The 71,930-nt window shown below is 41.1% G+C and overlaps 3 protein-coding genes across 5 annotated transcripts in view; 1 reads left to right on the top strand and 2 right to left on the bottom strand.

Annotated features, from left to right (window-relative positions):
• The window catches only part of JCHAIN (joining chain of multimeric IgA and IgM), a 10,263-nt gene extending 10,122 nt beyond the window's left edge, over positions 1-141 (top strand). For both annotated transcript variants that reach the window (XM_040966753.1, XM_040966752.1), the window contains exon 4: positions 1-141. This exon is cut by the window's left edge and continues 826 nt beyond it. The gene's annotated coding sequence lies outside the window, so the exon portion shown is untranslated.
• Positions 142-11,741: 11,600 nt separating this feature from the next.
• ENAM (enamelin) lies at positions 11,742-26,046 on the bottom strand. Its single transcript, XM_040967127.1, has 8 exons — positions 25,993-26,046; positions 24,754-24,822; positions 24,590-24,634; positions 23,853-23,894; positions 19,905-20,165; positions 18,901-18,963; positions 17,516-17,608; positions 11,742-14,582 (listed from the first exon to the last, which is right to left on the bottom strand). The coding sequence occupies exons 1-8, from the start codon at positions 26,044-26,046 to the stop codon at positions 11,742-11,744; spliced, it is 3,468 nt and encodes a 1,155-aa protein (XP_040823061.1).
• A 17,550-nt stretch (positions 26,047-43,596) lies between these two features.
• AMBN (ameloblastin) lies at positions 43,597-54,904 on the bottom strand. Of its 2 annotated transcripts, none has more exons than XM_040967088.1 (11): positions 54,890-54,904; positions 54,155-54,223; positions 51,746-51,796; positions 50,184-50,231; positions 49,184-49,297; positions 47,325-47,561; positions 46,325-46,363; positions 46,007-46,066; positions 45,864-45,908; positions 45,396-45,440; positions 43,597-44,376 (listed from the first exon to the last, which is right to left on the bottom strand). In XM_040967088.1, the coding sequence occupies exons 1-11, from the start codon at positions 54,902-54,904 to the stop codon at positions 43,831-43,833; spliced, it is 1,269 nt and encodes a 422-aa protein (XP_040823022.1). In that variant the 3' UTR covers positions 43,597-43,830. The 2 variants fall into 2 exon arrangements, with proteins under 2 accessions (XP_040823022.1, XP_040823023.1); XM_040967089.1 differs by having other exon boundaries at positions 47,325-47,516.
• Between the last annotated feature and the right edge of the window lie 17,026 nt (positions 54,905-71,930).

The following is a 71,930-nucleotide window of genomic DNA, read 5'->3' as shown; positions in this document are numbered from 1 at the left end:
GGTACAAATTTTATTTTTCGGTAATGATGTTACTGTAAGACATTCCTATTGGAAATCATCTCTTGTAACTGAATCTAAATATGTGTTTCACAGTATGTATTCTCTAGCACAGCTGAACAATTAAATAGATTTATAAGCATATACCTGCGTGAAACAATTTATTGGAAAGAAGTTTGCCTGTGTTACATTTTTTGTATGGAAGTTAAATACAATTTGTTATTGATGAACAGCTTGTAAATATGATGTAATGTTTCATTAATTATTGTATTCATGTTTGTCCATGTTTCAGGTGCCTTTGTATATCTAAGATAAAAAGGTGAAGTTTTTATGGCACTTTTAAAACTTTTTATAGCAGAAATCCAAGGGTAATTGACATATCTATTTACTCTGGATTTTAAATGATGGGAAGATGACTGGAAGAGACATGATTCTGTTTCCTTTATTATTATGTAATTTAAAAAGATTTAATTATTGATATGAAAAGCAGAAACCGAGAGATCTAATTCTATGGGCTGCTGCAATCACCGATGACAGAAATGGCACGGGCACACACTCAGGCTGCTTTCTGGATGACGTGAAATTCTTTATGATGAGTCGCTGGCCCGGGGATTGCCCAGTGGTCCTGCTGAAAGTTTCTCTGCGCTGAGTCATCATCACACATTAGCGATCCCATCTTCCCCTCCACGTTCCGGTCTCTCCAGGCCTCGTGGGGCTCAGTCTGTAGCTGCCTGCCCGTTTCCTCCCCCAGTCTCATCTTCCAGTCCAGCTCCGCGGTGCCCTAATTAGCACCATAGTCAATTATGATCTGTATGATATAACATCTAGGATGCTGTTGAACGTTCTTCACGTGTCAGACAATGTGTCTGTGTCATTTCATAGACTATTACCAGAACTTTCGGAGAATTATTTTCATATTGTAAATAAGAAAACCAACTCTGGATAACTAGCAATTTTATGGGCTTGTTTGCTTATAAAAGGCACGGGAAATTCTCTGCTATATCTTAACAAGTATCAGTTGAGGCTCTTAGACAATCATAGTCTGCTGTAATTCATTTTTTTTTAAAGATTTATTATTTTTTTATTGGAAAGGCGGATATACAGAGAGGAGAGATAGAGAGGAAGATCTTCCATCCGATGATTCACTCCCCAAGTGAGCGCAACGGCCGATACTATGCCGATCCAAAGCCAGGAGCCTCTTCCGGGTCTCCCACGCGGGTGCAGGGTCCCAAAGCTCTGGGCCGTCCTCGACTGCTTTCCCGGGCCACAGGCAGGGAGCTGGATGGGAAGTGGAGCTGCTGGGATTAGAACTGGTTCCCATATGGGATCCCGGATGTGCAAGGCGAGGACCTTAACCACTGTGCTACCACGCCGGGCCCCATAATTCATTTTTTTAAGATGAGATTTATTTTGTTTACTTGAAAGGTAGAGTTGGAAAGAGAGATCATTTGTCCACTGGTTCACTCTCTAAATGTCTGCCATGGTTGATGCTGGGTCAGGACAAAGCCAGCAGCCAGGAGCCTCATGCAGTTTCCAACAGGGTGCAGGGATGCAAATCCCTGACCGGAGTCATCATGTCTCCCTTGGGAGGTCAGGAGCCAGAGCTGGGATTAGAATCCAGGTCCTCTAACACAGGACCCACGAGTTTCAACCACCAGGTTTAATGGCTGCTACCTGCCCCCCTTTTTAATTCAAGTAAATGGATGACAGTTTTTTTTTTTATATTTGTCTATTTGGTCTTTTTAAAAAAAAAAAAATATATATATATATATTAGTTACATTGTATTATATGACACAGTTCTATAGGCACTGGGATTCCTCCCACCCCTCTCCCAACCCTCCCCCTATGGTGGGCTCCTCCCCCCCCTTGTGTAACCACAGTTCAAGTTTAGTTGAGATTCCTTCATTGCAAGCATACACCAAGCATAAAGTCCAGCATCTCATTGTCTGGTCAAGTTCAGCGGCTTCTTGGGGAGACCCTCCCCGGTCCGAAGGCAGAGCCAACAGAGTAGAATCCTGGTCAATTAAAAGCCCCAACATAACATCAGCAACAATATATAACATTAAGGGATAAATTGACAAAGTATTGAGCAACCAATATGTCAAAATTGGATGTAAGGTCTTAACAACTTTTTGTAACTATTTCAATGACATTTCAACAATTGAAGTATGAAACAGTTTTAGGAGGGGTGTGCAGAGAAATCTTCCATACCTGGCGAGGAGTACTTAATCCCCGTGTCCTACCTAGTAAGGTGTGTGTGAGTCCATGCTGACCAAGCCTTCCTTGTTGTTCTCTGCCTATCCATTCCAATTTGTGAGTGTGTGTGTGTGTGTGTGTGTGTGTGTGTGTGTGTGTGTGTGTTGGAGTGGGGGGCTCTGGAGCGTCCCTCATGGTCATTGCAGAGAGGGTGGGGACCCGGAGTTGGAGCTAAGTAAGAACCAGAGATAGCTCCTCTCCCTAGTCCTGAAGGGAGTTTAGTGTTCTGTTTCTGAAGACCGCTCAGGTTTCCTGGCTGTTGTTCCGATGGCCTTGGATCCTATGATGAAGGATTCAGCTTCTTCCATCCCATGTGGTAAGTCCGGGGGTAGGGGGGGATGTCCTCTGAGTTCTCGGCCTCCGAAGGCATTCCAGTCCCTCGTGGTCTCTTTGGCAGTTGTGATGCAGTCCTTGGCGCCCGTACTGATAGTCCTTGGAGGGGATCCGGGAGACTCCAGGTTTGGGATACAAGCCTCCTCCTGTCCACCTGCTCCACTCTGTGGTCCCTCACTGCTCTGTGCATATGACCTCCTGTTAATAGGTTGTCAGGGTCACTCTTGATTCCCCCTGTATGTCTTTGTAGTTTTACTGTTGTCTGATCTTGAATCTGTTGTCTACAAGTGACCTGTTATGTGCCTGAGAAGTTACGCATTTGGGAAGTGAAGTGGCAGTGGGGGAGCTCTTCTCTTTCCTCTCTCTGCTTCTCAATGAACACATGGATAAAAACTTTCTAGAGTGCAAATCTAAGTTGTTCTGCGAATTTTTCTTTCTTTTCTTCATTTTTGTTGTTTTTATTGATTACATTGCATTATGTGACACAGTTTTATAGGCACTGGGATTCCCCCCTCCCCTTCCCACCCCCTCCATGCTGGATTCCTCCATCTTGTTGCATTACCACAGTTCAAATTCAGTTGAGATTCTTTCATTGCAAGCATACACCAAGCATAAAATCCAGCATCTTATTGTCCAGATAAGTTCAATGGTTTCTTGAGGAGACCATCTCTGGTCTGAAGGTAGAGCCGGCAGAGTATCATCTCGATCAATTAAAAGCCCCGACATTACATCCGTAACAATTTATAATGTTATGGAATTAGTTGACATGATATTGAGTATACAATGTGTTAAAAGAGAAAAAAAGAAAAAGAAAAAAAAAAACCAATGCAAGTTCTGAACCACACCCTGTGACTTCTACATCAACCTTTCAATCATTAGTCTATATACAACTGGGCTCTATATACCTTAAAATGGCTACAGATTACTATTCAGCTGTCTCATGTCTATTTTAACTTTAGTATTTAGCAGTTTATAGTGTTGAAGCATGATTTTGCTGAACCTGGCTGTTTTTTTGGGGAGTCTAACTCTATAACTCTAACAAGACGTATGTCAACAGTTTAGGTGAACAGTTCTAGGAGGGGTGTGCAGAGAAATCTTCAATACCCTGAGGAGTAACTAATCTATGTATCCCATCCAGTGAGTTATAACTGCATCCCCGCTGACTGTTTCCTGTCTGTGTCTAGGCTTTCCTTGTTGTTCTCTATTTTAGTTTTTTTGTTTATTTGTTTGTTTTGAGGGGTTTCTGGAGCGATCCTGATGGTCATTACAAGAGAGGGCGGGGACCCAAAGTCGGAACCAGGAAAGGACCAGAGAAAGCTCCTCTCCCTGGTCCCGAAGGAAGTTTACTGTAGAAATTCATCAAGTGCTCATGAAGTATACGATGGCATCATTTTCCCCAAGAGACTTCTGTGTTTCCTTTTTGTCACGCATGTGCTGGTTACTCAGTGGCGCGCTATTTTTTCAGGGTGATATAATTTGTTGTTGTTGTTGTTGTTGATGATGATGTGGCTGTTATGAAATGATGTCAATCCAAAAAACAGCAATATTATTTCAACCCCAAACAGCCTGTATCTCATGCAATAAGATATTGTGAAGTAACCCATGAACCAACAATCGATATGAGTCAGATTGCTTAAGATCTACAACAAAGAATTGTAAAACCTAAGATACTTGCAAGGCCCTATGCTACTCAGAAATGGGGAGGGAAAGCAGAGAAATCTTACATCACCCGAGAAGGTGTGAGGAAGATGGGAAGTATAACCTATCAGGATCATAACTGGTAACTCATAGACAGCAGACTAGAATCTGCATTAGACAATAGCAAAACTACAAAGGAATATGGGGGGAATCAGGAGCGATCCTAACAACATCTTGACAGGAGGTCATATGCACAGAGCGGGGGGGAGACCCCAGAATGGAGCAGGGGGACAGGAGGAGGCTTGTATCCCAACCCTGAAGACTCCCAGATCCACACCAAAGACATCAGTACGAGCACCAAGTACTACATCCCAACTGCCAAGGAAACCATGGGGAAATGGAGTGCCTTCGGAAGTCAAGAACTCTGAGGTCACCCACCCCCATTTGGATCTACCACATGGGATGGAAGAAGCCCAAACCCTGCGTTGCAGGAGCCAATGTTCTGCGATTTAATTCGCATATATTGCCAGCCAGTCCTGATGCCAGGACTTGCTTGCGAACTACCAAGTTAGAATTATAAACCTTCACTGCCACCTAGTGGTTGAGTTGCAAAATACAATGACTGTGCATTTTTAGCACTGGTTTTTAATCACCATAATACATATGAAACAAGCACTACTTCCATCTTGCAGATGGCATTGCATAGATCAAAGAAGGGTAATCTGCTGAAAGTATTGCAAGTGAATGAATTTCACCTGATACAGCAGCAAAGCCTTCCACGTTAGTGATTGTTTTATGCCTGAGGTAGTTCCGCAGTAGTTCAATCCACTGAACCTGTCCCAGTTGGTAGACTCGCTTTTATAAACCCCACTGTTCTGGGGTTCAGGGTTGAGAGGTCTTTAGGACAGGAGTCCCGTTTTTACCATCACAAAGGACTTCCAAATCTAACTTTTTTAAAAAAGATGTATTTGTTTTTAATGCAAAGTCAGATATACAGAGAGGAGGAGAAAGAGAGGAAGATTTTCCATCTGATGATACAGTTCCACAGACCCTGGGATTTCCCTTATCCCCTTCCCAATTCTCTACCCCCTCACTGAGTTCCCCTATATTATTACTATAGTATAGTTCTTTAACAATCATATGTCCATCTTTGTGGGCATGGACAATGGCAGAGTCCAGCTTCCTAGTTTCAAGATATAGTAAACAGTTTCATTGGGAGTCCATCTTTGTCTGGAAGTAGAGATGCATACTGCATTGTATCCTCACATCTGGATATGATAGTCTCCATTTCACAGTTACTGTACATCCCCTTAAATGAAAAGCCACAAAACAAAATCAACAACAGGAAGAAAAAAGAAATTAACAACATCATGAAGTTAAATAATATGCTACTGATTGACTAATGAGTTGCTGAGGAAATGGAAAAGAAAATCAAGAACCTTTTTGAAGAAAATGATGCTACTGTATGATCTATTAGTCATTGAAGAATTTAATGAGAAGAAAGCATTTTGAAGAGATAAAACTAAAAAAAAATCAAGATCCATGAGATATAGTTTCCACTGATCTTTGTGATGTATTTTTTAAAATTTGTTGAATATTTGTGTTTCTCTAGAGAATTGTTGAGGTGCTTTCTTAGTTTCTTAACTAGGTGATTTTTTGTAGTTGTTGACTTTTTAAAGTTGATGATGTATTCTGGATATTAATCTTATGTTGGATAGGAAACTTGCAAATATTTTCCCCCATTCTGTTGGATATTTCTTCGCTCTGTTGATCATTCCTTTGCTATGCAGAAGCTTCTGAATATTATATAATGCTTTTTATTTTGCTTTTGCTGTCTGTGCTTTAGTTTTTTTTTTAAAAAAGATTTATTTATTTTTATTTAAAAGGCAGTGTGTGTGAGAGAAAGGCAGAGAGAGATCTTCCAACTGCTATTTCACTTCCCAAATAGCCACAATTGCTGGTACTTAGTCAACCTGAAGCCAGTTGCCAGTAGCTTATTTAAGGTCTCCCACGTGGGTGCAGGGTCCCAAGGTTTTGACCCATTCTCTACTGCTTTCCCACACCATAAATAGGCAGCTGGATTAGAAGAGGAGCAGCCAGACACAAACCTGCACCCACATGGGATGTCAGCACCACAGGCAGAAGCTTAGCCTACATGGAGCCGTCCCTTGCTTTAGGGCTCTTATTCAAGAAATTGTCACCTGCATTGCTGTCTTGGTGTGTTTCCCCATAATTTTCTTCAAATAACTTCATAGCCTTAAGATCTTCAGTTCAGATTTTTGATCCACCTTGAGTTGGTTTTTGCGTATGGTGAGAGGTAAGGATTTGAATTCGTTCTGCATCTTTGTATTCATTTTTGCTGGCATCATTTGTTGACCAAATTTTCTAACATTATCCTTTTCCAGTTTTTTTCATGGTTATACTCATTTTTGATGTATTTTCTTTATTTGAAAGGCAGAGTGACACAGAGAGGGAGAGATCTTCTGTGCTTTGGTTGCCTCCAGATAGCTGCAGCAGCAGGTCAGAGCTGGGGACCAGGGACTCCATGTGGGTCTTCTACCTGGGAGACAGGCCCATGTACTTGGGTCATCCTCTGCTGCTTTGCAGGGCTCAGAACTGGAGCAGCCAGGACTGAAGTCGGTGCTGCAATATGGGATGTCAGTATTGCAAGTGGTTGCCTAACTGGCTATGCTCAAAAAACTGGCCGCTATACCCATTCTAGGTGATTGTGGGTGATCTGGGAGAACTACAGTGTCAACGTTTGAGAAAAAGAGACCATTTTGCCAGGTTTAACCTCAGTAAAATGCCATTGTCATACAATGCAGAAGGAAATGATACATGGTTATTGGATTAACTCAGAGTTAATCACTGTCCATCATCTGGTGAAGCCCAGAGAGGAAGGGTGCTGCATGTCCAGCGAGATGAAAGCGGGCACCCCAACAGCAGGAAGACCTTCCCGGGAATGGTGATGCACCCTAGTGCAGCTCCAGGCATTCACAATCACATGTGTGTGAAATGGCAGCTCCACTTCACGCTTGCTTCTTCTTGCACCAGCAGGGCACTTCGCTTGTATCAGCTGAGAGGTGTTTCCAAATCAGCTGGACTGACAGGTACAAACCGAAAGCAAAATGTCCAGCCGCTGATACCATTAGGCTGCGGATGAGGTGCAGGGGAAGGGAAGGCAGGTGGATGGAGGCGATGCTTTCCTCTCTGGTGATACAGTGTCCACCTGTTTTCCCTCAAGTGTGGTTTTCTGCCAAATGTTCATGAGCTGGTTGGTCACATTGAAACCTTGAAGGTTCTGTGAGGGAGGGAATGGAGCCGTTGCTTTTGAGTATAATGTGTCTGGTTCCCTTTCTGGTTCTCAGTGGTGAGTGGTTTCCCGAGCACAAGATGATTCTTCTTTGGGTTTCTTAAAGTTATGACTGAAGGAAACTGCGGTAAGTGAGCAAGGGACAAAGAATCAAATGGACACAGATATGTCTAAATAGCTACTAAAAATAACGTATTGGTCATTTCTTTAAGGTGATGGCTGCTGTAAGTGACTCACGTAAAACCTTGTCTAGATCTTCAGGTGCTCCAAAAAGTCAGAGGGCAATTCTGATTGGGGTCACGAGACTGAGTTCACAGAGGTTCACCGGACCCCACATTTCATCTCCCATCTTTGCTTCCAACAAAGGGTGAGCAAGTGCAAGACTTCCCCCGCTCGGCTGGGCCAGTTCCCTACTGTCGTGTGAAGAACCCCGTGTGTCAGAGAAGCTTGTGAGCTAGGTGTGTTATTAGGCTTCTTGGATCTCCCGTTTGGTCCTCAGATACTATCCTCTTCTTCGTTTACATTAGCTACGTCACAGGCTACAACTTGCAGTTATAGAATCAGCAGGTGACATGACCACCAGGCAAGAGAAATTTGTTACGGAAAGGAGGCAGTCGGGGTGGGTTCAATGGTTCAACTAGCTCTAATCCTCCACTTAAAAGTGTCACTCGTTCAAGTCCTGGCTACTCCACTTGTGGTTCAGCTTACTGCCTGGGTCGTGGGAAGGCAGCAGAGTATAGTGCAAAGGCTTGGGGCTCTGCACCTGCATGGGAAACCCAGAAGAAGCTCCAGCCAGTGCGGCCACTGGGCAGTGAACCAGGGAATGGAAGAACTTTTTGCCTCTCCTCTGTTACTCTGATTTTCTAATCAAAATAAATAAATCTTATGGGCCCGGTGCGATGGCGTAGTGGCTAAAGTCCTCGCCTTGCATGCACCAGGATATCATATGGGCACCAGTTCTATTCCTGGTGACCCTGCTTCCAATCCAGTTCCCTGCTTGTGGCCTGGGAAAGCAGTCAAGGATGGCCCGAAGCCTTGGGACCCTGCAACCATGTGGCAGACCCGGAATAGCTCCTAACTCCTGGCTTAGGATTGGCTCAGCTCTAGCCGTTGCGGCCGCTTGGGGAGTGAGCCATTGGACGGAAGATCTTCCTCTCTGTATATCCATCTTTCTAATAAAAATAAAATAAATCTTAAAAAAAATCTTGAGAGAGAAATAATGCATTAGTCTGGGGAAATAATGCATTAGTCATCCAAGAGACGATGAAGATCATTTTTCACGACCTCCACAGTTCTACCAAGTGCACTTTAAATTTATTTGAAAACATTTTATTCATTTATTTGAAAAGCAGAGAGACATACAGATAATAGACAGGCAGATCTGCCAAGCACTGGCTTACCTCCCAAGTGCCTGCAACTGACGGGGATTGACCGGACGAAAGCCAGAAGCCAGGAAATCAGCCCAGGTCTCCCACATGGATGTCAGGGACCGGTGCACTTGATCTGTCACTGGATGATTCCCAGGACGCCCGTTAGCTGGAAACTCGGATCTGGAGTGGAGCTGGTTTCTAACACAGGGGCTTAGTTTGGAATGGGCACCTTAACTGCCCCACCCCCTTTAGCTTTAGAGCAGACTTGAAGGGCCTCATCAAGAACTTAGCACATCAGAAGTGAGTTCTTTACTGCCAGGGCCTTGGATTTGGCAGAAGACTTGCTGAAGCATTCCTGAGCTCATGAGACCAACAGTCCTTGTCCGCAGCGGCTTTTCTCCTCTTTTTTATTCTACTTACCTGTTCTCAAATTCACGGGGTGTTTTTTTGCCTTCCATTCTGCATTGCCCAGGTCTCTGATGACAATTTTAGCACCAGTGTGTGACATATTCAGATGTGTCAGTATATATGTAAAACCTGCTGTGTCCCATATCAACCATATTTTTTGATATAATACAGAGTATTTTACAATAAACATATTCACAGTGCCACTTCAAAAACAATTGAAAAGTAAGTGAAACGTGATGTTGTTTTATTTTGAATGGGTAATTCTTAAGAGACGATTTTATACAGAATAAGTTAATGCTTTTTCAACATGTGATTAAAATATAAAACTGGATAGGGAGGGCATGAAGCAATTAATGGATTGTGTAGGTCATCTGAAGTTCTATGAAGCAAACGTCACTGAATGTATCAAGCTATCAAAGGTGGTGCCTTAGCAGCTCAGACTGCGGAGAGAGTATGGTGTTTTCACGGGAGCTCTGAAAGCCATTCAAGAATCAGCCAATCAACAAACATTTATTTATTTATTTATTCTTTTTCTCATGGAATTTTCAATATGGCATTCCCCCCCAATTCTGAGATCTTATGAAATCTGTTCTGAAATTTCCTCCAAAGAAATCCCTAAGAGTTAGAAGGACATTTTCTAGATAATTCTGAGAATTTTTCTTCTAGGTAAGAAATATTCAGATAACAGATCAAAATGCTCTTAACAACAATAATAAAATAATAAAAATGTGGATAAACTCTAAACTAAGCAAAAATAGAAATACTACTTTACAAAATAATTTACACCATGTAACCAAGATGCCAGAAAAGTGTGCTTGTGGATAATCCCACAAGGACCTGAGGAATGAATTGTCAGGTAGTAGTGTATGTGGTGAATCATTTAGCCTGTCAGAGGTATAAAATGCTGAACAGTGTTTTGTTTGTTTGCAAACGTGTTTTTCAAAGTATCCCTTAAAGATCCTGCAGATTCCTTGTTGGTGATGTGATGTAGCAAGTCCAAGTGTTGGTCTCAGTTCTAGAGTGGCTGTTTCATTGATTCACTGCATTCCCTTTGTTCCTAAACCCTTTTCCTAGGCTGCTAGAACTAGAAACTAGCCAGTTGCATGAATTCATTTCCCTAACTGAACTGTGTCTATCTAATACAGTCCATAAGAGAATAAAAATACAGAAGTAGGCACCATTCAGTACTATTTACAAAAAGTGTTCTACAATGAGGGTTAGACTGGGCAAGAAAAAAACTCCGGTAGAATTTGAAAGTAGATACACAAGGAAGGACAGTGACATGCAGGGTTAAGATATGAAAATGGCAGGGGCGAAGAGCAATTGAAGGGAAGAAAGCAGTCGGAGAGGAAGGATTGATTTACAGGTTACACATTAGGAAGCAGAGCAGAAAGGCGGGAATAGAGGAGGATATAACAGAGAATGTACACACAAAGAGAACTAATAATAGTTAATAACTCTGATAGAATGTAAGAATTGGCAGACAGAAAAGGGAGAAAAGTGGAAAGCCAAATATAAGATGGTCTGAGGAGAAAGACAATAAGGAAGGATGGTAAGAAAGGAGAGACAAGAGAAGAAAAAAATGCCAAAATGGAATAAGAGCTAGGAACAAAACCTGACAAAGATCAACTCAAGAAAAACTGTACAGTGCATTAGAATGATCCCAGCATGAATTTCTTCATGTGCAAAATGGGACACTCATCTCTGAGTCTAGGAAAAGTCAGACAATGTTGTAAGTATGGAACTTTAGCAGAAAAAGCAGAAAAAAGAAACTAAACCAGGTAGGTGGTTTCTGTATTTCAAGCCATGAGTGGTCACAGCCTTCCAACCTTAGATGTGTGCTAATTTGTGATAGTGTTGGATATAGCTCCCCGCCCCAGGTCTAATCTCATTAACTTGAATTGGGTCATTACTTTTTTTTTTGAAAGCTTATTTATTTGAAAGAAATAATACCTCTCTCTCTCTCTCTCTCTCTCTCTCTCTCTCTCTCTCTCTCACACACACACACACACACACACACACAGAAAGGGAAGGCAAGAGAGGAGATAGAGCAATTCACTGATGTGTTCCCCCAAAGCCCACAACAGCTGGGATTGGGTCAGACCAAAGCCAAGAGTTAGACACTCTATCCAGGTCTCCAACATGAGTGGCAGGGAACTAAGTATTTGAGGCTATACATTAGCACGAAGCTGGGTCAGAAGCAGAGGCGGGACTCAATCCCAAGCACTCTGATATGGGATGCCAGCATCCCAAGTCTTAACTTAATCCACAATGTTTGCCCTAGTGTTGTTATTCCTACAGAGAGAAAAACTTAAAGGTCACTAGAAGGGTCAGATAATGAAGTCTTGGGAAAAATGTTTGGAAACCATTAGTATTGAATGTCTGTTATATTCATTTCCCCAAGAATGCTTGGTTGAGATAATCCCTATGCCTGAATCAATAAGCAGTCTTGTATCTGGTCCTGTGGATTGGTTCCTATTTGAAAGGACTCATATGAAGTGCGTTCATCTGCATTAGGTGAGTCTATATTTGTATGTTTAAATTGTTCCCCAGTAGGTAACCCAACAGATGTACCAGGACTTCCAGTAGGCATAATTAGATCCCCATCAATTCGGTCTTGTCTTCCACTGGTGGATGGAGCTCCAGTGCTGGCAGAGTGATGGTTTGCTAATTTGGAGCCAAAACATGGTACACGCAAGATGCTTGGGGATTCCTGTTGTTTCTCCTTGTCGTTTTCTTGGACTTCAGTCTTGATGCCTTCTGACTTGGGATCTTCATTAGGTGTGCTGATCACGAGCTGCTTAGGTGTAAGGGCAACCGTTATTTCATTGAGCTGATTGCCTTCAGACATTTGTCCCACAACATTGCCCCCATCTTCTCCCAGGTCATTTTTGAGACAAGGTGTATTCTTGGACTGAGGGGAACTGGCTTCAGGAACAGATGTAATTTCCAGTTGGCCCAGTTGGTTCTTCAGAGAACATCGAGTGCTCCTTCTCAGAGTGGACACATCAGCTCTGAACGAATTTGGGTTTTGGCTCTCTCCAGGCAGTCTGTTCTCAGAACTGTTTCTTTGGCCAGGTAGGGTGCTTGCTGGGGAGACAATAAAACTGGGGTGATTGGTATGACTACCTTCTGGATGCAGAGAAGTGCTGGGTTTCTCCTCTGGTGCAAGACCATGAGATGAAGTTGAGACTTGGAGGGACAGTGGATTGTCCTTGAGCACTGTGGAGCCTCCAGTACAGCAGGAACTGCCCTGGCTTTGGCGAAACATGTAGGTTTCTTTTTGACTTGATGGGTCACTTTGAGTGATTAAGTCTGGATAAGCCAAATATTCTCTCCCTGGTGAATTCAACCCAGCAATTTGCATGCCATAGTTCAAATGCTTGCCTTCATGCCAGGTTGGGTTTTTCTGAAGACTGGTTAGGGAATTACTGTAGTAGAGCTGAGTCTCCTTCAGGTTTGGTACAGTAGTTGAGACTTCATGTAAATTTGTTGCCTGATTCCAGAAGTTTCTGTTATAATATGGCTCTTTTTCTTTTTGACCTTGGGTTTGAATATTGTAGTCCCAGGAGTTCCATGAAGGAAAAACAGTACTTCCTTGTTGTCCAACACCATTGTTGGTATAACCCTTGGTGTTCACAGGTGGGGATACAGTGAAACCTGTATTATAGGAGAAATTCTCATCTGGATTCCATGGGTAGAACCCATTAGAGGGCAAATCCTCCCTGGGTTTTGATGGCCTATCTACAGGATAGGGGAGATACTGCTTTGGTTGATTGGAAGTGTGTTGCTTACCTTCATACTGCCTACCTGTTGGGGCTCTTTTCAAGCTTGACTCTTCCTCATCCCATGTACTTTGCCTTTGAAAAATTTCATCTCCAATTGGATCAATAGGGTCCTTTTCATTATAAGGAACAATCTTTTTCTGTTCTGGAGTATTCAACGGGGACTGTGGATGTTCTGGTTGCCGTATACTACTAGGAGAATCAACTATCTCACCCCAGGTGTTGCTACTTAGGTAAGGTGGATTTGCACTAGGATTATAGGGGCTGTATTCATGAAAGAAAACACTTCCTCTGGAGCCATGGGAAGGAGGAAGAGGAGGAGTAGGAGTAGGTAAACGTTCTTCCCACGTAGGAATTCCTTTAAAGGGTGGAGAGATATCTCGGTGATTCCATGTATTTCTTCCAGCAGGAAAATGTTCTCTGGTGGGAGCAGGGATCCCTTCAGGGTATAGAGGCTGATACGTTTTATACTTTAATTTTGGCTGACTAGTTTCTGGTGCATATGGAGTTATTTTTGGCTCTAAAATAATGCCATTGGGCAAATTCTGGTTTTGGATTTGTACACCAGAATTTGGAACTCTTCTGGAGTCTCCTGCTGGGGAATAAGGATTTTCTTGTTGACCAATAGAATTAAAGTTGGGGCCTGGTGTGTTGCCTATAGGGTGTGGCAGTTTATAATTGGGTTTATTCACTCCGCCATGAGGGTGAGAGTTCCTCCAGAGGCTGACTGTATCTTTTGTAGGAACAACAGTCCTTTCTTTCTGACCCACTTGCTTATCTGCTGGATTCTGTACTTTTTCACTGTAGCCAACACTACCTTGGTTGGGATCCAGTGGGACAATATTGGTTACCACAACATTTTTATTTGGCCCCTGAGGCCTTTTTCTAAAGTTTACTGGTTTTCCTGCATTATTAGTATAATAGCCTCTTGAAGTGGAAAGAAAAGTTTTGTGAGAAGTTGGATTTCCTGGATGTGTTGCTTGTTTGTTTTCCCAAGCAAAGGAATTCCATTGAGAATTCTTTTGAACTTGCTCATTTCGGTAAAAAGGCCCATTTGGTCTCTGGCCAACAGCAGTACCAGTGTGATGCCACTGTCTTCCTGAAGGGAAATTTCGGGTGTTGTGATTTGGGTAATTTTCATAAATATTTGGCTGACTTGGTCTCCATGGGAATTGACTTCTGGGTGCTCCCTGGCCTGAAGTATTAACTGTAGGGGATGGGTTGACTCCATTCTGAGCTGTTGGGTTATTCCCAGTGTTCTGTCCTGGGACACCATTTCCTGTTGGGCTGGTGTCATTCCCACCTGGTTGGGTAGAATTTGTCTCGTTTACTGTTGCATTTGCTGAGGGCTCTGTTGATGGACTCTCTGCTTTAGGAGGATCTTCTTCTTTGGGTTTTTCAATATCATCATACATTTCTTCTGAGTAATAAGGAGGGCGGCCCCCAAAGCCATGATATCCAAAATATCCAAAGTAAGGATTCTGCAGGAAAGAAGTTGGAAATCAATACTTACTCTTGGCTTCCCCCATGATGTTACCTGGGTTTCTTTTTTAAAAATATAATAGGGGAATTTGATGAATCACATGCTTCTTTTAGCACCATTGGTTATATATTTTCTCAAAACTCTACTCCTTTGAGAAGTGTACCTTCTTGGTTTGTGTGACTCTACTGCCTTTTGTTTTTCTTGTCTGGGAATTTGTTTCACTTCTACTTCTACTTTGTTTTACTTTCTACTTCTACTTTTGTCTTCCTAGGCTGGATCCTAAAAATGAAGCCTTCTTTAAGGAGGTCCATCCTCTGTTTTCATTTTTTTTGTTCTCATTTTACATACCTCCCTTGAATATCTTTTGCATGCTAATGCTTTTCATAGAGACAAATGCTTATGACCCCCAAAGATATGACTATTGCCCATGACACTCTTGTGGAAATGAGGTACCAAAACAGCTCCACTAAAGGCCTCATGAGTAGGTGCAGTTGAGAGCATCCAGGACTGGGCCCATGTCCCCTAAGCCCCTTCGTCTGATAACTTATGTCTAAGCAAATTTCATCAGTCTTCACTCAGTTTCCTAGGTTTCTGCTGTCCCCTTTATGTTCCTAGATAATTAGCTACCACTTCCTACGGAATCTAAGCTGTCATCCTTGTTCCCTTGGTGTTTATCCTTAGTACTAAACGATTTCAATAGTGTTCTGAATCTATTATTATTATTCTGAATCTTTCCTGGGTTTTGATGGATTATTAACTAGATCATCTCTCTACCAGATCTTTCACTCTTGCCTTTCCACTCCTATCACAGCAGTGGGGGCTGGGAGTAGATATGCGGGACTCCTGCCACTTTCCTCTTTAGTTTGTTTTTAAAGTTTCTCTTATCTTATTGGATAAACTCCAAACCCCTTAGCATGATCAAGCAATACATCTTGGTGCTGAACAGTGGGATACAAGAAAGATAGGGGTTAAAAATCCTTATGCTATTAGTATTAGGAGTGTGACTTCGGGTCAATCTACATATTCATTTGCAATATGGAGCTAATAAGAAAATAATATCAGCCCCCGTTGTGATGGGTCAGTGGCTAAATCCTTTCCTTGCATGTGCTGGGATCCCATGTGGGTGCCAGTTCACATCCTATCTGCTCTGCTTCCCATCCATCTCCCTGCTTGTTGCCTGGGAAAGCAGTAGAGGATGGGCCAAAGCCTTGGGACTCTGCACCTGTATGGAAGACCTGGAAAAAGCTCCTGGCTCCTGGCTTTGGATTAGCTCAACTCCAGCCTTTGCAGTCATTTGGGGAATGAACCATCAGATAGAAGATATTTCTCTCTGTCTCTCCTTCTCTGTAAATCTGCCTTTCCAATAAAAATAAAATAAATCTTAAAGAAAATAGTATCAACTTTACAGATTGTCATGAGGATGCAATGTATGATCAAAATGTAAAGCTCAATGGCTGGTACTTAGCAAGTGCCTAATTGTTACATATGACAGTGTTTAATAAGTATCTAGGTCAAAATAATTCTGTTCAGCCTTATTTATTCTCTCCTGTACTTTACATAAGTTGAAACAACAACTGTTAGTCTTCTGGAGATTCTCTTCATGCTTTAGTGCCTTTATACTCATGGCTTCTCTACATCTAATCTTCTCTGACCCATGTGTTTATGTCACATGGCAAACTTGATTTCTCTTCAGAACTCAGCTTGACTGCTACCTCTTTGTCCTGACCCATGTTGGCTAAAACTGGGCTCCACTGACAGCAGTACAGACTTTGGTCATAATCACCGTCCCACTGGACTTCAGTTTCATACTTCTCTGGGTTTTGCCCAGGGAAACTTTTTGAATGAAATTGTTAAGTTATTCACCATTGCTTTCCAGCACCTACCACAGTTGGAAGTGCTTAGCATATTTTCATGTAACAGATGACCTCATCATCATGAACTCTGTCACTTTGTTAGACATTTGTTAGGCATGCAGGTCATTTAGTTTTTTCTTTGAAAACAGGTACAATCGGGAGCAAAAATGTTTTCATCCCCAGTGGCAGATGAGATAAGTGAAGTGATCTCCAACATCAGTAAGGAAGTAAGGCAGTACCCCAAGAGGAAGAATTTAACTTCTTCATACCTGTGCCAAGTGCTTAGATTACTCTGCTTTCCTTTCTTACATTATGTTTGTGAAAATTTCTATGTTGCATACAGTTAGCTGAATCATTTTTATTTGGAGGTATTGCATAATGATATTTTTGAAGGCATCTTATATGATTAGTGATATATTTCAATGTCATTATTTAAAAAAAAAATTAGCACTGTCCACCTGCCAACCTATTGGGTCCCTGTATCTCACTGAAGACATACCACACATTTAGGAGGAAAGAGAGAGTAAGTTCTGAGGCTGGAGCACTGTGTCAGAGTCACTTAAGTGGCTGTTTTGGATGACAGTATCAGACTATATTCCAGGTGTATCATTTGGTGATATACACTTGATTCTTTTCATTGCTATATGAAAAAGGCAATTGGACAGGGTCTTTGAAGATGTGAGTTCTGAGTTCAGTTTATATCCACTAGCTCAATAAGTGAAATAGAATATTAATTTCCCTTTTCTGACTTTTAATTTATGTGAACAAGGGAGAGGTTAGATGATTATTTGGTTCCCCTCTGAGGAAAACCTGCTCACACTTCATTTTTCTACTTATCACTGTCTAGAGTCCAACATCAACCTTGATAAAGTGTCTTGGAGATTTCCATACATGTGGAGCAGGAGAAATGATGTAACAGATTGTATTTTAGGTCACTGTCTTTATTTTTCAATTTTTCTTTAATCTTGGGAGCTTGACTAAGAGTTTTATGTGTTAGGCTATAACCATCATATTAGATGTGGGTCGCAAAGAGGAAACCATTGGATTGTAGTTCCAGATGGGAATGCTGGTTACTTACCCCACCTTCTTCATTACTGAGGCGTCCATAACCTGGTGGTGGCGGTGGTGGCATCGGCGGTGGCATTGGTGGTGGCATCGGCGGTGGCATCCTCTGCAAGGCGAAAAACACAATGAACACAAGACAGTGCTTTGTATGTTTAAGTTGTTTTAAACTAGCTCAAACCAACGGCTGGGTAATTGCACTGTTGAAGCCTGTAAGTCATTAGCTTCACAATTCAAGTACTAAGAGTTATAATCCATTGGTCAATAAAGGTAAAAATAAAGATGCCAGCTGGTTCCTGGCTTATTCCATTCAAAATCCCTGGTGTGGCTGTAGGTCTAAGGGTCACCTCACCCCATCACCTCCAACACCCACCAGCACTTCTCCCCTCCTTGCCCTTCAACTTCATGCACAGACATGGTGATGGGGTAGGTGGTGGTGGTGGGGAAGGTGGGAGGAGAGAGAAATTTCAACATCATTGTAACAAAACCAACCACGTTAGGACATGTAACAATAGCGATTAAATAATATTACAAATGTTTCTTAAAAATTATTTTACTCCTCTATTTCTCTCTCTCTCTTTCTCTTTCACACACACACACACACACACACACACACACACACACACACTCCCATCTTCTGCTTCATTTTCCAAATGCCTGCATGCTGAAGTCACGAGCTGAAAACACAACCCAGGCGTCTTACACAGGTGACAGAACCAGCGACCTCAGTCCTCACTGATGCCTCCCACGGCCTGCATTAGCAGGAAGTTCCAGGGAGGCGCTACAGGCAGGTACTGGACCCAGGTACGTCATAGGAGACATGGGCATCATAACCAGTGTCTTAACTGCTGGCTAAATGTCCACATTTGTCTTTCATATCCTAATGTCTGTGGCCGACTTTCAGTTTTATAATTGATTGCAATAATTTTAAACATTAACAAGGTCTTTGGGAATTATTTTAAACATAATCTGAAGGGATTATTTATGATGATATATACATGGCTTTATTCAACAAGATATGTTAGAAGATCTTAGTCTAATCACAGCTCATCTCAGAATTTTCAAACTCCATTTTGTCCCAATCCTCATTGTGCTTTCTAATCTCTTAGGAAAGTGGAGAAATAGTAATAAATCAGTATAATCTTTTGACAATAATTTATTTACTAGGCTATTGGTAGCTTTTTGTGATGTAATCTGGGTTCCTGCCATAAATTAGTCTGTGTAAAAAATTCATTTGAAAATTCTTTACCTTTCTCCTACATAATGACTGATATGATTTTGTTATATATCCTCTATTGATTCATATATGGCATTCTATTAGTGTATTAACTGATATTAACTTAAGCTATCACATGCTAAGATTAACTTTTTTACTTCCAATGTAAAGAAAAAAATTCTCACAGGTGGGAATGGCCATGGTGGTTGTTGATAGGGAAATAATCCATTGTTGAAGGGTGGATATGCCTAGAGAGGAAGAATCAGAGTTTATGTGAAAGTGAGCAAAATAAATGAAAAACAAAATAAATAAACTAAATACAATTATTTGAATCTTATGTGGGCTATATTCCCTTTTGCATTAAACTTTGTTTAATGTATAATGATAAAAATGATAACAATAGTAGAATTTATAATGCTGAACACTCACATCCCAAGGACTGTGCTGAACATCTTATATAGTTAAATTCATTCAATACTCACATAATAGTAGAAGTTACATACTGCTATCATTCTCATTTTATCTAAGAATTTGAGGTTGAAAGAAGTTACATCACTTTCCCTAAATCTCAAGGCAGGGGAATGATTGAAACCAGGATCCCAACCTAGGAGTATATGACTATAATTTTTATCCAGTTTTGTGTTTTCTGCATCTATGATAGTGTCTGATAATGCACAGCTAAAACTCATTTACTTTTAAGGATCCACACAAGAAGAGATCTGGAGAAATCATTTGCAACTCTTGTTTCACATCAGGACTATACTTACGTTATCCTGAGATAGTAGAAGCAGTGCTAATTTCAGAGCAATGTTTTAGATCATAGATCTGCAAGGGACTTATAGATCATCTAGTTTAGTCTCCCGTATTGGGAGAAATGACTTGATGAAGATCATGTAAACAATACAAGCTGGGAATAGAACTTGAACCTTTGTTGGCTTTTAGACTAGTCCTCATGTGATTGTACCACTTTGACTCTGTATTTTAGAAGGAGATTCTTTGAGGCTAGGATGTTGGGTACTTTTGAGCCAAAGCTGGAATTGACTTTCCAGGCAGTTTGGATAAATGTCAAACTAAATATTGCATTGCTACATAATAGCAATATATGTTGTGAGGAAGTGTTAAGTGGGGGTTACCAATGATTCCTGAATCCCTTTGAATCCCTTGGTAACTTAGGTCATGTAAGCCTCACCTGAGTTGGCTGTGCTTCTTCTTTGGCTGGAGTTGGAGTAGTTGGCTGCTGCGCAGGGTCTTTTACTGGTGGCTTTTCTGCTGGAGGCTGGTTGGGGTTCTCGGTGTCTTGGGCTTGGTCAGTATTGCTCTGGCGTCGGAATCCTGCGGGTTTTGGTGGGGGCCACATGTTAGGTGGTGGCTGAGGCCACATAGGCATCTGGTATGGTGGGAACTGCTGAGGGAATGGGAAACCGTTTCCATAAGGGCCCATTGGTGGCATCTGGAGGAGGAGCACAAGGCACAGAAATTACATTAGAGGCTGGTTCCTGCCATCTTTTAGCATCAGTCTCCAAAGCTCAGCCCAAGAATTTAAATTTTTTATGGATTTGGAACACTTTAGTAATGGAAACTCCAAAATTTTTAGGCAGAGCTTCTTTCATTGTTGTCTTACAAAATGAAGCTTTACTCTTCTAGGAAACCAAATAACTAAATATAACTAAGAGGTAGAATTAGATGAAAAATTGCAGTTTAAGAATTTGATGGTGAGATCAAGAGCATTTCAGAACTATCAAAACCACCTGGGCAGAACTCTTGGAGCATATATCACATCGTCACCATAAGTTGATACCAGGTGGCCATTCCCCATCCCTGGGTACTGGGGCAGCTGGAGGCTGGGTATGGCTGGTCCCCTTACTTACTCCCTCCCCCTAGAAACAGAAAATTTGGAAACAATGACCACTCCCACTTTTCCCTAACCCTTGATCCTTTCCACCCTGATCAACTATGTAACATCACCCAAAATAAAATTTAAAAAATATATACACTGGTTTTCATTGATAGAAATCAGGTTTGACCTCAGTGAAAAGAAAAAAAAAACAAAAAAGAATTTGATTATTTTCTTATTCTGGAAATGTGACTCAGATATGCACAAGCCAGGTCACAGGGAATTTGATGTTAAATGCAAAACCCGGGTGACTTATTATCAAGCTGAAAAAGGAGAGAAAAGCCAAAAAAGAAAAAGATAAAATATAGAAAATAGAGGTTATACACAGCCCAAACAGCCTCAATCAAAATAGAGCAAAGAACAAGGGGAGCAATGGTAATTATAAATAAACGTTCTAATCTATGAATTGAACTCAGTGTGACAACATCACTCTTCATTTGAACATTTCTCTCCTGGTTTAATACCCCTCTCTTACCTCCACTCTTTATTAATCAGTCTCTTACTATTGAGTAGTGTACCTAGAATATAATGTAAATTTTTGGGGAGTTGATGGAATTAAAATTTTATATCTTAAGATTCAGGATTTTGTAAAAATTAAGTTGATAAAAATTTCAAATTACAGTTAATCATTAAAACCAAGAATGAGGGCTTAAAAGTTATGTCAGTAAGGAAGAAGAAATCGAAGATTATGATTTTTTTGTCATTCTTCTTTTTTCCTCCTTTATTTTTGACAATCTTTCCATAGATGATTAGGGCAAAAAGGGTCAAGGGCTACAGGAAAGTGGTTAAGATTATTGTTTCCACGTCATTGCTTTTGTTTTCTGTGTCTCGGGTAAAGTGGAAGATAAAGGGAGAAGCCCCACCCAGGATTATTCTTTATATTTTATTTATAAGCACACTTTAATGAAGAACTGACTTTTATAAAATCTTTTAGAGCACAAGCTACAGTAAGTAAAAGTGAGCATGTTTATACTAACAAGTTTCCTTCCCATTTAATGGGTAGTGTTTGGTGTCATTACTGAACTACAATGAACAAAATCTATTTATCTTACAGTATAGCAGGTTAAATTTTTATCTAGATAAAAACTTCTAATCTGGAAAGGACCTTAGGTCTTATTCCAATGGCTGCATGAGGAAGGATTGTTCTAGGGCCTGGTACGGTAGCCTAGTGGCTAAAGCCATCGCCTTGAATTCACCAGGATACCATATGGGTGCTGATTCTAATCCCGGCAGACCTACTTCCCACCCAGCTTCCTGCTTTTGGCCTAGGAAAGCAGTTGAGGATGATCCAAAGCCTTGGGACCCTGCACCCATGTGAGAGACCCGGAAGAGGCTCAAGGCTCCTGGCTTAGGATCAGCTCAGCTCTGGCCGGAAGATCTTCCTCTCTGTCTCTCCTCTTTTCTGTATCGGCCTTTTCAATAAAAATAAATCTTTTAAAAATACTATCAAATACTAAATTATATACCAGCCCAAAGAGTAATACACAGTGCAGTTCTTGTCCTTCTGCCTCTTATAAACTGGATGGAAAGAGCACATTCATAACAGTACAATAAAATAAGTATTATGTGAAGACTTCAAAGGTGACAGCAAACTGACAGTTACATGGAAGGGCAGAAAGGGAAGACATTCCTTGTAGGTGGGCAGCATGGCAAGGTGTGACTGTGGAAAAGAATAGGCCTTCTGAGTTTCAGAGAAGATGCTGAGGATGGCGGGTTTGGCAGGGACCAGGTTGCAAAGCACAACTTTTAAAAGACAAGTTGGAGACTCTGAACGTGATTATCTGTAAACAAGATTCTTGTAGAGCAGCTACACTGGGTTAGGACTAGGAGGAGCAAATAGAGCTCTAAGGGGAAAGTCTGAGTCAAGTTCCAGGCAGTGGAAAGGGAAGGAGAAGGATGCATGGAATGAGAACTTTGCAAAAACAAACAAACAAACAAACAACAACATTAGCCATGTATGAGAAGGACTGGAGGAAAAAAGCGAAGGTCCAGGAATGACTGCTAGCACGTAGACTCCAAAACCTGGCATGATATGGATCATAAATGAAAAGTCAAATAAAATTCTTACAGCTAAAAGGTCTCCTTGGAGAACTTTTTCTCCTTTCTAAACTTTCTATTTATTAATCTGGATTTGAGGAACCAAATATTTACATTCCCATAATACTGACTACACTTGTGACCAAGCGTCTATTATCCTTTTTATGGGTCTAGAACTTTCAATTTTTAATATTCTTTCATAAAGAAGCATTAAAGTTTTATTCTCAAAATGCCTCTTCCAAATATGTCATGAAGATTTCATCAGACTCATAAGTTGAGAAAACTCAGGAAAAAACTGGATTAATTGCCAGGGACAAGCAGCCAATAGAAAAGCTGGACTAGAACCTAGGTATAAGGATTCATAATTCAAGCCTCTCCCCACCCTCCTCATGTTTTTGTTAGTGATTGGCTAAAAATAGCAGCATACACCATTGGTGGTGAGCTTGTCAGAGTATAATAGCTGACCAGGAACTGAGAGGTGGAGTATCCCGGTCTGTCACATCTGCCTATTCCCATGGTGTAAATGCGCTCACCAGGCTTGATTTCATCCTAGCCATTGATGTTGTAAGCAATAATGATGATAATGATTTTTTAAAACCAGGATCTTTAAATAGAGTGACTAAAGTGGACAGAATTAAGAGAAAATTGAAGAAGTCCTTCATTTTTTTCTGCCAAAATGGCCGTTATGATCATGCTGTAGAAACCAAATGTTATATGGTTCTGTTACCATGAGACTTTGAGAGTTATGTTGTGTGAAAAAAAATCCAACTGAAACTTGATCATCTTGTTCCAAAAATCAGCACACAAGCACAAGGACAGCTCAGATTTGGCTAAATAAGATTAAGATTGATTTCCCAATTTTAATGTTCTTAAAGTAATCCAAATAAAATTTACTTCCCAGATTGCACTTATTATGTTACATTTGTGGTCTTTACTTGTGGTCCTTTCCCAGAACCGATTTTTCCTAGCTATAAAGAGCTCTTATAATTATTAAATGATTTGGAGTAATAAAGTACAGTAATAATAAGGGGGAAATTTTGGTGTGAAAGGACAAGTGAAATGATTTTTCCTCCTGAAAACAGTTATTCTATTGTAAATAAAACATGGATCTAGCTATTGATGTCTATGTTAACAAGATAAACCTTAGAATGCAGCTATGTGGATGTAAACCAGAAATCCTCAGAAATAAGATACAGAGGAACTTACGTGTGGATAGTTCATGAAGGGATACGGGCCATACCGCATCATCTGTAAGTAAAGGAATCTGTTAAAATGGCAGAAAGGGAACATGCTTGATTCAATCAACTCACAAATCATAAGTTTTATTCCTGGTTTTAAATCAAGTGGTTCTATGGTCTTTCACTAGTTATACACAAGTTTAAAATATGTATTCCTATCAAGACTTTTAAGGCATTTTAATTTTTAAAGTCAGATTTTAATCTTAAATTAGATTTTTATTTTGAGAAGAATTACTGTCCATATAAAAGATCCACTGTGAAATTTTTGAATACTCTGTTCATTTCGAGTTCTGGAATGGACACAGACAATTCGATTACAAGATGATTCTTCTTTCTGATTTGTTTGACTAATAACCCCCCAATATGCATTATGTGAAAGATATTTATATGCTTAAATATCTGCTTCTATAAATTCTTGGTATAGTGGTTACCTCTGATAGCTAAGAAAATTAGCAAAAAATCTAATGTTGACTAATTTAACGTATATCCACATTTACCTTGAAAATGAGCAAGAAGCACACGTATAGGACAACACCGGGGAATTATTACTTTGTTTTGAATTGGAGTTTAAGGCTTTCAGCTCTCCTCCCTTGTGTCTCCCATGAGAAACTTTACATAATAGAAAGTTTGCTGATATTCTGTTTTTAAATGAACTTCTAGAAAGAGACTCTAGAACACTCCTCCCCTGACCCTGAGCATACATACCTCCTCACTTTTACTGCTGTATCCAGGCATCCGGGGCATGTGCATCTGAAAGTGAGAGCGTATCAGTGACAAATGTAGAACAAGTGAAATGAGCTCAACACTTGTCCCCGAGTTATGCAATGACAGGACAGAAAGAGAAAGCCTACTATTTGAAAAATACTCACTGGCATAGCCATGGAATTACCAAGAACACCTAGCAAGACCAGCAGAATCTTCATTCTTCCACTCGGCACCTGAAACACAAATCTCAATTTTATTTTTGGACTGTGAAATAATTGTACTAGGACCCTCTGTCTTCATCTAGGTTTTTGTCTTGTGGAGGAGAGGACAGCAACTCACTGCAGCTTTAGTGCCTTGATGTTTATAAAGAGTTATGTAGTTACTACCTGATACTATTCCAAGTTGAACAAAGGATCAGATTTAAAAAAAGGTGGGGGGACAGTGATGCTGGAGATGCTAGTTCACATTGCAAGAATGTTGAAAACGGCAAATTATGAGGCTGCCAAAATCTAGGAGTATTTGTGGTTTTAAGTTTCTAACTGTTGCATTGGTTTAGGATGGCACATTTATGGTCAATTACATTCACTGTGTAGAGTAATCTCTGAATCCATGGATAAACTCTCTGAAATCAGAAATTCATACTGCTTTCTGAAATCTGGGCATCCATTCATAAAGCCTTTTCATAACTAAACAAATATTGCAGAATTTCACTTTTCCTTCTTTTATCTACAGTTTGTTAGCATTATTACTTTACCCTTTAAAAATCACTTTTGTACAAGGACTGATCAGGAAAATAGGAAGAAAGAGATCAGAAATGTGAGTTTCATCTACTTGTTAGATAAATAACAGATTGTAATTAGGAAAGCGATACAAAGAAGCTATTATAGAAAATGCTAATAAAAATTTTCCTTTCTAAATATTTCTAGGAAAAAAATAGAATAAGCATTTCTAGGAATATGGCTCAAGATTTTGGGCAACTTTGAGTTGTTTAATTTACTTCTTGCTTGCTCATCCCTTTCACCTCTACTGTGTGTATCAAAGATTCTTGATACGTTGCATGCTCAAGTAGGAAGATGTGGCCTTATTTGGCAAGTATAACATGCCATTCATTTTGTCACTTGCCATATTAATGTATTGTGTTGAATGACTTAAGCTCCTTCCCATCTCCACAAGTATGTGATTGGATGAAATGCATGACTGGAGGATTAAGGACAACACTTGTAAGAATCAGTAGGAAGTACAGTGACTGTGTAAGTTCTTCCCTCTTGTGTCTCACCTGTGAACACAGATCCCCTTCGTTTTTTCTGACTTTTTAAAATAGTGGTTTGTACTTTCAAGTGTCCTCCTAATGATATCTAGCTTAATGGCTAAATCTAGAGGGCAGACAGAAAGAAAGTACTTACCAAGTTATCTAGTTCAGGAAAAGGGACTCCATTCCTGTGTTGAAGCAGCAACATCTTTTCACCAGGATTTTCATAAGCCTTTAATGAAAAATATTTCATATGATGATAAACTCAAATATGAAAATGAAACACATGAAATAACTAGTAAAGCTTCAGCTGGAAGGTGGCACATATTGTACTAATTCCTTCATCTGCTCTCAAAATCAAGCTTAGTCTGTCATTTTGAGATTAGGGAAAAAAGTTAAAGGAGAAAGTGATACAATCACAGACACTTGTAGAGCGCAGTGTTGATGAAGATGGACTTCTCTGTCATGAGATGCATAAAAGCACCATTTTAAAAGAGGTATAAATAGGTTGGAAGAAAACTTTAAGAAAAGCAAATAAACCTAATAAACAGAAGAGGCTCAGGCTTTGTGCAAAGATTGGTCTGCAAGCCAATGATTATACCTTTGACATCAAGGAAGGCACTAAGGAAATCAACATCTACGAATTAAGTACATTATTTGGCATGATTTTACCCAGATTGATAATCCCATATACTCACCCAGTGCATTAGAAGCAGCAATATGTCAAAAATAATTTCTACTTGAACTTTGCTGGCCTGTCTTGGAAATGCATTCTTAACAGTCTGTTATGAAAATGACTAAACTGCTGAAGGTTGGGCAAGCTCAAGGAGAAACACACATTTATTTCTTAATAACAAAACAAAAATTCTTCATGGAGATAGTCATGTTCAGTACCCACAGGGCTTAAAATAAAAAGATCGCTCCTTGTCAGAAAGCTTGGCACAGCAAGGTCACATTTAAGCACTGTTGTAGATGTGCACAACCAATCAGGTGTAAGAAAAATGATTCTGCCGTCACAAGAATTTAAGCTTAAAAAACACATCCAGTGTAAAATTTATAGTGTGTTATTATAGAAACAGTCAAATCAAGTCTCTCATTATGTATAATAATAGTCCAGGAAAATGAGCTTACAGCAGTAAGATTTAGGAGATGCTTTGCTTAGTGAATTTGAGTTTTGAAGCACAGAAACTCTGTTTATGCAGAGATGAATCAAGGTAAATATTAACTATCTGTTATTGCCATAAATCACTGGCCATCATGAAAAGGTAGACATCGATATATCTAATTTAATATATTTAATATGTAATTAAAAAGAGCTGAAAAACAAAACAAAACAAAAAAGATGAGCTAAAAAGCAGTCTCTATGGACAACTCAGTGACTTCATTTGATCTGAATTATGTAAAGCTGTTGGGGCGTAATATTCTTTTATGCTTTCTCCTTTGGAAATGATTTTCTGAATAAAAATACAAGTTAATTCAGTTTGACAAGCCTCAAAGGCCTATGTTCTCTTGTCACTCCTTACCTTTGAAAAGCTAAATAAGGGAAAAGCAAATCAAAAGTGCTCCCCGCCATGCCTGTTGTTATGATTCTTGAATAGAGGCCATCAGAAGCCCCTCTAAGCAGCTATTTTTCCCATTGTCCACACAAGGCTCACCCTTTGCGGGGAGGATGTGTGAGTTCAGCGAGCTGCATCAGTAGGTGGAGGTTGTGAGGGATTACAGTAGAGTCAGGAAGGGGCAGTGGAGCGTGGATGGCCTCAGCAGACTGCACGACTGTCTCTCAGCTTGAGCAGTGAGAGAGTATGGGTGTGTAAAAGGCACACTGATCCAACAGCAGGCTTCATTTTGGATTTTGGGGGGCTTGGCAAGAGGAGTAAATTCCAAATGCTGCCCTTTTCTTTCTTGGCTCGACTGGACTGGTTCTGCTGTTGGGCCAGACGATTCTGTGCCTTAGTGTTGTCTTGAACTTACATATAGTTTAGTTCTTAGAGGTTTGAGAATTTAGAAGAACTGGGTAAGATGGAAAATGAAGTCTCAGCTGGTCATGATAGCACAGCCTCAGAAAAACAGGAACTGAGAAATCCACTCAGGGGGTTATCTTCTGCACTTCTTTTTAGAGATGTGACTTCATAGCTGACATTTTACTTCTGAATAAATATCGCCAATGTATTTTTCACAGACTAGGCAAAATTTGCTCTTTATTGATCTCCTGGGCTTCACAGTAGAAAACATTTGTAGTGATGATGCCTGCTTATTTTAATGTTGGCACTGAGAAGCTAAGAATGATCAATTTTAATGCCAAAGTCCAGCTCCTGCTGCAACCAAGTGGAGGATTTGAGCAAGAGAAGGACCCAGGAACATGGCAGAAGATCTGAAACCATTTATTCCCTTGAACTTACTTTCTTCAGCGCATGCTCCGTTTCTCCTCCTTCCAATGACTGGGATCCTCGTGTTGCTCTAGAATTTATGCTACCAAGAGCATGAAAGAAAGATGATGAGATTTAGAGTTGTCAGATTTGAATTTAAAGCTTCTACAAACCATCAGATTGTTCGATTTTTCTGTTTGGTAATATAGGAGTACTCTTTCCTGCCCTGCAGATTTCTTCTAAGAAATGAATGTGTGTAGAGTGCCCGGCACTGGGGCATTCAGTCAGCAGGTAAGGCACTGCCTGGGAAGTACACATCCCATGTCAGTGTGTTTGGCATTGTCCATGTTATGCTTACAGCAGTATCTGACTATGTGCTCTGTGTGGATAAGGTGTTTTTCTGTTCTTCATATTTTGGATCAACTGGTTATAATATTACCTCATCACAGAAATGATATCTTTGACCACTTTTCTTAAAACTTTGCTGTAGTTCTTGGGCCTGGCGCGGTGGTGCAAGTGGTTAAGGTCCTCGCCTTGCACGCCCAGGATCCCATATGGGCGCCGGTTCTAATCCCGGCAGCCCCGCTTCCCATCCAGCTCCCTGCCTGTGGCCCGGGAAAGCAGTCGAGGACGGCCCAAAGCTTTGGGACCCTGCACCCGCGTGGGAGACCCGGAAGAGGCTCCTGGCTTCGGATTGGCATAGCATCGGCCGTTGCGCTCACTTGAGGGAGTGAATCATCGGACGGAAGACCTTCCTCTCTGTCTCTCATCTCTGTATATCCGCCTTTCCGATAAAAATAAATAATAAAAATAAATCTTTAAAAAAAAAGGGCCCGGCGCGGTGGCGCAAGTGGTTAAAGTCCTCGCCTTGCACGCCCGGGATCCCATATGGGCGCCGGTTCTAATCCCGGCAGCCCCGCTTCCCTTCCAGCTCCCTGCCTGTGGCCTGGGAAAGCAGTCGAGGACGGCCCAAAGCTTTGGGACCCTGCACCCGCGTGGGAGACCCGGAAGAGGCTCCTGGCTTCGGATCGGCATAGTATCGGCCCGTTGCGCTCACTTGGGGAGTGAATCATCGGACGGAAGATCTTCCTCTCTGTCTCTCCTCTCTGTATATCCGCCTTCCCAATGAAAAAATAATAAAAATAAATCTTTAAAAAAAAAATAAAAAAAAAAAAAAAAAAAAAAAGAAGAAGCAACATAGTTACTCTCTGATAGTGAAACCGCCTTGGAATATATAGCAACAAGTTCATTTGGGATGTCGTAGGCCCAGTGCTAAATACTTTAGATGCTCCCTTAATATTCACAAAATCTTATAAGATGAACACTAAGTTTCACCACATATTTTTGTTGAAAATGGAATTAAAAAAGATTTATTAATTTTTATTGGGAAGTCAGATATACAGAGAGGAGGAGAGACAGAGAGGAAGATCTTCTGTCCACTGATTCACTCCCCAAGTGGCCGCAATGTCTGGAGCTGAGCCGATCTGAAGCCAGGAGCCTGGAGACTCTTCCAGGTCTCCCACATGGGTGCAGGGTCCGAAGACTTTGGGTCATTCTTGACTGCTTTCCCAGGCCACAAGCAGGGAGCTGCATGGGAAGTGGGTCTGCCAGGATTAGAACAGGCACCCATATGGGACCCTGGCATGTTCAAGGTGAGGACGTTAGCCGTTAGGTTACTGCACCAGATCCGAAAAGTGGGATCTTAATGAAGTTCGACAATTTGACCAAGACTAAGTGGTAGACTCCATTTCTACCTGCAGTCAGCCATTTCACTGAATGTGGTGTTTACATATATAGTATATTTGTTTTAATTAGTGATGTCAGATGTCAAAACCAGTATTCTAGAAAGGTCTTCATAAAAATGGAGTGGGATATAAATATTAATGAAAGGGGTTTATGAAGCTTTAATTTCAATGACTAACATGAATTATGCTTTTTTAAAAGTCTGATTACATAGAAAATAAAAAATGCTCTGTTTGTATTGGGAATGTAGTGCTTGTTGGATGGGATGAATCAACCTTTAAATAAACAGTTAGAGCAGACTAGATAATTGAGTAAGCCAAAGCTATTACATCATTTCTTACCAGACACCATCTAATCATTTTTCCAAAACTGTTAGCACCTGCACGGACACATCTGTATTCAAGAGATGCACACGTTTCAAACCCCTTCTCCAATAAGTCTGTGTGTAATGTTCTGCTTGGGACTCCTTCCTACTAGTCCCCTCTTCAAGTCACCCACTTGTTTTCAAGGAGTGGATGTGAGATTCATGTGTCCTTGGAATTCAAGGTTTCTTGTTTCAGATATATTGGCTTCTTCACACTCTTCCGAACAGTGTGTATGTAGCACATGGGGTAACTGAGGCTCCAGGTGGTTAGGCAACAAACCTGGGTTCAGGATCCATGGAGTCAGGGGTTTGCACCAAGGGCTGTTTTCTTCCACGTCCACTTATCATTATACCTCTTTGTAAAGTAGCTGGTAAAGATTGGGTTTTTAAACAAATGGACACCTTTTTTCCCCTCAATGCTTTTAAAAAAAAAGGCTTTTATTATAGAGTTTCCTTTACTGTAAGTCTTCTGAAGAGGGAGAAGAATTTAAAAGTTATCTTGTATACCTTTGGTATTTGGGGAGTAGTTTCTGAATGAGGAGAAAATTGCACTATGAAGGAGGAGAGCTTTTCCATGCCACCAAATCTAGAGTTGGATGGGAACCTCAAAGATCATTGAGGAGCCCACTGCTGTCCTTCCAGTTCCATAGACTCATAGCTTGGTGTCATCCTTGAATACTTACTTGTGTCATCACCAGGCAACCTGTCAGCCCCACCTTCAACATGAATCTGGAAACTGGTCCCTCTGTACATCTCCATCCACTGTGGTGCAAGCTTGCCACTGTGTCCTCTGCTACTTCTTCTTCTCTAACTGATTTTCAGATAACAGCCAGGAGTACTGGAAGAACTTCACGCAGATCACAGCACTCTTCCCATGGTGCCTTGTCTCACTTTCCTGTGCTCAAGCTCATCCCTACCATTCCATAAGGCTTCATGGCATCTGATCTCGCCTCTCTAATGTCTATATCTGCTCTTCTGCTGTTCCAGTTACACAATTCCTTCTTTTTTTTTTTTTTAAGAAATAGCTGAGAAATCCCCTCCTCTGTGGTGTGTTCCCCCTTGCTCCAGTTAGACTCAACTTTCTGTGCTCTGTTGCTTCATATACTTTTTCTTGGTGGTGGAATTTACCACAACATGCTTTCCATTTGCGCTGGTATCATTGTGAATCCAGGTGTTAGCATCGTGCCAGTTAAATATATCTTGACAATAGGATGCTGGATTCTCTGCGATTGTCCATACCTGCAATGTCAGGATACGCTAATAATGGCAGAAGTAAGGACTTATGACTGATTGTGAAGGACTATATTGTTGTAATGATAATAGAGGAAGTCAGTGGGAGAGAGTGGGGATTTGCGGAAAAGGGGATGAGAAATCCCAGGGCCTATGGAACTGTATCATAAAACAACAAAGCAGATAAATGAAATAGTGATTGTAGGTAGCAAGAAATAAGTATCATGCATGTACATTTAGTTGAGTATAAAAAGTAAACTAACACTTAAGGCCTTTCTCTCTTTTTGGGAATAATCACTTTATTTATTTAATTATTATTACATTTCATTTTATGGCATTGTTTCATAGGCTCTGAGGTTCCCCCAACCCCTCCCCGTACTCTCCCCCCATGGTGGATTCCCTTATTGCAGTATTACAGTTCAAGTCCAGTCATGATTCTTGCATTGCAAGCATGTACCATGCATAGAGTCCAGCATCTCATTGTCCAGCTCAATCCAACGGTTTCTTGGGGAGACCATCTCTGGTTTTCTGAAAGCAGAGCTGGCAGAATATCATCCCCGCCAATTAAAAGCCACAACATAACATCAACACCAGTTTACAACATTATGGAGTTAATTGACATGGTATTGAGTGACCAATATGTTAGAAAATGCAAATTCTTAACCACATCCTGTGACTGCTTAATTGACCTTTCTATTTTGGTTTGTACACAACTGGCTTTAAACACCTTAAAATGGCTATGGGGTACTTTTCAGCTGTCTCATGTCTATTTTCATTTTATTATTTAGCAGTTTATAGTGTTGAAGCATAATTTTTAGTGAACTTGGTGGATTTTAGGATAGTCCAAACTGGCTATAACTCTGACAAGGCGTATGTCAACAGTTGAGGTGCAGAACAGTTTTAGGAGGGGTGTGCAGAGAAATCCTCAATACCCCAGTGAGTAGTAACTTATTTTTGTGTCCTACCTAGTAAGGCATATGTGAGTCCCCGCTGACTTTTTCCTGTGCAGTTCTAAGCTTTTCTTGTTGTTCTGTGTCTATCAATTCTATTTTTTTGGGGGGTGGGCTCCGGAGCAACCCTGATGGTCATTGCAGGAGAGGGTGGGGATCCAAAGTTGGAACTAAGTAAGGACCAGAGAAAGCTCCTCTCCCTGGTCCCGAAGGGAGTTTACTGTTCGTCTGTTTCTGCAGACCGCTCAGGGCTCCTGGCTATTGTTCCGATGACCTTGGATCCTGCAAGGAAGGATTTGGGCTTCTTCCATCCCATGTGGGAGATCCAAACAGGAGTGGATGACCTCAGAGTTCTCGGCCTCCGAAGGTACTCAAATTCCCTGTGGTCTCCTTGTAAAAGCCTCTCTTGTGACAACAATAAATTGTTCTGGAATGAAACTTCACAGAGTTCAACTAACAGTGCTGTTTTTTATTGGCAAACTTTTGTTCAGTTTTTCTCTCCTTTCCAATGGTCATGGAAAGGATGCAGCTTTAAACACATTTGTTAAACATTTAGAGCACATGTTCCATGTCAGGTTGTGTGTTAGGGTCTGAAGACATTGAGGTAAACCAGATGAATGCTGCCATTGTCATCAAAGAGTTTATGGGTTGTACCTTAAAGATATACTGTGCAAATAATGAGATTTTTAAAAAACTGTAATGACAATTACTCTCCCTAAAAAGCTAGCCCTGTCAGGTATTTTTGATATCTTAGTGTGTGCAATTCACTCTTGTAAGATGTTTATATTTGGATTTTCTTACTTCTCTTAACCGTGAGAATTGGTTCTATTGTTCTTTTGTTTTCAGTTAGGGGAGCTGTGACTCAGAGAGATGAGAGAACAAGGTCAAAATGAGGAAGAGAAGAACTGAGATTTAAACTACTAAGCTTCGTAACTATTTCACATTTGCAAAAAAGTGAGTGTGTTCAAATTCTAAGGAAATCCAGCATGGGATCTGGGTCAGTTTTCACACTTGCTCCCTGACTAGTGGAACACCATGACTAAGAAAATGCTTGGGCACCTGGCAGAAGGTAGTCAGACTATCGGGGCAAGCATTAATCAAGGCGACAATGTGCTAGTTGTCAGTTCTGGATCTCATATTCATCTCTGTGCAACCTTGAGCAAGTGATTTAGATGATTTAGCTTTCATTTTTGTATTTGTATATTCAATGGATTGTCCTCTAAGGATGCTTCCATTTGAAACCTTTACATTCATTTGTCCCTCCGTCAGGGAGTTCTTCCTCCTGTCCCAACACCTCCTCTCCCTCTCGCTTCTTTTATCCTGCTTCAGTTCTCCTTTCAGGGTTCATCACAACTTGATTACAAATGTGCTCATTTTGTTTACCGATGTCTTCTTAATATCTAGAACAGTGCTTAGGACGGGCGTTCATTTGAGTTTTTATGAACAAATATGTTTTCTAGGAGATGGGACAGAAGACAACCCTGTGAACCGCTGGGGAATTTTCCCCCCAAATAAGTGCTTAGCTCCAATGGTTATCAGGCTACAAAAATTATATATTTTAGAATAGGTTACAGGGAAAACTCCATTTCAAGAACTTGACTTGAAAAGTACCTTAAATGAATTGATTTGAGCATTGGGGGAATACGCACAAAAGCCTTAGAGATCACGGCAAAGACAGTCTGCCAGAGTGAGGAAAAAGTGGCCTGCCTTGTTCTGTGGCTTCTGTTATCTACTCCCCTCTCCTCTTTGCTTCCTGGAGGCAGTGCAGCCTCAAGCACTCAGCACTGAAATGATACCCAGAGTGTGCCAGACACATAACTTCAGGGTTGACCAGTTCTTTAATGGCAGTTCTCCCCAAACATGCCTCTCACCCTGTACACGTCTAGTTTGTGAATAAATTAGAATGTAAATCCCCATGCACTCTAGAAAATCCACGGTCATTTCCTTTGCTGTGCCCAGGAAAGCTTATCTTTAAGTCATTATCAAGGTGGTCGTTAGGTGGTTCTCTGAGTAGAAAGTTGCTGAACTTTGGGGAAAGATGAAAGGGCAGGGAAGAAGTTGAAGGCATCAGCAAAAGGTGTTATGACAAACAGCTTCATAATGATCGTTTCTCAAGGTTGAAAATGTTTGTTCCTAATGTCTGGCTTCCATGGAGTGTGGTTATCACGGTTTCTACTTCCCTCCAGTCTCCAGTGTTTATGGAAGAAATCAATTGTCTGAACTCTGTCTTGATTTTTTTTTTTTTTACACAATGCAGCACAGTAGGTTGACACTGCTTGGCTGGTAGCCACGTGCTGTCTTCATCAGTCAACCTTTGCATGCTGAGCAGTTTTGGATGGAATAAAGAACACACCTGAAAGTTTAAAATTTTATTTGTTTGATACTTATTTTCCCAAACAGAGTATATTCAAGGTCTAACAAAATTTGGACACCAAGTTAGGAGTAAATTTAAACATTTACTAATTTTTGATAATCACATATATTGATGGGTATTTCAATGATGAGATTAAATATTTTTAGGTCTGAATTTTTTTATTACATTTCATTTTATGACATTGTTTCATAGGCTCTGAGGTTCCCCCAACCCCTCCCCGTACTCTCCCCCCATGGTGGATTCCCTTATTGCAGTATTACAGTTCAAGTCCAGTCATGATTCTTGCATTGCAAGCATGTACCATGCATAGAGTCCAGCATCTCATTGTCCAGCTCAATTCAACGGTTTCTTGGGGAGACCATCTCTGGTTTTCTGAAAGCAGAGCTGGCAGAATATCATCCCCGCCAATTAAAAGCCACAACATAACATCAACACCAGTTTACAACATCATGGAGTTAATTGACATGGTATTGAGTGACCAATATGTTAGAAAATGCAAATTCTTAACCACATCCTGTGACTGCTTAATTGACCTTTCTATTTTGGTTTGTACACAACTGGCTTTAAACACCTTAAAATGGCTATGGGGTACTTTTCAGCTGTCTCATGTCTATTTTCATTTTATTATTTAGCAGTTTATAGTGTTGAAGCATAATTTTTAGTGAACTTGGTGGATTTTAGGATAGTCCAAACTGGCTATAACTCTGACAAGGCGTATGTCAACAGTTTAGGTCCGTGGAATTTAGGCTAATTTAACTTTGACATTATGAACAGGGTTTTGTGTGTTCCCTCCCTCTGTGTTTTACTTTTGGGGGAAGGTGATTCACGGTTTTCAGTAGAGTCACAAGTGAATGTTTTCTACTGTGGGGAGGTTTGTGGAAGAAACACACAACAGGGAACCCGAGGATGAGTTCTTCAGCTTTTGGTTCCATCTAGAACTAGAAAAAGGCTTCTGTTGACTCCTGACCTGTAATTGAGAAGACTGGATTAAATCAGTGTTTTCCCCAAGTTTATTCATGTACATAGTCACTTACAGACTATCTTTATGATTATTGACACATTTGATTATAACCTGTAATCAATTTTTTCATGTAAATGCTGAAAAATAAAATTTGTTTTAAAAACTTTTGTGTGAGTAAAAACATCAGCTGAGGTTTTATTTATTTATTTTCTACATTTTTGGGAAGTTTTTAATGTATAAATTTTATTTTTGATAATTTTAGCATATTTGATTATTGTGCAAAGGTTCAGGGCTGGAGGAAAGTGAGTGGAACCATTGTTTTGACGTGCTCTTTTTTCTTCCTGTTTCTGGGGTGAGAGGAGAGATAAGGAGAGAAGCCAGACCCAGCCTCCCAACCATCCCAGGGGCCTCGATGTGGGGCATGCTCTGAGGGTCTTGCTCAAGTGGTTTTGATATGTCAACAGTTATGTTGCCACTCAAATCATGATGAAATCTCTTCAGAATCCACTGGCTGACATAATCCATCTTAGAGTCTCCATTTGCCCAAGTATTCACTGCCAATGCTTGGCCGGGGTAGTTGATCCAATTATTCTGTCCTGCATCCTCTGTTACAGTACTGGGTGTCCTATGCAGACTCTAGTGCCCTGCTGTATCCTTCATGTGCATCTGGATATGCTGTCCACTGCCGCTGAGGAGGCCCAGCTCTGACACATGCATTCCACTGTCAGCCCATGGAACCTGCAATTTCCTCCATGGTTGGAGTTCTGAGTCCAGTGATTCATTTGGGGGGGATTTCCCAAGAAACTTCATCTGAGGTAATCCCAGACCTGATTCTTCTGTGCATGCCAGTATAGGGTCTGGCACAGTGTGTCCTCCAAATCAGCCTACCTCACACTGTTATCGCATTTGCTGGGTCAGTTTTCTTCAGCCCTTTCTTCTACGCAAACTGATGGGTATTACAGACCAGCCTGATCCTGCTTACTGCACACTTGGCCCCCATGCAAACCAGTGGGAGTTGAAGCCTAGTCGGAGTGACATGCAGTACCCCCCTCAGGCCTGTCTCCTGCCCTGGTTCCTGTGCTTACCAGTGTGTACAGCGTATTGGTTCTGTCTGTCCCACATGATATGAGGTTTAAAAAAGGTGATTCATTCCATGGAAAAGGCCAACTAGCCTATAATCGCTCAGCCTGTATTTACTGGTCAGGCTCCCTGTTTGCTTCTCCTGGACTTTACTAGGTAGGATGTAGAATTAAATTCTTCCTCAATCACTAGGTTGTTGGGGATTTCCTTACTCACCTGCAAAGTTTAAATTGTGGCTTAAGATGCTCCCCAAAAAGCTTTATCACTTTATTACTGTTAATGCTAAACAAGATGTAACTGCATAGAAGATTTGATGTTAAGTTTGTACTCAGCTGTCATATATGATGGATATTAATGCTGATCCTTTCACCGTAAAAAAAAGTGATTCATATCCTACATAAAGTCTTGTGAAAGTTTTAATTTTATTTTTTTGCTTTATTTTTTATTGTCATTATTATCTTCCAGGATACAATTTTGTAGGCATAGAGATTTCCCCTCCCCCCATAGGCCATTTGCTCTTTCCCTTTTTTCCCCCTCCCACCATTTTTCTCCATATTATTATGGTCAGCACCTGGGGGTGGAGAAAGCCATTTGATGTTGCCTTAGAAACCTGGGGATGGGATGGGAAAGAATGTGTTGAGAATATGGCTTGAGTGGTCTTGATAGTTCTGAGATGTTGCTGGCTTTGTTGCACCAGGGTTGAGAAAATCTTTGAATGAAATACTCGATGTCCTCTGTTGGCTTAGATGAGCTGGCTGTCATGTCTTTTGTGTGCATCTGGGTGTGTTCCATATTGCACAGTGTCAGCAACTGAGAAGGCCCAGCTGTGATGCTAGTATGTGTGGACCACATATCCTGTGATTTTTTCTTGAGGATGGGATTGAGTCCAACATCTAGTTGGGGAGGCCTCACGAAACCTCGTCTGATGAGTCCTGACTTGACTTTTATGTGTGCCAGCTAGTGCAGGGTCCAAGTTCAGTCCATCATCTGCAGCAGCCAACGTACATACTGGTGGATGTAGCTCCCTGGTCCGTTCTGTCTTTAGCTCCATCTCACATTAACTGGTGGATGCTGAGGCCTTGCCTGGCCCAGCCTGCCACAGGCCCAGCTTTCATGCACACAGGCTGGTGCTGTGGCCCAGTTGGATGGTTCCTGGTAATCCCCATCAAGCTCACCTTGAGGATGTGCCAGTATGTGCTACATAAAGTGTTTACATCAATGGGTGTTATGACATAGTGGGGTGGTGCAAATACTATGTTTAAACTCTCCAGATTTGCTGGTTACCTTCCCCTCCCTCCCACAGATGTGAGTGGAAAATGTTTCTTTTCCTGAGTCAGTATGCTATGAAGAGCTCTGTAGTTTCCTTCTCTGCAGTCCAGATATGATAATGGGGGTGCTTCCTTGGAAACTCACTGGGAAAAGTGCGAATCTGGAGCAGTGGTGTCCTGGTGGAGAAGGTCTCCTTGCAGAGGCAGGGGGCATCCATAATCACACAGGACAGAGGCTCTTCAGAGGGTTTTGACTGATGTGACTCCTTAGTAATTGCTGCTGGATCATGGGTTTCTAGAAAAAAAGCTAAATGAGCATCTTGTTAAGGTACTGCTTAAAAAAACAAAAAAACAAAAACAAACAAAAACCAAACCAAACCAAACCAAAAAATAAACAAAAAAACCCAAACAAACACATTTTAGGATCATGAAGCCCAACCCAGCCTTCGTAGCACTGATGGTCTGTGACCCGGTTCCTAGTCCTAAAGCCTGCATTTGTCAGCTGAGGTGGTCCTGGATCCTTTGAATAGGGCCTTGCTGATGTGGTAATGTGGGTAGACTATGACAGTTCCTCTAAGCTTTCTCTAGTGGCACCTCAGACAATTTAATAGACTGTGTAGGATGGGGCACAGAAAGGGGACTACACAGACTTTCTGGGAGTTATTAGAAAGTAGTCCTGCACCTGCAAAGCCATCATAATTTACTGCTTAAAGCTTATAAAAGCCAGATGAGAGATAGAATCTTGGGCCACATCTATCTAAACATGAGTCTACTGGTCTAACTTGTGGGTACTTCTCCAGTTCCAGAATGTACAATGGGAATAGATATATCTACTAGCTGGGAGAATTCCACAATGATTCCTACACCACTACAATGAAAACTGTATTAGGAAGGGCCAAGTGCAAACAAACTCCTGGGCCTGTATCGGGGGTCCTCCCATTCCGCGGAAGAAATCACCCGACACTTGAGAGAGTCTCCAAGGCGCTTTATTCTGATCTTCCGTTGTGTCCGTTCACTCCGTTGTGACCGATATGACCGTTACACTCCAGCCCCTCCCTTGCCAAGCCCCCCGCTTATTTGTCAAACCTGACCAATCAACTTAAAGATAACCAAGGCACACCAATCAGGGCAAAGGGCCAATCACAGGGCAGGAAATGATCAGTGCCCCCAACAGGCCTGAACTCCATTGTCATTTCCAACAAGACAGGAGGCCCTACAGGGTTATCCTGAGGCTTCAAAGACACAGGGACGGTGAACCACAACTTCCCTGTTTAACTCACTTGTTTAGCTGGTGAAAAGGTGAAGTTATTTGTGGGGTATTATAATGTATTATTACAAACTCAATCAGGCAGTGATACCAATTGCAGATGTACTTTTAGACGTGGCACCTTTTTTTTTTCTTAGATTTGTTCATGCACCTCTATTTCCAAATCAAAGATGGACTCCCAATGCAACTGTTTCTGCTATTGTCTGTGCCTACAATGTCCAGATGCACTTATATAGCAAAATGATGGGTTTATGACTGTTGTTGAAGGACTATACTATTGTAATAATATAGAGGAAATCAGTGCTGGGAGGAGAATTGGGAATGGTGGGGAGGGGAAATCCCTGAGCCTTTGGAACTATATCATAAATAATGGATACATGGATAAAAAGGTTTGTTTATTTGAAGGTTGGAGTTTTAGATTTTAGAAAACTATTAGGTGAGAGGATTACAGAGAGATGGAGAGATAGAGATAGATAGAGACAGAGAGTGCTTCTATTTGCTGGTTCATTCCCCAATCTGCCTCAATGACAAGAGTTGAGACAGTCTGAAGCCAGGAACCAGGAAATGCCTCCAAATCCCCTACATAGGTGCAAGGATCCAAGGACTTGAGTCATCCTTTGCTATTTCCTAGTCCATAAACAGGAAGCTGGATAGGAAATGGACAAGCTGGGACTTGAACCAGTGCTCATATAAGATGCCAGTGCCACAGATGAAAGCTTAGACTATTATATGTATGCTGGTGCTGGCCCCCAGTTGTGGTAGTTTCACTGTAACAAATCAGTATAGCCCCCAGAATTTAGTGTGTAGTTATTGATCTAGAATATTTGCTATTCCAATAAGTAAAACTCAGAATTAGTTTGCTTTTGAAAGATAGGGACCAACTTACATTGTTTTGCCCTATAACCATGTCTACTATTCTACAACCTGTCACAGGTCCTGAGTCCTTGGTAATCTTTATGTTCCCACAGGACCCAATTGCATTGAAGACACATGCAGCATGGTCTAATTTACTGAAATAGCAAGTCAGAAAGTGAAAGACAATTATTGCTAAGGACCATGACGTATCAGCTCTGGCAGCTTGAGGCATTTTGGGAGGGCTAAAGTTGTTGGCAAGTTGTTGAACCATATCACAAGAATAAAGGAATACAATGCTTATTGGAATTGTGTTTTGAAGGCAACAAATGCCAACCACTGCACAGCCTGAGAAGCTTGTGACTGTGTGTGGCATCTGTAGGAAGAAAATTGTCCACAACATGATTGAAGATTCCATGTCACTTGGTCATCCTGACCTGGAAGTTTAAGTGATTGGAAACATTAGTGGCTGAATGGAGGTGTGCCCAGGCCTGACAGAATATGAGCATAGAACCCTAGCATCTTGTTTGTGAAAGGTAGTTTTTGCCTTGTGACTGATCCCTGATAGAGAAAACGTATTCCATTATGGGATGACAAGTGATCTTGCTGTCTGAACAATCTGCCCTGCACTAGGTGATGTATGATACACTGAATCACAAAATTGAATGTAAGTAGCAGTATTCCATAGTAAATGTGACACTAGGTTTCCCACTTAAGAAGTATAGAGGACACAAGGAAATTGCACAGCAAGTGCTTAGATTGCCACATAGTTCCACCTTGGAACTTTGATGCCTTTTCTTCAATCCAAAGATTTGTCACCACAGGGAGTTCTATAGGACAAGAATAGCCAGGTGTCCAGGTTTGTCCTAGACAGTACTGTTTTATGCCTGTTGTCCAGCACAAGCATTACGAACACCATCCCTTTTATTGTCATCTCATAATAGTTACTGAAGAGAAAACAGTATCTTCTTGGATCATGGTTTCTGCAGCTATTCTGGCATTAACTGGAATTCGATAATAAATGCACCACAACCCCTTCAATGTCTGGTTGTCTATTTTGTGTGGTAAGAGAGATGACCTGAGATACAAAACTACAGTGTCTCAGGAATGCATGAGAAAACTTAGCTGGTTAGGTGAAAAAGATGGAAAAGGAAAAAAAAAATTAAGAAGATCAATGATAAGGAGTGCCCAGAAGAAAGATTATTAGAATAAACCTCCGAGAACAGGACATTGTATGAGGGTATTTGTTTCTTATGTAAATGCCTGGTGGAGGAAATTCTCAATGAACCAAGACATCCCCTACTGAGTGTGACATGTACTTTCCCCCGGCCACTCCAGGGTTTGCTCAATGGACCAGTTTTCAGAATGATTATGGAGACAGGGATACAGATTAATCAAGGACTCAACCGCCTGACACCCTTATCCATTGAAGTTGACTTATCTAACGCCATGACTAACTGCCCAGGCTGCCTATGGCGGAAGTCAACTCCATGGCTTGATATGACAGCATTCACCCCCTTAAGTGGCCTCATAAACGGATGCTCTGAATCGTGCAGAAGGACCAGAAGAGCACTACTTGAGTGTGAATGAAAATCTCAAATCCATCAGATAACCTGAGCAACTCTGTTCTCCCACTGTTACTACAGCTGTCCTGTTGAGTTCACTTTATCAAATGCATTGGTTTGAGAGGGAGGAAACTGCTATGATTTACCAGTTTCTTCTGTGTTCTTTGTTCTGACAGTAAGTCTGAGAGCTAAGTTGTTGCTCCATGCTGCCCATGAGAACACAGAAATTCAGTTTCACATCTGAAGTTTCAGAGATGATCAGTTGTAGTGTCAAGGTTTTGAATATGATCTGTCCTTGTGTGCTTGTCTTTTGCCTACTGCTTTTTAAGAGATTGGAAGGCTAAGGTGGGTCTCAGTGGGTACCTGTTGGCTACTGTGAAAGTCATTTTTCTTATCTTTGCACCACTTAATGAACCTGTAGGGGGGAAACTTGGTTTTGTTGACAGCATTTCTCCTGCAGCTCTGGTCTGTGGAGTAGCACCAGAAAAGCGAGGCTTTATGCTCCTGTTGAGGCCCCTAAAGCATGCTGGGCTGGGAGGCATCGCAGCGTACTTTTTCTGGCTGTTTCCTCGGATTGTCCACTAAAGGATGGTTGTGAGTCTGAGTCCCATGGAGTTAGAGATGTCTCGGGAAACTGAGGGCAGTGTGGTAGGAGACATTTTCAGGGGTAACAATTTCTGGGTCAGGAACCTTGTAAATTATGCATATAGTGTTAGCTGACTTACCCCTACCCCCCGCATTGTTGACAAGCAAGGATCATTTTCTGCTCCTTCCTGTTCTATGCCACAGTCTGTAGGAATGAGCTATTTCTCATACGATGCTAAGTGATACATCTTGTGTTCCTTCCCCTGGAGGCCTTATTCTGCAGCTATTTTTGGTACTTTTCTGAGAAAATTTGTCTAATTCCGGCCAGCCTCTCCATTGTCCAGCAAACAACTCAGGTTCCTCTTCTAAGTGGTGCCAAGAACACCTGTAGTTGATCTTTTCACTTGTCACATGTATTACAGATTGACAAAACTTTGAAAGATTTGTGGAAAGGAGAATAAAAGATGTTTATTTAAGTGCAAAAAATTTTTTAAATCTATGCAGTTTCTCATATCACATATTTTCATGAGAATTTTGAAGACCGCTCACATTCTGCAGTGTTTTAATAGCTGTGAATAACAGAGCTACTCCAAGAATGGTGATTTCTGTCATTTTTAAGATTGTTAATGTAGCTGTCAGTCTTGTCCATTGCTAACTTTGAAGGAAGAGACAGTATCCCTGACATCTTGCTTAATGCGTAAGGATGTAGGTTGATATTTAGCAAATTTTCAGTTGAAAGAATGCATGGATTGAATAAATTAACAGTTACAGATGTGATGACTGAGTGTGCTTTACTTAACTGCTAAATGTTTATAAATAATAAGCATTTAATTCCTGATTATTTTCAGTGAGAACAATCCTTTATTTAAAATAGGCTAGATTTGTTTTCTTTTCTTACTAGATTAATAAAATACTCTACAAATGAGAATTTTAAATCCAATAAACCAAACCCAGGAACTTGCCACCAATTCTCACTTAATAAAGTTTAAATGAAATAGTTCAGAATTCTGAGTATGTGTTTTGCTTAGGGAAGAAAGCATGGCTATGCTTCCTGGATGTCAAAGTATGAGGCTAATACAAAGAATTCTATAATGACCAAGACAGCTAAGAAGCAATTATGATCAAATGCTGAGACTTTTAGATTACTCTGATGTTATCAATCATGCTTTTATATCACAGTCAACACATTTTATTTCAGCAAGAGGACAGCAAGAAGGCCACCTACACTATTTCTAGCCACTTGTGTTTATTAGTACATGCTTTGTGTGTTTAATGCCTTTGCTGCAGAAGGGTAATAAGTGTTTTAGCAAAAAGGTACACTACAGGGACAAGGCTGGGCAGCTTATGCATACAGGAAGTAGCTGTGATCTCAGGGCCATCAGGCCCATCAGGGCTCTGGGAAGCGCCACGCATCACGCATGATCTGGGGCTGCTGATCTTTGTTGCCCAACATGGGTATTTCCTGAGTGTTTGGGGTCATTGGGGTATCCGTGGTAGATTCTTCCTGGAAACCCAAAGGTGTGGTCATATCAGGGCCATACATATCATACACCTCAGCTACTTCAGGGGTTGCCAGTGGACCAACAGGTGCGGGGGTGACCCGGGGGGGTCCCATCCTCTGCCCCGCAGGGCCCATCGCCAGGCTGGGAACATGGTCCTTCGGGAAAGCCAGGAGGCCCGCATGAACGCCGTGTGCTAGCTCTTGAAGGAGACCTGGGTTTGCAGGATTGGATGGGTTGGCCTCTGGCATGGGAGAGTCTTGTGTGCCTCCTTCTCCCTTCTCAGGACCTTTGGTTGCAGCCCCTGGGGAGTCAAACTCCAGAGTAAAATCCCCACCCATGGCCGGGTTGCGGGGCATTTCACCAAGGCTTTGCCTGATGCCTCCGAATCTTGGGAATATGGCTCCGTAGCCCATTGGTCCTCCTCCTTCTCCCTGGGGGGGAAAAAACCAAGATACTGTCATCATAGGCTATTATATCCTGTCATTTTCGCCAAGAATCTACAAAGAACTGATAGCACAGAGTTGGCTGAGAGCTTTATGTAAGCACATTTCACACTAAACTAGCTTTGAAATATAACAGAGAGGATTCTGCACCCATCTGGGTAGAAGGCCACTGCTCTGAAAGGGAGCTTGAGACCTTCCACCACTCCTGACTAGAAGAATGGCAATGGGGCTCCAGGGCAAAAGAAAGATAGTGCAACTAGTTTGACTTGAATTTTAAGAAAACAACAGGTGCTTGGAACAGCAACTACTATCATGAACCCAAGAAAACCTGAACTTTGTAACCGTATTTGTTGTGGGATGTTTTGAAGGGTCAATGCAATTTGGCAGTATCTCCCAAACGGAATGAGCCCTACACAAGAGGTTTTTTTTTTTTTTAAAAAAAAGCAAACTATAAGAAAAAGCTTGACTTCTCTGGAGGAATCACAGTCTTGTCTTCTTGTGGACAGATAGAACAGGAGAGCTGATAGTGGGTCTCTACCTTTGTTGTCAGCAATATGCACCCCCCAATTTGGGGCTATTTGCAGCTATTGAGCATGGCTGTGTGACTTGCACATCTGCAGTCTGTCTTCTTTGCTACTTGTTCTCATCTAAAATCCTGCCTTCAGTTGTTTGTAATACTTACGATGTGATTTTTTTTTTTTCAGGAGTGGACTGTATTGGGGGAATGAGGCAGAGTATACATAATTAACATTACCAGGAGGTAGTCAACACTTAATGGGTGAAAGTCCTATGCTCATTGATAACCATCACTTAGAAACGCATGCCAATCCAGGGACCATGATGTAATTTTGGATACTGCTTTGGAATCAAGCTTTTAGCTTTGGAGTGGAAAAACCTGAACCCTGTGCCCATTTGGCTGTTATTGCAACCAGTCAGCTTGCAGCCAATCATCTGGGACTGCCCTTCCCTGGCTACTATTTTAAGAAGAGCTAGAAGACATTACTCACGGGCATTTCTTCTGAACTCATGATGCCAAGTCTGGCAGGGGCATTCTGTTCAGAGAGAAATATTGCATCATATTATGAACCAGCTGCCTTCTATTTACCTTCTTATCTACTCAAGACAAAGTTAAAAGTCATTTGGCTCTCTGTCAAACTTTAGTATTAATGCTTTTCCAGAGGCAGAGCAGATCAGAGAAGTGAGCTGTTACTGAATTAGTGTGGCCAACTTGAATAATTCAGATTTAAAATTTACTTTTTTTAACCCCTTTGTGTGTGTGTGTGTGTGTGTGTGTGTGTATCTGGTAGAATAGTCCAAATATAGAGGGAACTATGTGTCTTTTTTATTTCAGTTGCAAATGGTAGGCACTCAGATAATATTCATTTGAAATCTTTTATGTGAGATCCAAATTTTATAACTTTAGTTCTTAAGATAACATTCATTAAAAAGATACCTTTTATGAAATATAGACTTACCATTTGATTTGCTCCATAGGACATGTAAAACATACCTGGATAAAGCTAAATAAAGTACGATAATGATCACAGAATGCATTTAACAAAGAGGAAAGTTTTAATAAATTAAAAATAGAGGGGTATTAAAACAAGGAACAACTTACCGCAGCATGTGTGTTTTGTGGCAGTGGTCCCCGAGGTATCAAGCGGGCTATTTGGAACACCTGTAAATGGTAGAAACCAAAATGAGTTATTGACTTGGGGAAAATCGCCATTATTATAGTGAATTCCTGAGTTACTGAACACAGTTTCAGATGGATCAATGTCAAAACTTAGGTTCTGATATTAAGAAACAAAGGAAACTATTAGACTGGATACTCATGGATAAATGGGACAATTCAAGCATTTCACTCAAGTTTTTGAATGTGGAGACATTCTCACCCCTCCTCCCCCAAGAAAGTCTCATTGAGAGTTCTACTTACAGTTGGAACTTGTGGGCCAGCAAAATCCATTGCTGGGAGCTATGGTACAGATAAACAGTAAAGTTACCAGTCAAAATAGACAAAATGAGCAGAATACACACACTTGTAAACCATTATGTTAAAAAAAGGCATTCTAAGTTGAGTCTCTATTTGTTGTCATTTTATAGTCTTTCGGGGGTACAACCCAGGAGTTCTCAGTGCGTCTCTGTAGACCTGACTGCAGAGCACCTGCAGTTGCTCAGGGTTGCCCATCCCAGATTTGCTATTTGGCTCTTAGAGAGCGAAAAGTCACGCGTTTTAGCACTGGATGGCACTTGATTGGTTTGAATCTTAGTGTTGTCACTTAGTTTTTGTGTGAGTCTGGGCAACTTAACCTATAAGTCTGTCTTCTTCTGTTTAAAATGATGATAATGTCTGTCTTTGAATGACTCTTGTGAGCATGCTCTGGGGGAGGATGCTATGTGCCTGCAACACTCCAGTTGTATACTTCCACGCCTAGTGCTCTGCTGTCTACGTCATCACAAGGGATTCTGCATGGTTGTAATCACTCAGAGACAACAGCATGGAATCCTACTTGTGATGTTGCGGGATCAATTCCTACATGTAACATTTCAGCGCTGTAAACACACAGACACACATACACACACACAGAGTGATAGGAAGCCTGGTGATATCTGTTTGGGCTGTCTTATTTTTCTCAGAAGCGTTCATCTTTGCAACTCAGATAGCAAGTTTTGTGGCCGTGTGACCTGCGGGGATCTGTGCCCTGTCTCTGATGGCAAGATGGAAATGTAGATTCTGCTCGAAAACTAAATTCCGGACGGGAAGGGCTTATCAAGTACGTAGCTGTATTTTTGTACATTATGCTTTAAGGCTATGATTCTTTAAATGTGCACCTTACAGTACTCACTTTGGCAGCACAGACACTAAATGTGCTTTCCAAATTCTCTTTGGTTGGATTCGTAGGTGATCCTAACTTGACTTCCGGGAAGGGAATTACCTCAGGATTTGGAGGCTTCTCTGATGGCGCCACCTGCTGTTCAACCTCTGGTACTTCTGCATCCTTCAAGGGCAGCTGTCCCGGGTGCATCGGATGCTGAGGCCCTCCCTTGCGGGGTGTGCCCTGGATGGCTGGCGCAACAGTTGGCTGGAGGAAGGATTTCATTCCCGGCTGTGGAGGCGGCAGGGATGGCTGTGATGGGAGAGGTGGGGGATGCACAGGCAAAGAATATTCATACTGCAGAGAAATTTGAAAAGAAGGTCAGGAAGTGATGGTTCATGGAGCTGTGGTGCCTAGAATTTCTAAAGCAAAAGGACTTAGGTACTTTTCTTCCTGGAAGGGAGGCTGAGGGACTTGTCTGGAAGCAGTGTTTCCATCACAAGCATTAATTTTCTTTCTAGTATTTCTTGTCATTTATTTGAAAGGCAAGGGAAGAGGGAGGGAGGGTGGGAAGGAGAGAGTGAGACAGTGATGGAGTGTCTTCATTTGCTGTGGCACTCCCCTGAGTGCCAGTGACAGCTGGGGATGAGTCATCCTGAAATCAGGAACCAGGGATTCCATCTGGGACTCCCACACGGGTGGCAAGGGCCCAGGTGCATTACGAGCCCTCATCTCCCGTGTCCTAGGATGTGCGTTGGCAGGAAGGCTGGATTGGAAGTTGAGATAGAACTCAAACCCACAATCCCAAGTGGCATCTCACCTGTTGTGCCCAGGAAGCACTGATTTTCATGAGTCAGTGTTGTTGGGGGAGCCTTTGTGTATATCTGCCTCCTCTACCCCCTTTGGGCCCACCACTGCCCACGACCACAAGAAGTTCCCTGAATTTCTGGTGGAATGACTCATTGTTTCCTCTGTGTTCAAGTAGCTTCCTGAATGTATCTTTGTTTCACTGTGCTGTCAGTAGACTCTGCTGGTTTTTTTAAATGAATCTTTGCTCCCCTCATCCCCCAAGTGAACTGAGAATAATGTGTTTTATTCATCTTTGTAGCCCATGCACTTCCCAACAAGTGCCGGGCACGTGGTGGGTACTTATATTTTTGAGTCATGAAAAGGATTAAGAGAAGTTAAGTACACCACAAATTCAATTCCCACAGCAGAATTCACTTTGGAAATAATTCTTCAGATGAAGAAATAGCTGCCATGAACATGGTTTATTCTCCTACTACATGTGGCCTGGTGCATAATGTTCCTTTTGTGGAAAGCTGTGCAGAATTAGAAGCTCCTGTGAAAATCACGGTTTTACTGCTTCTTTTAGCAATTATTTGTGGTGAACTGTGAATGGCCCGTGGATTGTTAGAAAATCCTTGAGATCTGGGCCAGAGTCTCACAATGGCTCCGTTCTCTTTTGAACCTTTCCTCCGGCAGATCTCTAAATTCCTATAATATTCATTACAATTTATTAGCCTGAAATACACTGTTTCATGTTGTTTACCAGTCATTTCACGATCCTTTGAGCTATTTTGCATTCAGCCCCAAGCCTCAGTTTGACTGAAGTACTTGATTGGAACCTATAAACTAGTGGTTAATGGATGGATACATTGACTGATTTATCGGGGATTCATTTGCCTTTAAGTAATTAATTAGGGAATATTAACTAAGATTAAAACCTACTTTATATCACTTCCTTTTCTAAGAATTGCTTATCTGTTGTCATTGATATCTTTATGTTTTTCTCTACTTGAAATAGATATGCAAATGGTTCAAAGAGTTTTCTTATGTACTGAATGCTTTATTTCATACTAGGATTTTTTCGTAGTTGCTGGGACTTGTGTATTCCTAGTACATTATAGCTTAAGAGAAGGCAAGTATGGAAAGATTCTGATTGGTAAAGTTTGAACACACTTATGCGATTAGCTTACCTGTTGAGTCTCCTGCTCCCTTGGCCTCATCCATGGGAAAGAGGAAGGTGGTGGGAGAAGACCTTGCAGCCACAAGGAATTAAGTGATTTTCCAAATTGGCCAAATTTAGAAAGCTAAGGACATAGAGCGAAAAGATGCACCGACATTTAAATATTAAAAAAAAAACACACACAGTTAAAGCTGGTTAATGAAAATCAATAGGTAAATTCTTTCAACAGAATCAAATTTCATTCTGAGCCGTGATACAATGGTCCCATTACTGTTTCTGAGGTTTGGCTTTCCAATACCTTGTATTTTGGGTCATATAATAAAATTGACAAGCAAGAAATAATTTTTTTTTGTTATTTTTTTTTGTTATTTTTTCCTTTGATATCTTACTTTATTGTTCCATCCTGGCTCAGGCCCTTTCCTTTCCCCTTCCCTTTCTTCCTTCCTTCTCTCTCTTCCTTCCTTTCTTTCTTCCTTCCTTCCTTCCTGCTTTCTTCCTTCCTTCCTTCCTTTCGTTCTCTCTCTCTCTCTCTTTCTTCTCTTCTTTCTTCTTACACATTTATTTATTTTCTTTACAAAGGCAGATATACAGAGACAAGGAGATAAAAAAATTTCCTCTGTCCACTGTATCACTCCTCAAGTGACTGAAATGGCTGGAGTTAAGCCAATCTGAAGCCAGGGAGCCAAGAGCTTCTTTGGGTCTCCATTGCTGGTGCAGAGTCCCAAGGTTTTGGCCCATCCTCTATGGCTTTCCCAGGCCACAAACAGGGAGCTGGAAGGCAAGTGGAGCAGCCTGAACATGAACCAGCACCCACATGGAATCCTGGCACTGGCAAGGCTAGGATTTAACCACTGAGCCATCGCACAGGACCTTCAGTCACTAATTTTTTTTTTTTCAATGTTAAGGCTACTTTCTGTTCACAAACACATTTATAAACCACAAGGCTGCTGCTAATTTTATGACCATCAGTGCCATTAATACTTGTAAGAAATCTTTGGATATAGGATTACCTGAGAAAGCGCATTTAACCCCTGCAGACTTCCCAACTGTCTCATTGTCTGTAAAGAAAAAAAAGGTGGGTTACTATTCATCATGTGTGTTCCTTATAAAATCACTGATTTTTCATAATGTGACATTATTAGCACAAAGTTTGGGCTGAGACAATTTAATACACCAAAGCAGGTATAAATCATTACTGAAAAGAAGCAATCAATACCGTTCCACCTTTGTTTTATTGTGTTTCTTGTTATTAATAAACCTTACTTTATCATTTATTGAAGGATAAAATGTCATTTAAATGGCATAACATTTAAACATAAGAAAATAGCTATCAACTGAAATGTAAATGTGCTTAGAAGGGTGTTGCTTTACTAGCTCTTTTCTCCCATTTAATTTATTCAGTCTTGCAACAAGCTCAGAAAGGAATAGACAGAAAACCCAAATCAACCTCCACCTCAAACGAGAAAAACTTTCAAAATAGTAAATATAAAATACACTAGAAGAAATGGTAAGTGGATGGACAAATGATCAATAATAGTGCTATTTCAACTGTCAAGTCACCTTTTTTTTTTTAATGGAAAGGAATTTAGAGTGCTTCAGATTAGGTTTTAATTTGAAAGTAAAAAAAAAAAACTCGGTGAAATTAGATTTCTTGTGTCACAAACAAGAAACCCATGTTTATACTGAGTGACATTACATGGTCATGAGGGAAGGAAAATTTGCAAGGTCTTGTAACCCATTTTTAATCTCATATTTTTCCACACTGATGATTTTGTTGATACCATCACAGCTACTGTTCCGCTGAGGTATCTGGGTGAAATATGTTATTTTTGAGAATTTCTGTAAGATAAATACAACATTAAGGTTATGCAGGTGCTGTTATGGCCAGTGCTAACGCTTTGCACTTGTAAGCCGTTGGATTTTGTATAGGTGCATATTCTTGAGTGTTTATCATATAAGTTACTATAATTAGTAGGAATATAAATCATCTGTGATTACAGAGAATTGTATTTAATTTATGTAGCCATTATATTAAAGTAAATTTAGTGAACATTAGCTATTATTAGGATAGGATTTCTTTGATTCACATAGAGATTTTAGTCTAAAGCTTAAAAAATCCAGTTGTTTAAAACTGTGGAAGGCTCAGGTGTTTGGTGCAGTGGTTAGGATGCTTAGGATGCCAGCATCCTGCACCAGGGTGCCTAGATGGAGTTTCAGCTTGACCTCTGAGTCCAGCTTTCTGGCGAATGTGCACCTTGGGGGGCAGTAGGCAACAGCTCAAACAGCTGGGTCCTAGCCGTCCACTACGGAGACTTTAGGCTAGCCATGCTCTGGTTATTTTGGGGGAATGAACAAGTAGGTAAGGGACTGCTGTTTTTTCAATTCAATTAAATCATATTCAATTTAAAAAATTACAGAAGAGATGCAAGACAAAGTTCCATACATGTATCGACTTCTCTAGAACTGCTCAGGGTGACTGCTAGACTTTGGTCTAGGACAAGTTATCAAGTTTCTGCCTTAAGAGAAGCATATCGATGGAGGGATTGTATGTAAAGTCTTTGGCCATACATACCTCAAGACTCAGACTAGCCATGCCCGGTGTCCCAGGTTGCTGAGGAAATGCCTAAAAGAAAATAAGAATAGTATAGCGTTGTGTTTGGTGAAGCCTCCTTAATGGAGGCCTGGGGATGCCCGACTACCCCAGTGGAGAAAGGTCGGCTACGGGACTACCTGATGGCTTTAGTATCCAGGTTACTCTAGCTTTTGGGCTACATGAAGAAACACGTAAGTTATTTGGGAGAATTCAAGTTGTATTTAGTAATTTGGCTCCTACATGAACATCTATCCTCTGAATCTTAATGCTCTGGTGCTTTAAAAACAAAATTTGATTTTAAAGTTATATATAGTGAAAAGTTGTATAAAGCAACAGAATATAAAACCTTATGCCTTGGATCTATGCTGTGGTGTGGGATCATGTGTTCAGAAAAAGTGAGTGTAAAACTGACTTGCCTAGTTTTTGACAGGCTTCAAAAACCCTTCATCCTCTCCATGGAGAGTGTATTTTATGTAAAAACCCAATGATCTGTGCTTTTCTTTTAGACCATGTTACAGTTTTTCTTAAAATAGCACCAAGTACTGTACTACTAAACTTCTTGTGCTCATTTAAAAATTGTTTAAAAAATGTTTACAACTAGATTTAAATATGTAGCCAATTCTTGTTAACATAGTATACACACATAAGTGGATGGCATGAGGAAATGAGGAGTAGAAATATGTGCAAATTAGATTTTGACAGATTCTTGTTCTTTGGATATTCTCACTATGTCAAGGCAGAGAGTTGGATGCCTTCTTCCTCACATTATACCACAAAAATCTATAAGATGTCTGCTAATGTGCTGAGATTAGTTCTTCCTTTATGGGTAAGTAGTTCAGGAATTCCATCCGTTGCTATTTCACCTTTATGATTTCTCCTGTAAGTTAAGTCCTACTTTCTGAACCATGGTGCAAATTTCTTCAAGTAATTCAGTGTTGGACATGAATAGAGGCAAAAACATTGAAAGTATGTCACAAACATTCTGGATAGAGAAAGAGATTGCATGGACAGGAACAGTGTGTGTGGCTTGTGTAAGTTTTCAACAGGCCATTGCAAAGTTGAGTGGACTGTGAGAGTAGAGCCTTCTTTTTTCCATTGGTCAACATACAAAACCCCAAAATTTGGAGATGCAACTACCGGACAAAGTATACTCCATTTTCCATCTATCCTTACTTGTGAAGTAACAATATTCACTTGAGTAGAAATAGACATAGGATATAGCTTTCAGTGTAAATTTAAAAAGGCCTTGGAATTGATGGGCAGTCAGTTGACAATCATAAGTGATTGTCCTGTTCCTCACAGTGGGCCTGAGTCAGATGGGTGAATGTAATAGAAGGTGAATGTAACAGAAGGATGATGGATAATTAACGCTGACCTCAATGTCAGCAGCATACAGGAGTGAACTAGGATGGTCCGTCTTGCATGCTGGAGCAGAAATAATGTTATTAATTGTGGAATTATGTTTTCACCCTCTTTCTCCAAAAATATTTAGGAAACTCCAAGAGACTTCCTCTTAAGGAAATAGAATAATCAAAAGTGAATTTGAAGTCAACCATGTGCTTCTGAGGATAACAGACCATATACCGGGGAGATATACACCACTGCTCAGCATATATAAAGGCACTTTAGAATGTTAGTGGGAAAACAGAATTAAACAGTGAGCTTATTTTGATTCAAAATTTGAAATTCCATGCATAGTTTTTTTCATAATCAAATTTCCATAGCCATTTTGGTGACCCTCATATTTGCTGAATGCATTTAATAGCTGAAAAATGTCTTTGGGTTGACAAAATCAATGCTAATTGCTGGAGTAGTTCAGGGCTCAAAGGATCACATTTGTATGACATTATTACATGACAAAGTGGATCGCGTGTGGATCCAATTAGCCTCCTTTATATAACATGTTTTGATTTAAGAAATTTCAGCTCTTAGTCACACAGTGTCACCCCAATGAGCTAACTTTGCTAATTACAAGCTTTAATGAAGTTACCTGCCTTTGTGTTGTAACTCTAGTCATTTGGCTAATGTTTTGCTTTTTAAAAATGAAGAGAATGTACCTTATTTTTTTCAGAAAAAAATTCTCCTTACATTTCAATTTCAAAATGATAGCAAGGAGTTGATAATATAATCGTTTGCCTAGGTCTTTTCACTGTAAATGAATAGGATGAGATTTAGAATTTTTTTGGCAATATTTTAAGCATTATTTGCAATACAAAAAGTGTATGACATTACTTTTTTATGATTAGGCAGCCATGTGGGCCACTGTGTGTCTGTACTTGTTAGTGGTTGCGCCTCTCTGTACGAGCTCCCAGCCAATGGCCCTTCATTGCTACCTGGTGTACAACAGCAAGGAGCTCCTTACAGGGCGCCTGCTAGCGACTGACTCACCGGCACTGCAAAACTTGTTCCCAGGAGGCACAGGAGCAAGATCAGGCCCTTCATCTTGAAAAGCGGGATCTGAAACACAGTTGTGATGGAGAAAGAAAGCAGATGAAGTCTTGCTTGAGAATGATTACAAAGACAAATTTAGAAAGAAGCCAAAGCCTCTGCTCTTCTAAAACAACTGAGTTAAGAAACAAATTATTGAAAAGCTAAATACTGCCAAACAAGTGATTTGTAGTTAGTATTTCTGGGATTAATGGACACTTATAAGCTAAATGGACATGCAGCAGCAACCTCCATGGATATTCTTTTAAGTGCTATGTTCCATTTTGTGCAATAATTTATGAGTAAAAAAAATTCTATTCCTTAAATAAAATTTTGATCTAGAAAAGATTTTCAGTGGTTATATTTCATTTAATGCCTAGAACAAATTCTGAAACACACTTAAGATATAATTCACTGAACAGTCATTTTATAATATGACTATTTTTTTTACATCTTAATGCTTTTCTAAACTAGGAACAAAAGACAATATTCACAAATAACAAGGAATAAAATCTATAGATACGTTTTTCTTAGCTCAACTGGATTAGTAGTAGGCAAGAGCCATCTCTACTCTGGAACACACTAGTGGTTTCTGATAAGCAGTTATTCAGCTGCTGCCTGTCACTGGAGATAAATCTTGTTTGCAAGAAAAACAAAACTTACAGGAAACATAAAAATCATTAAATCACATTTTACCTTAGATTCTGACATTCACCGTGCGCTCAGGGCCTTGTGATGCCAACCAAGACTGCTCTAAGAAAAGATGAAACTTTTTCCTGCACTCTGCCTGGGACTTGCTCTGGGCCTTTCATTTCAAGGAAGATCAGAAACCTTTATTTAAAGTACCAATCCACCAATCAAAGTGAGGCAAAATGAAGGGGGGGAAAAATCTCTGATCCTGCAATTAGTCCACACCCTTTTATTGCATGCAAGAACGTTGGCCCAGGAGGGTCTCATTATTTTAAATTGCAACCTAGCCCCTGTATTTATTCAGAGAACTCGATTGCAGGGAAAAGTGCAAAGGAATAATGGATGCAGGTTCTGAAGACAATAATTTCAGTGAGCTGGCGGGAAATATATGCAAAAGAGGTGCAAAGCAAGCCATTATCTGTTTTGTGCAGAGGCTTATCTGAAGATAAAGCTAGTGACCCAATGCCATCTTTCTTGATATTTTCACACCTCTGTTTGTTGTGGTAAAACAACTCTCCCTCCTCCCTTCAACATACTCACACCATTTGGAGGTGAACGCCAAATATTTCCTGGGCTTGGTAGGGAAGAGAGGGAAACGTTACCTGGAAAGTACTACATTATTTTTCCTTCCAAATTTCCTAGACATTTTAATTCCTAAAGAAAATTGATTGGAAATAGCCATGCTTTTATAAGACATTTTGCTTGGACTCTGCAAGAATCTCTTGGAGGTAATCTTGGGGGAGCACGTTTGTTGTAGGGGAAAAAAGATCAGAATATTCTCTATGAGCCAATCCCATCAATGGGAACAGCTCTCACTTCAGTCTTTACATAGACCTGCTTCCAGGTGTTCATATCAAGTTAGGTGAGTGACATATATTTGAGTCACTTAAAAGACTAACATCAACATGGATGGATTTTTCTTCACGAACAGATGAATATATCTTGGCTGTAGATTGGATGCTAGCTGCTGCTATTTCTCTGCCCCTCTTGGTCTTTCCAAAGGTGTGATTTTATACACTATAGGGTTAGGCATTTAAGATTAGTTTCTGGAGAAGGGATGAGTCAGTACACTCTTTAGGGAAGTAGAGATCTTGCCAATTACAGGGAACATTGAGGAAACTGGCATTTTGGGAGAAAGACATCTCCACACTCAAGAAGGGCACAGCAGCTTCAGGAGTGTTATCTAATACACCGTTGCTGAAGAATTTCATTTCCATTGATGACAGAATTCTCTTTAGAATTCAAAGGAATGAATATTGTGAGTGTGTTTTATAAACAGCAAAGTGTTATTAAAGTAAGAATATTTTTTTCTCTGTCCATTCCCTAGGTCTAGTGCTTGATCTAATCCCCTACACTCTCTGCATCCAGTGTCTTCCTCAGTAATTGGAAAACAGCAATTTACTAGTATAGGCTTGCCTTGGGAAAGTTTGCTCATGATGGTTGTGTGATAGAAGCTAAACAATCCATGATAAATAAATGGGTTAATTGTCCTTTTTGTGGTAGAAGATGTGTGAAACATGGAACCACAGTGTGTGTGTGTGTGTGTGTGTGTGTGTGTGTGTGTGTGTTGGAGGAGGAGATGTGCTGGCAGTTAGGTATAGAGCTCCAAAGAAGGAAGAGGAAGGGCCCAATACAATGCGTTGGCTCTGGGGAAGTTGGTGCAGAATTAACAGCCCTGGGCTTCCCAGTTGATTCCTTTACTGCAATGCCTATGTGGCTCTCATGGTTATGAGGATGGTCATGGCATGCTAATAATGATACATTGGTAGTATTCATATGTTCTGATTTGTTCTTTGGCCAACTGGCTAATAGCACTTCCGTTTTTCAAAAATGTTCTTCAAGCTCAATATTGGATTACAATTTCTCAGACATATCTAGTAGTTACTTTCTTTTCCAATATCCTACACACCAATACAAAATTTCCTCCTACATTACTGTCTACAGCGTTTTGTTGTCCATCCAGAGACTTACCAAGTATCCTTATGGCTGTAAAATAAGTAACTAGACAGTTCCTTTTACCTTTGTGATCATCTTTCCCAGTATATTGGGACATTGTTTATTACATGTTAACAATTTTAGTGACTTGGTGTTTGTTTTTCCATCTAATAAATAGTTTTTTAATCTTGGTTTATGTGATGCCTAATTTTGGTAAAGTTGGTAAATATCTAAAGAAACTATGGGGAAATTTTTGATCACAAAGAATTTGGAAATCAGTGTGAGTTTATGAATGAGTATTTGACTCATTCATTATATATGTTATTCATTATACATGTTAAGGCAGTTCCTGAAGCTGATGGAAAGTGTGCTGATTTGTCTGAAGACCTGCCAAGGTGCTGGTAAGTACAAGCCTATGTGCAGAGAACAGCAAAAATGACAAGCTTATGCCACACACAACGTAAGAACAAGAAAAATCTAGTGAAAGAGTTCCTGAGAAAGATATTAGCATAGCAGCTGAGAGCACAACTGTGACTGATCATGGATAGCTAGTTTCATCTGCAAAATATTGTCTATCATGGATTAGCAATAATTTAAGCATAGTGAAGAATGTAAAGTTCTATCCAGCATGCAGAAAATGTTCAGTGATAGTGAATTATTTTCTTCATTGAAACAAACGTGTATGCTGAATATCTGCTTCGCCATAAACTCTGTTAGCTTTACTGGGGTTTAATTTTGATACAAAAAAATCATACACCTTTAATGTGTATGCTGTGAAGAGTTTGGAATATGAATACACCCAAGATATTCTCGCCACAGCCAAAGAAATACATATCCTTCACCTCCTAAGATTCCCTTGCCTGTTCTGTCTTCTTCAGTCACTTTAACATGTCTATCCTCATGATCTTTCTCAAAGTTCATGATGCTGTATTGTTGATTGTAGACTCTGTGTTGTAGAGCAGATCTCTAGAACTTACTCATCATGGTTAACACAGAGATTTTTAACCACTGAAAAATAATTTCCTTACATTCTCATAATATTAACAAAAAGTTAAAAAGAAAAATAACTTTTAATTTCCCTCTCCTCAAGTCTCTGGGAATCATCATTCCATTCTTTATTTTTATTTATTTATTTATTTTTACTTCTTTTAAAATTATCATTATTCTATGATGTCCTCTGGCCCCTCCGCAAGTCCACTCCGCCCCCCCAAATTACCCTATATCGTTACTATAGCTTAGTTCTTCATAAGCAGTCACATGTTCATCATTGCGGGCATGGATGATGGCAGAGTCTAGCATCCTGTTGTCAAGATACAGCCAATAGTTTCATTAGTAGTCCATCTTTGATCTGGAAGTAGAGATGCATTCTGCACTGCATCCTCACATCTGGACATGATCAATTATAGTCACCACACATCCCCTTAAATGAAAAGTCACAATACAAAATCAACAATAGGAAGAAAAATATCAATTTACAACACCATGAATATCTCAAGAGATTTTGACAGTTCAACAGTCCTGAATTGCTAGCAATCTGACCACTCCAATCACGATGAAATCTCTCCAGAATCCACTGGCTGACATAATCCACGTTAGAGTCTCCGTTTGCCCATGTATTCACTGCCGGTGCTTAGCTGGGGTATTTGATCATTTTGTTCTGTCCTCTGTCCTCTGCCATGGTACCAGGTATCCTCAGGAGGCTCTGATGTACTGCCATATCCTCCATGTACTTTTAGATATGCTGTCCTTTGCTCTGTCTGAGCCACTGAGGAGGCCCAGCTCTGACACAGCCACTCCCACAGTCAGACCATGGAACCTGCAATTCTTTGGAGTTCTGAGTCCAGTGGTTCATTTGGGAGGGATTCCCAAAGAAACTTCATCTCAGGTGATCCCAGACCTGATTCTTGTGTGTATTTGCCAATACAGGGTTTGGCACAGGCTGTCACTCAAATCAGCCTATGCACATGCTGGTAGTTGTAATTGCTGGGTCAGTTTTATTTCCAGCTCCATGTTTTATGCAAACTGATGGGTGTTGGAGTCCAGCCTGATCCTGCCCACTACATACTTGGCCTTCCCACAAACCGATGGGAGCTGCAGCCTAGTCAGAGCAACCTGCAAAACCCCCCACTGGACCCACCCCCTGCCTTGGTTCCTGTGCTTGCCGGTATGTATGGCAGACTGGTCCCATCTGTTCCACATCCCATTCAGCTCTCGTACATGCTAATGGGCATTGAAGCCAAGTTCATCCAAACTAGCTCCACTATCCAATCCACACTGGTGCCAGCAGATGCCACCATCTGTCTAAGCCAGAATTTGGCCCCTGTGCCAGCATCTGCCAGGTGATGCTGTGGCAAAGCCCAACCAACCCATACCCACACTGGCCTATGGTTGTACCAGAAAGTACAGTCAGCCCAGCCTAACTTTTTGCTGATCCAGCTCACATGTAGGCCATCAGATGTTGTGGCCTTGCCCAGCCTGGAATGCCCCCATCCCAGCTCTCATGCTCACCAGTGGGAGTAGTGGCTCAGTAGGGGAGTTACCCAAATGTCCCCACTTGACCCACTGCCAGACTCAAATCTCACATGCACTAGCAGGTGCTAGGCCCTTACCCGGCAGGCTCACCCCTTCATCTTGGCCTTTGTATGAACTGGTGGATGTTGCAGGCCGATCTGCCCCACACCCTGGTTTGGGATGCACATGCAGATGCTGCAGCTTGGACCACCTAGCCTATTCTCAGTGCCAGTATATGTGAGTGTTGGCAGGTTCCTTGTTCACACCTAGTTCAGCCCATCACCAACTATTTCCACAGGGTTGGGCCCACTTATCCCCCACAAAATCTGCCCCTGGAGCTGGCTCTCTCGTGTGCTGGTTAGTGTCATGGCCCCACCTGATGTGACCTTTCTCCTGTTCTGACACTCAGTCAGGTACTGGGATCTAGCTCTGTTAGACAGGGCCCCAGTCATAGCTTTTGTGTGGGGTGGCATGTGGTGATCAGCGATGCTCTGTGCTAACAAGCCCATCTCAGGACTCCTATGTGGGCTGGTGAATCAGTCTGACCCATAAAGATCTTTCAGTCTCTCCACTCCATACCACCAGGTCTCAGTGCCCTCACTTACTGGCAAATACAGTGGCCCTGTTGCTAGGTGTCCCTCAGTGTTCATTCCTCACTTACACGTATGGTGTCCTTATCCATGGATGTCCCTAGGCAATAATTCATCACCTCTAGGTCCCCAAAGTTCATCTGTGGGCGGCCAGCAGATGGCCAATGAAGTGGAGGTTCCATTCTGTATGCCCGGCCCACCCCATTCTTTATTTTTTGAGTTTGATTCTTTTGGAGACCTCTTCATAAGTAAAGTCCTAATGTATTTATCTTTCTGGGACTGTCTTACTTTACTTAGCACTTTGTTTTCTGGGTTCACCCATGGCAGTTGTTTTAATTTTCAATGGCTGGATAATCCCAGTGTATGCATACAGTGCATTATCTTTACCCATTTGTCTGTTGATGGATTTGTCTGTTGATGGATCTCTGGGTTGTGGCTATATCTCGGCTATTGTGAATAATTCTGAACAGAGCAATGAAGATTCGTTTGGATTCATTTCTCAGCTCTTTTTTTTGAAGTCCTGATTAAATGTATCATGTATTTTTTAAAAGGGAAAAATATATCTTCTTCATAAGTTTTTTGTGAGAATTCAACAAAGTTAATATATGTAAAACACTCAACCCAATGCCTGACTACAGTAAATATAAACCAATAATAGCTATAACAATGGGTTAGTTTCCCAATAAGGCTACTGAATGCACAGTGGCTAAATCTTCACCTCGCAAGTGCCAGGATTGCATGTGGGCACCAGTTGCTCCACTTCCCATCCAGCTTCCTGGAAAAGCAGTGGAGGATGACTCAAACCCTTAGACTCCTGCACCCATATGAGGGATTCAGAAGAAACTCCTGGTTCCCTGACTTTGGATTGGCTTATCTTACAAAAGAGAAAATTATATGTGAACTCTATTGATACATTATTATAGTAATAGGAGTCAGATGTAAATTGTTTTTTTGCCAGATAACACAAAATATTGTTTTTTCATTTGTTTCTATTTATTTTGTAATAAAGAACAAGAGCCAGAATAACAACATAATGATGGTGACACAAATACCATAGAAAAGCAAATTGGATGTGATTCTACCACATCAACTTAAATATTTTTTCTTATAGTTCCTGTCTGTGGTATATAAAATAATTATGTTTGTGCTATGTTATCATTTGGCATTGAACTTTATATTCTTACCATTATGTTATAAGTATTAATATATGACTACAAGAATAAATGTTATATGTTTATCAGTTTAGCTGATATATCCACACGTTGATGCTTACACTGCCTTTTTTAGACTTTATTTATTTGAAAGGTAGAGAAAAAATGGAGAGCTCCCATACAGTGATTTATTTCCCAAATGTCTGTGATAGCCAGGGCTGGGCTGAAGCCAGGAGCCAGAAATCCAATCGGAGTCTCCATTGTCAGTGGTGGGAACACAATTATTAGAACTATTGCCATTTTCCCTCAGTCTGCATTAACTGGAGTCTAGTAAAGAGGCAGGGCCTGGGTCGCCTGGTCTGGGTCCTTAGGCCCGATTGTGCAGTGGATTCCAAGTCTGTGAACCCTGGGGGTAAAGGTGCTGTGAGGCCTAGATTGGATGGCCGGGTACACCAACGGCACTGGATGAAGCCCACTGGCCATCTGGTGGCACATTGTGATGGCTTGGTATATGGGCTTGTAAGGGATCTGGGGCATGGGGGGCATGTGGGGATATGAGTGCTCATGTCCAGGATTGGTGGTCTGATTGTACAGTGCATGTGTCAGAACTGGGCCTCCTCAATGGAAAAGATGGAGCAGTGGACAGCAGGTCTGATGCACACGGAGGATATGGCAATCCACTGGGACCTGCAGGGGGCATATAGTATCGTAGCAGAGGAAGGAGGACAGAACAAATTGCACAATTACCCCAAGCAAGAGATGACAGCAAATATCTGGGTGAAAGGAGACTCTAAGGTTGACTATATCAGTCAATGGACATTGGAACAATTTTCTCATCCTTGGATCAACAAGATTGACAACACTTCAGAACTACTGAAACCACTTACGCAGAACCCTCAGAACATACTCTATAACAGAGACACCGGGTTGATATTGGGTGGCCATTCCCCGTCTCTGGGTACTGGGGTGGTTGGGAGGCTGGGTATGGCTTCTCCCTTATTTCCCACCTTCCTGCAGATACAGGAAGAAGAAGGAGAAAATTTGGAAACAACGGTTTCACCCACTTTCCCCATCCCTCCCATCTTGCTCAACTATGTAAACATCAAAAAATAAAAATTAATAAAAAGATTTTTTTGTATTTTAAATTATTTGCTTTATATAATTTTGTGTGAATATGCTTTCCATACATAAAGTGTGTATGTATCATTAACAAGGTTAAATATTCTTTTTTACATTTATTTACTGTTTTATACTTTTATGAATTGTTCATGTTATTTCATATTAGCTATAGGGAAATTGATGGTATGCATTCACATGTATTTTTTTATATCATAGAGCCTGCATTTAAAAATATTTTGTACAGCATGCATACAAGTTAATCATTAGTTATATTTGATGTAAATTTTTGTGTAGAAATGATAAGAAGTTTAACAAACAATTCCTTCCATGAAAAGGCTCTCAATTTCACAGTAATTTCTTACATAGTATATACTTGTGCATATTTATCTGAGCCAACCTCATCTTATTTTTTGCCCCTCTTGTATTTTATGGCATAGCGGATCAAAAGTTACATACCTGCAAATTTTAACAATGAACAATTTGGCATTAATTCTTTACAAATAAGAGTTTGGGCAGGAATGTGGATGCTAGATGGAGTAGCCCATGGTAGCTTTCTGATGAAATGCCCATCCATAGCTTTCAGTGTTCTGATGGTAACTCATTTCTTTCCCTCTGAGGGTGCCACAGTAGTTTCACTACAAAAAGGCTTTTGGAAGATGAGCGTTGACCACAAGTCAAAGTGTAATGACTTCAACTATATTCACATTAACCCTGCACGATGATATTGGTTGTTTTAACACTAGAAATGGTATTTGGTGTTTGACCTACCCAAGAGGATATCCTAGAATAAATGATGGAAATGAAGTCAGAGAATGTGTCCTGTGTAGGTCATGTAACTACTGACTTTGCTAAACATTTACTAAATACTCATTATGAATAGTTTATAATGTTGAGTTTGATGAAGATAAAGAGATTCAAGCTTTCTTTTTCTCTAAGAAAATGTGATAGTCTACTTGTAAAAGCAATACAGTATGTTGAAATGTGAGCTGAGACTTGGGAAAAGATGGATATATGAAAAAATAAGATATGAATTGCTTAATTGCTAAGAATGTGGCCCTGCGGTCAGACTACTACATTGGGACAGAGGGTCACGATTCTGTACTTGAATGACACACATGTACACAGTATCTCACCATTCTGTACATCAGCTTCTTTATCCATAAATACATAAATAATGGAACCTACATAGTAATAAATGAAATGGTGTATGCTCAGGTGCTTAGAGTAGTGCCTGCCTGAAACACTGGTGCACGGGATTACTGATTTAGCAGAAGGGGTGTCCAAATGAGCAGATTATTAGAAGATTGACATAATAACAAGCATTTATGCTGAAGGAGAGTTTTAAAGCAATAAACACAAGGAATAAAGAATATAAACTGATGGATGGACTTACATATTGAAGGAATGACTCATGAATTGAAATGAACTGGTGGTGGAATAGAGACTGACAAGTAAGTGGGCTGAGATTAAATGTTACCAGGCAATCTAGGGAGAAATATATCCAGTCAGTAGGATGTGATACAACCACAGAGATCAAAAACATTGAAAGGTTTTTCCTTTGGAAGGTGAGCATAGTAACAACTGCCTAGGAAATAATGAGACAAATTACAGTATCTCTCTTTTTTTTGTTTGTAAAAATTATTCTTAGTTAAAACAGTGCTATGATAATTTCTTACTGTTTAGTTTTCAAAAAGTTTGTTTATTTGGGAGGCAGAGAAAGACAGATGGGGAACAGATATCAAGGGAGTGAGGCCAGGAGGAAGGAAGAGAGAAAGGGAGGGAAGGAGAGAGAAATAGGAAAAAAGTTGAGCGCAAGTGCCAAGGCCAGAGTTGAAGCTAGTGATGGGTCTCCAGTGTGAGTGGCAGGAGCAGAGTTACTTGAGCCATCTTGGCTGCTTCCAACGTCTGCATGAAGAGGAAGCTGAGTCCAGAGCTTGAGCCACTAGTTTTTGCAAGGAAGTTAGTGTGGGATGCTGGCATCTTAATCATTAGGCTAAATGCCTACTCTCTGGACACAAACCACTTAAAAATTTAATGTAAATAAAAAACAAATAAAATTTGTGAAGCTTTTTCCAGACATAAAAGTTCTGGATATTTACTTAATTCTTGCAATAAGCTTTTGAGGCAAATTATATTATTATTGACAATGTTTTATAGAGGAAAGTGAGTTTGAGGGTCCAGCACCATAGCACCAAATCCTTGCCTTGCATGCACTGGGATCCCCTGTGGGTGCCGGTTTGTGACTTGGCTGCTCCATTTCCTGTCCAACCGTGTCCTGTGAAAGCAGCAGAGCCTGACCCAAAGCTTTGGAACCTGCACCCGTGTGGGAGACCTGGAAAGAGCTCCTGGCTCCTGGCTTCGGGTCAGTTCAGTTCCGGCCATTGCGGTCACTTGGGGAGTAAACCCATGGATGGAAGATTTTTCTCTCTGTCTCTCCTTCTCTCTGTGTATTTTCCTTTTCCATGAAAGTAAAGAATTAAAAAAAAAAAGCGAGTTTGAATGAGATTAAGTAGTTTGTTCAAAGTCATGCAAGTAAGTGGTAGATTGGATTTATCCCAGGCCTAGCCAATGAGAACCAAATTGTGCAAAAGATTTAAAGTCTTTCAACACAAAGGAGCTAAATATTTGAAGAAATGAAATGGACATTGTAATTTTCTAGCAATTTAAGTGAGAGGTTCAAATACTTCACTTATCTTTCACTTAATGCTAGATATTGTTATATGCACGAGCTAGGAAAGCAAACAAAATAGATTAGCACAAACCCATGAGTAGGGGAACAGTAAGAAACAAGACAGAGAAGGCACACTGTGCAACAAGTGACAGGAGAAAACAGGTAAAAGGCAAAGGAACTGTGTGAGTGGGCAGGTGGATGCAGAAGTATCAGGTGAAGTGCTCACTGGTGTCAAGGGGAAGGGAACAACTGGAAACAAACCTGAATGAAGTGAGCAGGAAGATCATGTGGATAGCTAGAATAGGATTCTGGGAGAGAAAGCAGCGAGCCAGCCAGTGCTTGGGAGCTCGTTTCTGGTGTGTGTGAAGATCACATACAGAAGCCAGTGTGGGTGGAGAGAACGGAATGAGACAGTGATAGGGAATGAAACTGTGCAGGATTTCAGAGGGAATGACAGAGGGTTTGGCTTTTACTCTGAGTGATGGAGGAAGCTATTGGGGGGTTCAGAGCAGAGAAAGGGCATGCTCTTCTGATTTGCCATTAAAAAAAAAACCTCATTTTTATTGGAAAGGCAGATCAGATTTCTGGAGAGAAGGAGAGACAGAGAGAAAGATTTTTCCATCTGTTGGTTCACTCCCCAAATGGCTGCAACAGTTGGAACTGAGCTAATCCGAAGCCAGGAGCCAGGAGCTTCTCCTAGATCTCCCACATGGGTACAGAGTTAATAGGTTTTGGGCCAACTTCAACCGCTTTCTCAGGCCATAGGCAGTGATCTGGATGAGAAGTGAGGTAGCTGGGATATGACCTGGCTCCCATATGGGAACCTGGTGCTTAGAGCTGGAGGATTAGCCAATTGAGCCATTGTGCTGGGTCCGTGATTTAATATTTTTAATGGGACCATCATGGTTGGGTTTATGTTAAAGGTAGAAGCATGGAAATGGGTTATAGGGGATTAAAATAATTCAGTTTGGAGGTAATAATAATTTGGATTAAGACAGTAGCAATGGATATGATGAAACATGTTTGGATTGTGAATGCTTTTCCCAAGTACATCTGGCAGAATTTACTGATGGAGTCTATTAGGTATGAGAGAGAGAAAGGATGAAGGTTGACATAATTTTTTTCTTTATTTTTGACAATCTGTACATGGTTAATTAGGGCATAAAGTTTCAAGCACTACAGGAAAGTCGGAAAGGCTGATTTCCACACACACTCTCTTTTTTTTTCTGTATCTGACATAGTATTTTTAAAGTAGATTTGTGCCATGCACATGGATGTCATTTTTCTTTATAAACTGTTCCACGTGTTTTTGGAACGTAGTCAACTCAGAAAAGAGTTTTCTTCAGTGCCATTAAGATAGAGAGCTCTTTGAACTACAATACATGCAGAGTAAAACATTTTAACTTTTTCTATTCCTTTAAAAATTTTATTTTTACTTATATTTAAAAGATTAATTTATTTATTTATGGAAGAGTTAAAGAAGGAGGAGGAGGAGCAGCAGCAGCAGGAGCAATTTTTCATTTGCTGGTTCACTCTCCAAATGTCCACAATGTCTAAAACTAGAAGCCAGAAGCTTCTTCCAGGTCTCCCACACAGTTGCAGGTCCCCAAGCCCTTGAGCCATTCTCTGCCTCTTTCCCAGGTCATAAACAGGGAGCTGGATCAGAAGAGGAGCATCTGGGACTAGAACCAGGTACTACTGGGATGCTGACACTGCAGGTGGAGGATTAGTCTGCATGCCACTGTGGCAGCCCCTTTATTCTTCCGGGATCAGACGAGATCGGGCGCGTTCAGGGTGGTCAGCCCCTTTATTCTTATATGACTTATACATCAAATAAATATCACCAGTTTATCACCATAAGATAATAAAACATTGGCCCGGCACAGTGGCCTAGACTCCTTGCTTTGAACATGCTGGGATCCTTATGGGTGTCAGTTCTAATCCCTACAACTGTGCTTCCCATTCAGCCTGGGAAAGCAGTCGAGGAAGGCCCAAAGCCTTGGGACCCTGCATCCGTGTGGGAGACCTGGAAGAAGTTCCTAGCTCCTGGCTTCAGATAGGCGCAGCTCCTGCCATTGCGCTCACTTGGGGAGTGAATCATCAGACGGAAGATTTTCCTCTCTGTCTCTCCTCCTCTCTGTATATCTGACTTTGCAATAAAAATAAATAAGCCTTTAAAAGAGATAATAAAATATTGGAAATAAAAAATGAGAAGGGAAGGACAAATAGTTTCAGACTTAGAAAAATGTAGTCACCAAAAGTAATAAATGATCCCAAGGATAAAGGGAAAAACAAGTGTAGTTGCCCCACTATGCATGTTTTTTCTTTGATCATTGGTGTCAGCTTTTATCCCTGGTTGCTGGTTCACCATACTGATGGCCTACGTGGTAAGACACTGCAGGAGGAGAGGTGGTGGGTAGGAGAGGGAGACAGTACTGTGCTTTCCCCTGTAAAGGTGGGCAGGTGCCACATGCTGGCAGACAGTTCAGTGCTCTGCATTCTGAATGGAGCTTGTTCTTTCCACACCTCCTTGCTACTATCTGGCGTTGCTTTGTGAGTCAGTTGCAGGGTGTCAGCTAAGAACTGGGTCAACTATGACTCCATTTATCTGAAAAATTTCTCCATGTGGAGCAGCTCAATGAGTAGAGCATGATCGGCTATATATTCCATAGTTGAAGACATTTGTTTCATTTGATGATTTCACTCAAATTTAATATCACTGAAAAGGAAAGCTAACTACTTTGACATAGTCATAGATTACAGAAATTGAGAAATCTCTATTGTGACTGTCACACTGCATTTCACAATGTATGAAATGCTAGTTTATACATCATCTCTTTTTTTTTTTTTGATTTTCATGGTCATGACAGCCCCACAGATGAAGATTTTGGAGGACTTTGCTGAATCTTAGAAAGAATAGGATAATGCTTACATAGGACACTAAATAAATAAATTTATAAAAAAGCTGCTTCTCCATGGAGGCAGTTAAGAATTCTAGTCAGGCAAGACCAAGACCCTCTGGCTTTCCTTCTGTGATCTCAGCATTTCTGTCTGGAACACAGACAGCGATGGAAAGTAAAATGATAGAGGGTTACAGATGACGAAGCACCTGTAGGGTGTGTTTATCTCTCCCTGGCTGCACTCTAATATCCAGGATGTAATAAAATGTAGCAAGCAATGAGAGGGGAAGGAACAACTACCCATTATGGTTTACTTTTCCTCCCTACCTGCCACTTAGGCTATGTTGTTACATATATTCCCCATTAGAACTCCAGAACGCAGATGTTGTTATGATTCCTAGCAGGAAAGAGGATGAAAGAACTTTGAGATAGGGAAATGAGGGTTAAAGAGCTTTCATCGCTTGCTCAAGGCTATACAGGTAAATTGCAGAATCTCATTTCCAGGCTAGTTTGGGTGCCAAGCCTGTGGCTTTCCTGCTACAGTGGAATATACGTTGACATGGTGCTGCATGCATGCGCTGGGATCCCATATGGGCACTGGTTCATGTCCCAGTGGCCCAGCTCCCCATCCAGCTCCCTGCTTGTGGCCTGGGAAAGCAGTTGAGGATGGCCCAAAGTCTTGGGACCCTGCACACTTGGGAGACCTGGAGGAGGTTCCTGGCTCTTGGCTTTGGATCGGCTCTGCTCCTGCCGTTGTGACCACTTGGGGAGTGAATCAGTGGATGGAAGATCTTCCTCTCTTCTCTCCTCCTCCTCTCTGTATATCTGACTTTCCAATAAAAATAAATAGATAAATCTTAAAAAAAAAGAAACCCCAGGGAAAGAGGTCTGTGGATGTCTCAGCCCCCATCTGAGGATTTGCAAGATGGAAGCACACTGCGAAGTTGTATCGTGCATCTGCTTTCCTGCCTGTTCTTAGAAACATCACCAGTATCTTGAGATGCTGTCCAAAAAGAAAATGGAAAAACTGCTATGGTTAAATACAAACACTGCATCCTACGGCGCCGTGTAAAGTCCTGGTTCTGAAGCACCCCACGATAGAAGAAGCTTACAAACCTTTTTCTAACCTTGGCTTTCTTCTGACACTTACTAACCTGCGGAACTGAGGTTCCGTTGATCATATGCTGGGAAATGGTGCTTCAGGGTGGCCTAGCACAGCTGAGAAGTGAGCTGTTTCAGGTCACGGATGTCATTCCCCTTCAGTATCTTCTGTTATCAATTAGTGGATATCAGAGATGAGTCCATGTCTTAGCTATCATGAATCGAGCTGCAGTAAACACAGGGTACAAGCAACTCACATGCAGCTTTCATTTCCTTCAGTTTGGATTGGCTGGATTATATGGTAGATCTATTTTTAAATCTCTGAGGAATCACCGAGATGTCTTTCATAATAGTGATACTGTTTACATTTCTAACTCCACATCCTCACTAGCATTTGTTATTGTTTGATTTCTATATGATAGGAATTCTAAATGGGGGTTAGGTGAAATCTCCTTTTAGCTTTTCTTTGCATTTCTCTGAGAGCTTGTGATCCTGAGGATGTTTTCCTTCGTCTCCTGGCCATTTGCATTTATCTGTGGAAAAATTTTCAAATATAATTTGTATATTCCTTAACTGTGCTTATGCTGGCCAGTGTTTTTTTTTTTTTTTTTAGTTCTTTATAGATTCTGAATATTAGCCATTGGCATAACTTGGAGATATCTTCTGCCATTCTGATGGTTGCTTCTTTGCTTTGTGGAATGTTTGTTTTGCTGTGCAAAAGTTCCTAGTCTGATATAATTCATGTGTTGATTTTTGCTTTTATTATTTATGCTTCTGAAACATGTTAAGATTTATTTATTTCTCTAAACACACACACATCTTCTATCCTCTGATTGTCTCACCACATGGCTACATTGGCCAAGGCCAAGCAACGCCAAAACCAGGAGCCAGGATCTTCATCCAGGTTTCCAATGTAGATGGCAGGGGCAGCAAGGGTCCAAATACCTGGGCTAGCTCCAGCTGCTTTCCCAGGCCATGAGCAGGGAGTTGGATCAGAAATGGAACAACCCGGACACGAATCAGTACACTTATGGGATGCTGGCACTACAGCCGTCATAATGCTGGCCCCACAAGCAATGTTTTATTTCCTGATATAATTCTTGAATCCATTTGTTTAACTTTTTCATTGAACGTTTTCCTCTTGTATGCAGCTGGTCTGAATGCGACAGTTTTGGCATTGGTAGAGCAAATAGTTTTCTCAAGCTTTGCATTTTCATTTGGAATTGTGTAAACTGCACCAGTGGAAACTTCCAGCTGTTTGGTACTGTTTCCATGTCTTCAGTTAGAACATGAACAAGGTTAGTATTTTCCTTGCCTGCTGATGTGGGTTATTTCTGGCTGCTGGCTTCATCTTCAACATCACCTCATCCCTTCTTAACATGAGTTTCCATTTGTAAATTTTGATTTCTTTGGTGAATTGGTTTCATAAACCTTTAAAATTTTTTCATTTTATTATTAATACTGTTTACATAGTTGAAAGGGATGTCTTCCCTTGTGAGTTTCTGATTAGGATGAGGAGGTTCAGGTACAGTGCAAGGTGGATGGGATAAATGTTTTACTTTTTTTTTTTCCTTCTGGGTCTGCAGGGAAAGAGAGGGGGCCACTCCTTGCTGTCAAACTACATCAGTAGTCAGGGATGGGGGATGGTCATTTGATGACACCTGAGAGACCCCGAGGTGGGGAAGAGTGTTCTGAGGGTGTTACTGGAGAGTTTTTGAGAGTTCTGAGAAGTTGTGGTTTCATTGCTCCAGGGCTGAGAAAATCTTTCCAAGGTCTATTGGTTGACAAAGTCCACCTTAGTATATCCACAGCCCTAGGAATAAGCTATGAAGCTTGGCCAAAAGAATTGTTCACCCTGTTCTGCTTTCTATCCTCTGATGAGGCATTTCATGTTCCCTGCTGTCCTAGATGAGTTGGCCATCATGTCCCCTGTGTGCATCTGGACATGCTGTCCACTGCACATAAGGCTTTAGCAGCTGAAGAGGTTCAATACACACCCTCCAGTGTTGGACATCCTGTAATTTTTGCTGTGGCTAGGATCTGAGTCCGCTAATAAATCTCAACTAGGTTGACCTCCGACTTGACTTCTGCGTTCAATAGCCAGTGCAGGGTCAGGCATGGTCTGTACCTGCACCAGTCAACATATATAGTGGTGAATGCAGCTTGATCAATTCCACTTCAGCTCCATATCTCACATGAATGGATGGGTGCTGTAACTCAGCCCTGCTAGTCCATGACAGGCCTGGCTCTCATGCATACCAGCAGTGCCACGGCCTATTTGGCATGACTTCCAAAAACCCCCATCAGGTCCATGCTTATCTCCACTATTTGCATGTGCTACCTCTGATGCAGCTTGGACCAGCCCAGCTTGTATCCCATCCAGATCTCTTGCACACTTGTGGGTGCTGTGGCTTAGCTCAGCCAGCCCTGCCCCCTAGAACTGGCCTGTGTACACTGATGGATGCCGTTTCCTTGTCCAGTTGGCCGCCTCCAGCCCTGACTTTTTTGCTTACCACTGGAAGCTTCATCCTAGCAGGAGAGTGCTTACAGTCACCCTACCGGGCCTGCTCCCAGCCTCGAATCTTCTGCTTGTCAGTGGGGTATGTTGGTTCCACCTGACATGACTCATACCCAGTCCCAGCACTTGCAAGCTGGTGCTGCAGCTTAGTTTAAGCTGGCTGCCCCCAGATCAGCTCTTACACTCGTGGAGAAATAGCAGCCCAGCAAGGTAGTCCCTGAAGTTCTGCTACTAATTCTGGATCTTGCATGTGCCAGCAGGTACTGCAGTTCAGTCTGAGATGGCCTGCCCCAAGTCTCAGCGTTCTCTAGTCGGTGCTACAACCTGGCTCAGGCCCATCTGCTCCCAGTCCCACCTCTTATTGGTGGGTGCAGCCCAACTTTGCTTACCCTAGCCTTCATGTGAACTGGCAGAGGTCCAGCCTCATGTGGACCTCTCCTGGTTCTCACTTGTGCCAGCATGTGCTGTGGATTGACCCCATCCAGCCTGCCCCCAGACCTTGTTCACAAATATACTGATGGGTGCTGTAGCCCAGCCTGGTCTAACTTGCT

This window comes from Ochotona curzoniae, unplaced genomic scaffold (genome assembly GCF_017591425.1).
Source record: "Ochotona curzoniae isolate NIBS_2020 unplaced genomic scaffold, NIBS_Ocur_1.0 scaffold_4506, whole genome shotgun sequence".
Lineage (NCBI taxonomy): Eukaryota > Metazoa > Chordata > Mammalia > Lagomorpha > Ochotonidae > Ochotona > Ochotona curzoniae.
The sequence above is the reverse complement of the archived record's forward strand: the minus strand, read 5'-3'. Positions and strand labels throughout refer to the sequence as shown.

Excerpts from the sequence above, each read along its gene's own strand:
- ENAM (XM_040967127.1), bottom strand. The coding sequence starts at position 26,046 with ATGTTGCTGCTTCAACACAGGAATGGAGTCCCTTTTCCTGAACTAGAT. Across the intron at positions 24,635-24,753 it reads GTAATTCCATGGCTATGCCA|ATGCACATGCCCCGGATGCC; the intron begins GTGAGTATTTTT and ends TCTCACTTTCAG. Across the intron at positions 23,895-24,589 it reads ACAGCAGTAAAAGTGAGGAG|ATGATGCGGTATGGCCCGTA; the intron begins GTATGTATGCTC and ends CTTTACTTACAG.
- AMBN (XM_040967088.1), bottom strand. Across the intron at positions 46,364-47,324 it reads AGAAGCCTCCAAATCCTGAG|CTCCCAGCAATGGATTTTGC; the intron begins GTAATTCCCTTC and ends TCTGTACCATAG. Across the intron at positions 46,067-46,324 it reads CTGGCCCACAAGTTCCAACT|GTGTTCCAAATAGCCCGCTT; the intron begins GTAAGTAGAACT and ends TACCATTTACAG.